The sequence below is a fragment of the Homo sapiens genome, chromosome 16 (assembly GCF_000001405.40).
Source record: "Homo sapiens chromosome 16, GRCh38.p14 Primary Assembly".
Classification (NCBI taxonomy): Eukaryota; Metazoa; Chordata; class Mammalia; order Primates; family Hominidae; genus Homo; species Homo sapiens.
The window spans coordinates 33,073,052-33,145,140 of NC_000016.10; the positions used below are offsets into that span (position 1 = coordinate 33,073,052).

The following is a 72,089-nucleotide window of genomic DNA, read 5'->3' on the forward strand; positions in this document are numbered from 1 at the left end:
GTGGAGCATGCCTCAGAATTACATCACTGAATCCAGGGAGATTCTTCTTAGTTACCCTCACCTTTTCTTTCCACTTCATGCCCAGTAACAAGTTCCCGTGCTGCTAGAGAAAGTCCTCAGCTAGAAACTGGTGCAAATTCTGGAGATGAGACCTTGTAGAGTGTTAAGAATGGTTTTCTTCCCAGCAGCTACAGGTAAGGAATAGGGGCTGGGCTATTAATACATCTGCTACAAACGAATAAAGCCCTTATGCTCCTTTTGGTGATCGACAATGTATTTAAAAATATTAGATGATCAAGAAGGGCTGCAGAAAGGAGGAAACAGAAACAAACAGCACACCTCTTGGTTTATTTGTATTCATTTCATCAGTTTCAAGGAAAATATGTTGGGAGTTCCTGGCATAGAGATGTCACAAAGACATGTTTTCAATAGTAGTGCTATCCCTAGGGCAGAGACGACCCAGAGAAAGCCCAAGTGGCTGCTGGAACAAAGTCAGACATCGTGCCACCTGTCCACACTCCTTGGCTCTGCCATCATGCTGAAGATCGCTTTAAAGGACTGGCTTCCCTCCCCCCAAAATGAAAAGAGCACAAACTGAGAAACTGAATGTGGGAGACAGCAGTGGATTATGCTGTTCTCAGGGCTCACCTCATGTTTGGAAGCATTCTTTCAAATTAACCCATCTCAGGCCATCTGCAGAGAAGAAAGGTGGTACCTAACTTTTTTTCTTGTCAGCATTTGGTAGGGGTGTTTTATTGACCAAATATGTTCCCACAACCTAGTTTTTTGTGAGTAACTAAATATAGTAGAGTTTTAAATTTTATCATCAAAATCTATAGACAATTTTTGATGAAAATAGACTCCATCTCTATGTCCTGCTTTTCTTCTTCTTATTAATTACATTGCTGTATAAAAGAACAAGACTTCAGAATCAAGAATATCTTGTCTCTTGGCATTGAATTTATACAAGGTGCTCTTTCTTTAATGCTGTCTCAAAGGACATATTTTTACTCATTAAAAAGGAAGATCGGAATCTAGTTGTATGCGCTGCTCCAACATATTAATAATTAAAATTAGGAGGTAAATGTGGTCAAAACTATAGAAAGACTGAGATGTCATTTATATTGATTACTGTATAGCATTCTACAAACAGAAATTGTTAAATAAGTTTATATAAATATTTTGTAGCATTTCAAATATTTGAGTGCTTGACGTTTCTCCTCTTCTATGGTTCAGATTATCAATTTGAAGACTTACTCCGCTAGTTAATATGTTTTTAGTCTCGTTCGAGTATTATATAAAAGCAATTTTCAGTTAAATGTGTTCTGCTTACATAAAACATTACAAATTATTGAGGATTTAATTACTTATTCATGTTCCTGTAATGTCTTTAGAAGATTTTCTTATTATTACCTATCAATATATGTATGCTTTGTCAAAGAAAAATCAAACATATATATCATTGAAATTGAAACTTTTTAAAAGTACTTAATTCTATTGAAAAACCACATCCATAGGAACAATTACAATATAATATTGTGAACATGTAAACATATACCCTATGTCTATTTTATGTATAAGCATGTATGATTAAAAATATAGTGAAGAATTTTTAAACCTAGTATTATAAAGTAAAAATTAGTTAACTTCTGATGATTATTTGTTAATTAAGATAAAATTATTTTGATTTGGGTGATTTTAAATAAAGAAAAATATTAAATTACATGACAAAAATTCTTTATAAAATGTTTATGATTTTTACATTGGTTTTATCACTTTTTCCACTATTTTATTTTAAGATGACCTGCCTTGTTTAAAACACTGTATTCATCTTAATTAAATTAGATTCCATTTGTAAAATAATTAACAAATGATTTGCTCTATTTTACAGTGCGGTTATAAACTGAGTCAGTATCTCAAGATTTGATCCCCATTATCATCATCTGTGGCTCTATTTGTTTTATAAATGTATTGTCTTTTTCCATGCCTGTCACATCTCTATTGCTTTTTCATTTTTCTCTTTGTCCCTTATAGGGAGCATTGCCTATCTCTAGATTAAGCAAAAGTTGCATCATAAAAAAGCACAATAACCTGCTCAATCTTTCTCACACAGAGAAATGTTTGTTAAGTAATTAAAGTGTAGATGATGATACAAAGACCTTGATTAAATTAGATAACAAAGTACCCTTGTGATTCAGAATATGAATGGTATTTAATTTCTTTGAAATCATTAATTGCTGAGTGACATTAATTAATGCCAATTTTCCAGAAGATGTTCTAGTTAATGAAATGTATACAACGAAAAGCACAATAACCTGCTCAATCTTTCTCACACAGAGAAATGTTTGTTAAGTAATTAAACTGTAGATGATGATACAAAGAGCTTGATTAAATAAGATGCCAAAGTACCCTTGTGATTCAGAATATGAATGGTATTTAATTTCTTTGAAATCATTAATTGCTGAGTGACATTAATTAATGCCAATATTCCAGAAGATGTTCTAGTGAGTGAAATGTATACAACGTGCAAAAGATTCAGAACTCTGAAGGGCAACATTATTCTATAATTAAGAATTAAGAATTAATTCACATCAGTTATTGGGGAGAAATAATTTTTAAGAATTAATGACTGAGAAAATGTTTTTATTTTTTACTTAGAAAATTATTTTGTGCATGAGCATTACCGCAAGTTTTGCAAGAAACATAAATTTAAAGAAACAATTATGTGCACAAGATGAATTTAATAACATCTTGATATATTCCATGATTGCGGTTTTATTTGGTAAATCTTTAAATGCACACCATTTAACGATAATAAATGAATCTTGGAAATCTTGTAGGTAAGGGTAAATATTAGGATGCATCCAGTTACATTTACACACACATACATGCATACAGACTGATTCACGTGTGTATATATATATATGAATTTACCAATTGATGTTAACTAATATTTATAAGAGCCAGTTGGATTGATATATATTGTTGAACCTGAAAAATATTTATTATATACATGTTTAAAATACACACAGAAATAAATAGCAATTGCACTAGGTATTTGAAACTGTACTAAAATATAAGCTGTGAACATTTTGTGATCATTACAAATTCTTACACTGAATAAATATTTTTATTTTTACAATATTAATATGTTTGATACCTGTGTACATTTTTTACAATGTGTTATTTTATTTTTGTCACAGAGTCATGTCATGCATAATAACATTTTAGTCAAAGATGGATTACATATTCAAAAGTGGTCCCATGAGATTATAATATATATTTTTACATACTTTTCTACGTTTAAGTATGTTTAGATACATAACCTCTTACCACTGTGCTCTTATTGCCTGCAGTATTCAGTAGAGTAATGTAGTACACAGATTTGTAGCCTAGGAGAAAGAGGCTATACCATATAACCTAAACGTGGTAGGCTGTACAATCTAGGTGTTTGTAATATTCTCTGTGATGTTTGCAAAATGATGAAATTGCCTATGAATACATCTGTTAAAACGTATCCCTATCATTCAGTGATGTGTGACTGTACTAAAATGCTCAATGTAAGTTTCAATGCCCTCCATAAAATTGTTGTACTGTGAAATACAAATCTCTCACCCATGGCCTGAATATGTTTGCAAACTAAGCAGATCATGGGAAGGAGAATGTGCTGGCATCGCTGGGATGATTTTCTCACACTACATGAATAATATCTACAGACTTCGTGAATATGAGCCACTTGCATAGAGTTAAAGTAGACATCTCTTTGCTGGGAAATTTATCAAATGGGAGTATGAAGTGTTTTTACAAGATACTTGTTTGTTTGTAGCTGGTAGGCCTACAGTGGCTCATGGCAATGGTTGAGGTTGCTAAGATTTGGTGGAAGAAGGCAAAATGAGATGGCCACTTATATGGTATATGGATCACTTGTTTCTGTTGAGTTACAAACTCAGCTGGCTATTTCTCCAATGTTAGTTATTTGGAGAAAAAAAAACGTGATGGTAATTTTGGGGTAACAAATACAATATTTGATGAAAGCAAATTTATTGAGGGTTAGACAAACTACAAGATACTTTAGGCTGCAAAGTCAACACGAGACTTCTGGCCCAAATTGTGAAGAGTTTGCGTCCAGCTGCACAGTTCAAAGGAAGAGGCCATGTAAGAAGATTCTCACTTCTGACACCAACTGCCAGTTCAGGGGTTTCCCCTGAACACCCTCAGTTTCAAGAGTTTACTAGAAAGACTCACAGAACTCATTGAATGCCACTGTACTCATGGTTTATAATAGAGAAAGGGTAGAAATTAGGACCAATAGAAGAGACATATCATATAAGGTGGAATCTAGGAGATTTTGAATGTTAAGTTTCCATTGTCTTCAGGACATATTACCTGTCACTGTTGTACAGCAACAAACATGGAGTACTACCAACCTGGGGAGCTCACCTGATGCTAACAAGACACTATTTACAAAATGAAAAGACAAATGAAAGGATGAGATAAGATGACGTTCCACATTAAGGCACTGGAACGATTAGCAAACTAAACCTAAAGCAAGCAGAAGGAAGAAAATTAAAATTAGAGAAATTAATAATTTATAATAATAATATTTGTTAGTGTTGAATAATTGATATTACTTCTTGACTAGCTTTTTTAAAAAAGAGAAATATTCACTTCCCAATTTATTCTGTGGGGCCAGTGTTACCTTGATACAAAAATTAGTCCAAATAGCATAGAAAAATAAAACTACTATAAGTATAAATGCAAACTTCCTTTAAAAATACTAACAAATCAGATCTAGCAACATATAAAAGAATTATACACTATGACAAAGTGAAATTTATACAAGTAATCCCAGGTTGGTTTAACAGCCCAAAATCCATTAAGGTAATACACCTTATCCATAGAATAAGAAACGAGAATTGCATGATCATGTCGATAGATTCGGAAAAGACATTTAACAGAATCCAAATGCTTTAATGACTAAAAATAAAAATAAAAACTCAATGAACCAGGAATAGAGAACTTTCTACACCTGATACATGGCACCTGTGAAAAGCCAACAGCAAGCATGCAACTTAATGGTAAAGGATGCTTTCCCGCTATGGTCAGAGATATATACTTTGATAGGATATATACTTTGACCTCTTCTAGTCAACACTGTACTAAAGATTTTATGCAGGGCAAATCGGCAACTAAAAAAATAAGAGTCACCCATACTGAACAGGAAGAAATAAAACTTTATTTGAAAATAACATTCTTGTATATAGAAAATTTTAAGGAATCCACCGAACGATAGAACTCGTAAATTATTTCAGCAATATTACAGCAAACAAAGTAAATGTACAAAAATCAATTGCACACATCTGCAATGAAAACCCCAAAATGAATTTAAGAAAACACTTCAATTTAAAATAGCATCAAAAAAAGAAATAATAATTAATTTGGAAAATGTGATACAAGATTTTACTCTGAAAATTAAAAATTATTGTTTAAAGAATATTTAAATAATTAGCAAACACCTTACACCCATGAATTGGACTATTTAATATTGTAGTACTTTACAATTTGAACTACAGATTTGATGAAATCCCTGCAAGTATCCCAACAGACTTCTGTCTAGAAACTGACAAGCTGATTCTAAAATACACATGGAATTGTAAGGGACTCAAAATAGCCAAAATAATCTTGAGAAAAGAAAACATGTTAGGATAATTCACACCCCCATGCTCCAAACCTTACTGCAAAGTATCAGTAATCAAGACAACACAATACTGATGAAGGAAAAATATATAGATTGATGGAAGAGAATTGAGAGTCCATATATAAAACTATGTGTCTACAGTCAATGGATTCTTACAGTGGTACCATGTGCAATTCAATGAGGAAGAGACAGTCTTTGAACAAACTGGGTCAACAACGTACACATGGATCACCACTTGCAAAATAATAAATTCGAACCCTTACCCCAAAGCATACAAAAATATTAACTCAAATGAATTAAAGACACACATGCAAGAGGTAGAATAAAGCATATGGGAAAGTCTTCATGATTTTGGATCTAGCAAAGAAATAGCTGTAACCCCAAAAACATGAGCAACAAAATAAAAATTAGATATTTAAAATTTCTTAAAAATTAAAGACATTGGTGTTTCAAAGGACAAACAAGCAAGTCAAAAGGCAGCTCAAAAATTGTGAGAAGATATTTGAAAAACACGTATCTATATGTCTGTATATATATATGTATCTTGAATATAGAAAAATTGTTTTAACTCCGTCACAAATATCCCAACTCAAAACTGATAAATGATAGGAATAGATGTGTTTCCCAAGAAGATACACGAACGGTCAATAATCCCATAAAAATATACTCAATAGCATCACTCATCAGGCAACTACAAATCAAAACCACAGTTAGATACTCTATGGGTAGAACTGGCCACCTTGGAAAATAATTTGATGGCTTCTAAATATATGAAACATAGAATTGTCATATGACCCAGAAATTTATTCCTAGGTATACACCCAGATTATTGGAAAGAGGTGTTCAAACACAAATTGTACACAAGTATTTTTAGCAGCAGTATTTAAAATAGCCGAAGGCTGAACACAACTCAAATGTCAATAAAAATATTATTGGATAAACAAAATGTTATATCCAAGAAATTGAATGTTATACAGTTATAAAAAGAAAGAAAGTACCAATACGTACATGAACCTTGATAGCATTATGCCAGCTGAAAGAAGCCAGGCAGAAAAGGCCACCTATTGTATGATTCTATTTAGATGAAAACAGACTAGGAAAATCTATAGAGACAGAAAACAGATTTGTGGTTGCTTAGGATTGAGTAGGGGATGGGTGCATAGGAGGTTAACAGCTAGGGAAGGTGGGGTTTCTTTTTGAAGTGATGAAAATGCTCTAAAATTCATTGTGATGATGGCTCCACTTATCTGTGCATATACTAAAAGCCACTGACTTGTAGACATTAATGTGTGCACTCTACACTATGTAAATTATATCTCAATAAATCCTTTCAAAAATACACAGAAGAGTAAGGGGTTTTGGAATGCTGCAGCTGGGAGGCAGTTTGAAATACTGAATAGGCCTCATCGAGAATGTGAAGTTTCAGTAAAGACTTGAGGAAGTTGAATGAGCTGATCAATGGATATATGGAGGGCTATCTTTCCAAGCCAAGAAATTAACTAGAGTCTTGACCATAAGGCAGCAGCATGTTGGCATGTCCAGAGGACAGTGAGGTGGCCAGGACCACTGGTAAGATCAAGGGTGAAGATATAAAAGAATTTTGGCAGTTAACATGTGGCAGATGATGATGGGCTTGCAGATCATTGTAAGAAATGTTGTTTTTAGTGTACATGAAATGGGGAGACAAATCATTATCCCATTATCAATATTTTAATAAATTGGATCCATGAACCAAATCCAATGAGATCAAATCAATTAATAATAATATGCAAATTTGTATTAAAATTAAAAGAATTACTTGCACATTTGAGAACAGGAGAGACATGATTTTTATCAGCAATAATAAACATTATTAATTTTAATTGTGATCAGCTAATTGAGATTAATTGCAATACATCATGCTTTATAATGTGACTTCCAAAAGGAAAATATGATTGTAATCTTATACTACATCTATCAATGTCTTTTATACATAAGAGTATAGAGTAAGCCCGTAGTTTTCAAAGCCAACCTATGAAGCAGTGACATCTTATGCAAGTTTGCTGCTTTCTGCCACAGTGATCCTTGGTCAGCGGGCACAAATTGTTTTACAAACGCCCCCTAGGTCTAAAAGTAGTTTGGATCACAATGAACACAGAAACACCTTCATCCCTTCAGAAATACCTATCAATTACTTCCAATACAGAATGAAAAATTGACAAAGGAAATATGTGGATTGTAAAAATGCCAGTTAGCTTGCAACTACATGAAAGAAAAATGCCATTTTTATTACATTAGGTCATTGTTTCACATGAGTTTTGGTATAGCAAAATGTTGAACCAAGGGAAAAGAGACATGAATTAATGAAGTCTTAAGATATCAAGAATTTGAAAGAAAAGGCAGGTCATCTTTGAAGGTTAGTGACATAGCATTCATCTTCTGTTGTCACCTTTCCTGTCATTCCCTGTATGCCTGATGGACAGGTTTCACTCAAGTTCAGAGAACAGCATGCAAAATTAGCTACCAATTAATCTTTAGGAAGTCAGCTGCATTTCTAGCCAGACTGAGCTTACGTTTTAGCAGGAAGCATTTTTGGGAAATGTTTATGTTAGAGTTGGCCCTTCTTGACAAGGTGAGACATAAATGTCTACGTTATAGACATGAATTAAGATGGGAAGATATTTGGGGGAATCATTTACTCAAACGCTAAATAATAAAGGTACACAAAGGGCAAATTATACTAGATTTCTTTCCCACTTGTTTTCTATGTCTCATGCAATTCACCTTGATTCCCTTCAGTTTCTGTTTAATGTAGAAAGTGGCATTTTCATTATTTTAAGCTTCTAGCACAATGAAAGAATTTCTCTTTTTCATGAACAGGATCATACATGAAAAGGAGGAAGAGTGTCCTATATCATAGTTATTGTTCAACAAAACACTGCTCCACGGCTTAAATTCAGTTTAAGAAAGAGAATTTGTTGAACATCTAACACATACATAAAAGGCAGTAAAGACACATGAGAAGAGGGCAGGATATTGAAGTATACAGACTTCAATGCTGAGTTTTATATCTTAGGGAGTTACTCCACCTTACAGAGGCTCAATTTCCCCTGATTTAGGAAGGCGATGCTAATGGGTATTGCATAGGTGTAAGTATAAAAATGTTGTATTGAAGAGAATCCCACAAGCTTGGTATAAGGCAGAAAATAAATTGATGTGACATGAATAAGTAGTTTATTACATTTGTATGCTACCTGCGGACTAGAGGAAGCAAGAAACACAGCCACTATGCTTGATTAGCATTATAGGGATGGTACAATGATTGTTGCCAGAAGCTGGGGGGAGGAAGAAATGGGGAAGTATTGTTTAATGGGTATAGAGTTTCAGTTTTACAAGATGAAACGAATTATGGAGATGGATGGTAGGGACGGCTGCACAATGTTATGACTATATTTAGTACCACTGAACTGTACACTTAAAATGGTTAACCGAGTACATTTTATGTTATGTGTATTTTACCACAATAAAAAAATAAAATACCTTAGGAACATTTTCATGAAAAAGCCCACATAAAATTCATTTTAATGCACGTGTTTATGCATAGCTTTCTATTTTTCTCTTTTCCCTTTACATTCCTAATTCTAATCAGAGAAGGGAATCCCCTCTGTACCTCCAGGATATTCAGTAAAGACCACTGGAGGTTCATGCCCTAGTGACAGTGCTCATTTAGCTCCAAATTACAGATGGCTCTAGACTAACTCAACAAAGCTTAAAGAGAAGATTTAAAACAACAACAGACAAATACTCATCCTGAAGTTACTGAACTGCCTGCCACAACATTGTTCAAAGGTAGCCAATCAAATCTAGATATTCAATAGCATAACATCAAAATACCCAAAAAAAACTCTGACATGCAAAGAAGCCGTAAGATATATATAATTAAGATATATATTAACAGGATAAAAATAAGTCATTTATAAATGACAAAAAAGAAGGAAATTTCAAGGTTCTTAAAGTAAATATATTTTATAAATACATATAGATAAATACATATATATGTCAAGGTACTTAAATGAAAATTAAACATAGGAGAAAAATAGAAGTTATAAAATGAAAAATGTGACATATATAGATGAAAAATAAATATTTGAAATAAAAATTCCATGACATAGAATAAGTAATGGATTTTACCCTAACATCAGAAAATTTATAGAACAAATTAGAAGCATTACAAACTAAAGGACAAATGGTAAACTAAAATAAGAAAACCAGAAACTCACTGATACGTCAGACAATATGCATCAGTGTAACATACATGTAATCAATATCTCAAAAAGGATGGGTGGGGTAATTATAGGTGAATAAAGAATGGTACACTCATTCCTGAGGGCACCGAGGAGGGAGGATAGCTTTAGATTTCTAAGGGAGGGTATTATCCATTCATGAAGGTCCAACCCCATGACCAAACACCTCCCAGTGAGCCCCACCTGCAACACTGGGGATCAAATTTTAACATGAGTTTGGAAGGGGCAAGCATTCAAACCATAGCAAGAGTTAAATTTCCTTTTTAAGAAAATCACTGATATGATTCCACTTCACCATAGATAAAAACTAGTATTTCAGCCTACCATTGAGTGTGCTTATAGCTCACCAAAAGGGCACTCTGTCTCGGGAATACAGATTTGCCTACAGGTATCCTATTGCAGTCAAAGAAAGAGCAATGAGGGATAGAAAAGGTTAGTGATGGAGACACCAGCGCTGCATTTTGCAACAAACAATGTAAAAACTTTACGGATTGGTTCTGCTAACTTACTACAGTTTACATGCCTCTCAGGTGGGAGAATTGTTGCGTTTTTTCTTAAGATAGAAAAGCAATTCAGATAATCTGAAATCTCCACAAGAAGGATAAGAAGCACAGCAGAAACTATTCTAGGCAGGAAGTCAATCCTTTCAACTGTCTGTGCTCCATAGAAACAATTGTCTGCACTGGGAGTCATATGAGGTACAGACAACAGCCAGACTTCTGATCCTCTCATTAGTGATTTCAGAAGAAATTACCAGTCGACTGAGTAACTCACTGAGTATAGTAAACATTTGGCACTGAAAGAGGTTAGACGGATAACTATTTGTATCACCATATTCATGAAGCTGGAATATTTTCCATTACTGGTATCACATCCGAATGGAAGATGTTAAAAGGTCTCTCATCATGTAAGATAGATATGAAAGAACATTTTCTGAGAAATGAAATTATTAACACACCTGTGAGGTGCATGGAAGAGAAAAAAAGAATAATCACCTTGAGTTCTTCTCCTTGATAAGAGAACTCACTAAAAACATAAAGAGAAAAATACAAGTTTAAAATAATTAACCAGAAGAAGACGACTCTAGAGATTTTAAATTGCTGATAAGATTTTAATTTGCTCCAAGTTGAAAATAATTATATTGCTTGTGTTTTAAGGCACATAATGAGCAATTATATCACACATGATGGTTTCAGCAGTAAAATATGATCCGTTAACAGCTGGAACTCATAAAAGCATAGCACAATGTGAAGATGGAATTTGCTAAAAGAAACCATCTGCTGAAAACTGCTATCCTGCAAATTTAAAAATAAAGTTTAAATGTTATTTGTCTTATTTAATAGGTCTGTGAAAAAAAATGCGCTATTTGAAAAGTAGCTGCTACCTTAATTAATTCTTTATATTAGACGGCTGGTTACAGTAATGCACAGTAAGGTGCTACATAGATATATTGCTAAATTTTCTGCATATACTATGAATTTGGCTTAAATTATTTGAAATTTTATAGTTAAAATAACAAATGTATATTTAAATGTTGTGACACAAATTGCAAATATACCTTTAAAAAGCGTCTTACACTCTAAATATTATTTGTCACCTGTATATTTGTCTTTTCTCTATAGGAAAGTTTAAATTCTTCCCTTGAAGCTTTAATTATTTGAGTCTATAAAACAAACTGATAATGTACAAATTAACAGGAAAAAAAGGTTTACAGATATGTGCACAAGTATGCACTTGGAGTTTACATAATATATATAAATATATCTATACAAATATTTGTATATTATAAAGAGATATACAAATATATATTCTTTATATAAAAACTCCAGGAAAGGCAAGGTAGTCAACACGCCTATGCTGTCTTGAGGTTACAGAAAACACAGAGCTGTAGGTTGGTAAATCAGGCTTTGCGGAAGACAGGTGACGACAAGGAAGAAAGAGGAGCCTGGCAGCAGAGGTGGTCTTGTTACATGGATGAAACCTCACAGGGAGCAGCCCTCCTCTTGGGAAGTATAGATAGGAAATGGTTTTTAGAAATGTAAACGTGCCAGGCTCAGTTAATCATTCCAAAACCCAGACAAGGGAGTATCTCAGGGAAAGCCTGTATATATCAATGCAGATTTTCTCTACAAATGCAAATCTCCCCAACAAACACAGCTTTTCAGCTATTCTTGTAGAAGAAGCTATCTCCAGTCTTCCAAGTAGCCATCTTGAAATATGTCAAAAAGCTGGCCAGGCGCACGCCTGTAATCCCAGCACTTTGGGAGGCTGAAGTGGGTAGATCGCCAGAAGTCAGGAGTTGCAGACCAGCCTGACCTACATGGTGAAACCCCGTCTCTACTAAATACAAAAAATTAGCCGAGTGTGGTGGTGCATGCCTGTAATCTCAGCTACTTGGGAGGCTGAGCTAGGAGAATTACTTGACCCTGGGAGGCTGAGGTTGCAGTGAGCCAAGATTGTGCCATTGCACTCTAGCCTGGGCAATAAAAACAAAACTCCGTCTCAAAAAAATAATGTATTTTAGGGTAATATTTTGAGTATCTTTACCTCCATATGTACAATAAAAATTATTGCGATTTTTAATCTTTTCTGTGGAGAAAACACAGTTGTGATTTCTAGTGTAGCTGAACATCGTTTATTTGACAATATTGCACTTCTGTGTGGGTGTGTGCATGTGTAGCTACTTTTTAATTTGGTTCTCACAAAATGATTAGATACTAACAATTAATTCAGTAAAATGTATGTTTTGCAACATTTCTCCATGTTATTATGCTTTAAATTAGTTTAATCATGCCCCTATAATGTGTACATTTTAACCTTTGACTACAGGTCTCAATCCTACTTTGGTTCCTGTATTTGAATTTATGCTAATAAAGTCCTACAGCTAAAAAAGATTACATAAACTTTTTAATATAATTTTTACTAGTATTCTGGTGTCATTTTAAATTATGTAATGAAATCACATTTTAATTTGGATTATTATGTGAGTTAAAGATCTAAATTTTTAATTTTCTTATAAATATTACATAATTATTTCTGAACCATATATTGACTAATCTGCCCTTTATAAGATGTGTATTATAAGAGCTTGGGATTGTTTCATTTGCAAAGATGAATGCTTGAGAAGTAGATATTTAATCATAACATTTCAAAATCTACTGGATAACCTAGAATTGAAAAATAGCCTATAGGTTGAAAACCTCCTGTAGTGAAGAAAAAAAATAACTAATATACAGTGACAATATAAATATTATAAGTATTTATTTTATTATCACCATGAAATTTGATAATACAAACATGTAATATCTACATATCATCCATATATCAGGTCATAAAAAATCAATACATTCTTCAAAAATTTAGCATAACAGAAAATGCACTCTCTCTCCTTGATGGAATTAAGTTATAAATAAAAGTAAAAATAAGTAGATAAGTAGATGGAAGTAGATGTTTAAAAACAAAGAAAAATATTTGTTTTGGATAACATAAAATCTCAATTGACAATTCCAATATTTCCAGAACTTTGCCTGTCAACTGGTAGAGAGTTTTCCCCAGGAGACATTTGTCAATGTCTAGGGTTATTGTGGGGATGTCAAGACTGGTGGAGGTGTGAAATTTAGAGGTCAAACGAAACACCTAACATTGCTAGGGCAGCCTCCCACAACAAAGAATCCTCTGGTCCTAAAGGTAAGTAGCACCAAGATTGAGAAACCATAATCTAGACAGGAAACACTACGTAGCTATTCCAAGTGCGCAGGAAAACACATCAGTGCCCTCGAGGGGAAAAGTGTAAACATTTTAATTGCTGTACATGGTGACACAAATCCATGTTGTTAATCTAAGTGGAAGGGGCTGAAGCACAAAACATAATTCAAAGAGTTTACTTGAGCCACAATGAGGACAGCTGCCTGGAAGAAACAGACCCAAGTATCCTTGGATATGAACTCCCTTTGGAGCTTTGCAACAAGCAGTTTCTTAAAGGCAAAAAAGGGTCCAGAAGTGGGATGATGCAAAGAGGTTTGTCACAAATTCTCATTGGCTTATGGAAATAACATTTATTAGTGACTGGCTATACACTGTTACACTATTTTGGGGTGTGGATTATAGTGTCTGGTGTGGCGTTATTGGTTAATTTATAGCTACTGTGGCAACAGCAAGCAGCCTAGATGAACACACAGCTCAAAGAGGAGCAGGACAGAACTGCTGTCTCATTTGAATAACTCTCTGGGCCTGATTATATAAAAGGACTTGCATTTCTCACATGAAAGTTATTTTCTTTTCTCAATGTCCATAAATGAGAATAAATAGACGTAAGATACATCTTTTCGAGGATGAGGTAAATGGAATGAAAAACAAAACCCAAGCTGACCAGAAATCATTGAGGGAAGAAAAGGATATAAATACATGGATTTTTTCAATGTGATTTTAAGCTATTAGGAATCAGTTAAATGTTGGGGGAATTTGTCTGAGAATGGGCTAAAGAGAATGTCGCTTTTGCCTTCTGAAGTTTCCCTGAAAATCACGAATAGGAGGCAGATAAATAGTAGAAAAGGCATACAGGTTTCTGCAATGTGTGTACACTGGAACCCTTAGAACGAAGACCCAGTCACACGATGCGAGCAGAAGCTTATCTACCACATGAAGTTTACAGAAAAATGGGGTCTTGGATCACAGGGAAAAGAAAGAAAAAGGTTATGTGAGAAAACGACCCTGGCTAGCAACAGTGGACTTATTACATTGGTGGAACCTCACTGGGAGTAGTCCTCAGAGAGAATAGACAGAAAATGTTTCTTTCAGACCTTTAGAGACCTCAGCCTCTCAGTTAAACTTTCCTAGATCCAGACAAGGGGGCAGACCTCAGAGAAAACCTGGCTGCATCATGGCAGATTCTCTACCGATGCAAATCTCCCCAAGACAGCTTTGCAGCTAACATTGCATTTGCAGCCCTTCTCAATAGCCATTTTGAAATATATCAAGGAAATATATTTAGGGGTAAAATATATTAGTTTCCTTCATACAGCTGTAAAACATACAGGAATAATTTTTGTCAATGTCTACTACAAATCCAATATAGCAGTAACTATGAAACCCACCAGATATTGATGAAAAAATATGTAGAGTACCTCAATTACAAATGTTGATACTAAAATGCCAAATAAAATACAAATAATATCCAACAATATTTGAAACAGTAAGACAAGAAATTGGCAAAAAAAAAAACCAAATATCCACATTTGGGATGAAAGTGTGTTTCCAAATTTGGTAAGCCAGTAATATTAATAATCATATTGATTAGCCCAAATTAAAAATAAATAGGCGATTCTCAGTACTTGCTAAAATATATTTGTTAAAAGGCAATATTCATGTCTTTAAAGATTTTAAATGCTACAAAGAGTCTGATATTCTATATGCAAACGTGTATGTCCATTAGAAGAAGAGAGGCCTGATTTTCATATGTTACTACATAGAGATAGAGAAGTGGATAGATTAATTTGCATATGCATAGAGAAAGCATAAAATAGAATTTACTATCATATTAAAGGAATTTTAATTCAACAATAAAATAATTCAAAGGTAAAATTTTAAATATTTTTAACAGGTACATTATTAGTATTAGATAATATTTATAATAATTGTGAAAATCTTCAGCGCTAAAATAAGATACAATGTCTAAACATCAGTATTAAAACTAGTATAAATATTTGCTTGTTTATACAAGGAAAATTCAAGCTCAACCTCAAATTATAAGGGAAATAAAAGAAAAATATTAAGGGAGCTCTTTAATGACATAAACATATATATATAAACACACACATATTACATGTATATATGTTATATGGGATAGATATAGATTTAACAGGTTATATCTATATTTGTATCTGTAACTACAGCTGTATGTATCCACATTTCTATATATTTACTCAGTGATATAAATGTAGACTGGAATAAATATAAAGACACATATGATTCTTGAATAAAAAGGATTTAGTATCATAAAGACAAATTCTTTCCAAATTCACTTATGAATTCACAACAATATACAGTTTCATTAGTATAATTTAATATTTCTAAATAAATTCCAAGATTCATTTAAAGGAATATACATGTATACAAGCAGTCGAGAAAGAAGCAAGAGGGCACTAAACTAACTTGCTATTAAAATACATTTTTAAACTTAGTCACTAAAACTGAGCAGTACTGATTTGGAGTACTGGAATTTAGGTGTATGGGATCTCAAAAGCACAGAGCTCAAAGGAAGCCCCTGTATGCACGAGAGCTTAGGATGTGCTTTAGAAGGCATTACCAAACCTCGGGCAAAGTTACTTTAGTGTCTTAGTCTTACTAGGTTTGAAAAGCCAGAGAAAAGACTCAAGACCACCATATAAGAGCAAAACAAAAGGACAGGGAGAGAATGTGAAGATACTGAAACATTTTACATAAAGTTGTATAAAACATCTTTTAAAGAAAATATAAACTTTAGGATATACATCAAAATCAGCAGAGCCACTATATAAATAAATAGGCATTGTAAAATAACAAGAGAAAATTTAAATGGATTTCTAAAAAATATTGACACCTATGATTTTTAAAATATGTTTAAGAAATCCCGTATTTCACAGGGCAGCCTTTCACAACACAGATATGTTAGGACATAAAGGTCCTTCTGTTTTTAATTTACTAGTGTTTATAGGGTTACAAATGTCTTCTACACTTGTCTTTTGTCTGATGGTGCAAAAAATTTTCATAAGCATGTATTTCTGAATGCCTGATGGATTGACATATATAATAAGCTGCTAGTATTAAAATATGAGACGGAAAACGCATCCAATCTTCTCACTGTTTACGTAAATTCTAGGTTTCTCCTCTTTACCTCAAGCACATATGGATCGAATTCTTACCTTTTAATATTGCCATGGCATTCACATTGAACATAAGTTGAACTCTCTCATATGGTAGCTGGGTTCGGATTCTCTTGACAATTTCCAGTTCTAACCTTCACAGTTCCTCAGTGTGGTTGGCCCAGATATTGACCCTACACAGTTGTCTCCTCGTGGTGACTACCAGCTATGGAATCGTTGGATACAACCTACCTGACTCACCCCACAGACTTCACAGCACACATGGACAGCACCCACATGCCACAGTAACCAGCTCGGTTGCAGCGGGAGTCAAGAAATGTGCCTGCTGGCACTCACCCCACTGACTAGTACCCCGTGGAAAACTTATTTGGGTAATGTTCTGGACCAAATAATGGCTGGAGTCCCACAGACCCCTTTTCTGTCTCCTGCTCCCCACTCATCTTCCCCATTTTGTTCAGCCCTATGAGGTGTGCTACTGTATCAGTCCATTTTCACACTGCCGGTAAAGACATGCCCAAGACTGGGTAATTTCCAGAAGAAAGAGGTTTAATAGATGCACGATTCCACATGGCTGGGTAGGCCTCACAATCATGCCGCAAGCTGAAAGGCACATCTCACATGGCAGCAGACAAGACAAGAGAGATTGTGCAGGGAAACACCCCTTTATAAAACCATCAGATCTTGTGAGACTTATTCACTATCAGAAGAACAGCATGGGAAAGACCTGCCCCCGTGATTCAATTACCTCCCACCTGTTCCCTCCCACAACATGTGGGAAATCAAGATGAGATTTGGCTGGGGACACAGCTAAACCCTCTTCTCAGCTACCCTCTTCTCTCTGGATCTGTGAGTAATAAACCTACTTCTGTGATTTCCCATGTTTGGTTCTGTGGCCTCCATGTGTCTGAGCTGACCTACACTGGAACCTAACTCTCCTCCTGGCCAGGGTCTCTGAGAGTGCCTCTTGTCAGAAATACACAGGACACAAGTCAGGCAACAGTCACTAGGCATCTCCTAGTCTCAACAGATGTTCTGTGAGAGGGAGGCCTGGCCGTGGGATGCACACCTGGCCACTGCTGGGGTAAGGAAGTGTCCTGTGAAAGGCACATGTTAAGCATCCACAACCCCCTGACCAGAACCCCAGAAAGGCAGGGCTCCAATTGACAGTCACTCTCCAGAGACAAACCTCAAGCCCTAACTGGAGGAAAAGAAAACAATGTAAAAAGTTCAATTTATCTTACTATTTTAATGATCCAGTAAAGACATTCTATGCCTGTACACCACATATTTTCTTCAATTGTGGATTTATTTTAGATAGAATTTTAGGTCTGGCTTTCACTTTAGCCTGGTCCCTACCTCAAGCATAAGGTAAAGATTTTCCATGCGTTCTTTTCTCGTACTACTACCTGCCAGTGTGGGGTCATGTCCTAGTCTATCTTGAGGGAATCCCCCTGTTCATTATTGTCAGAGTGAGACTGTTAAGTCTTGATTTCCCTGGACAACTTCACTGCATGACTTTTAATATGATTTTTTAATATACCCTTTACTGGACAATAAATTCTATAGTTATCTGAGTAAGAGATATGGTCAGGAAGAGGCATTGCCTCATTCAGCTTTTCTCTTTGGTGAACTCGCATATGTTCTCCTCACCCGCCAGTCACCTCTAAACCGTATTGTTCCAAGACAACAAACAGAACTCGAGTGTGTATCTTTCACCACTGGATTTGTGTTTGCTCCATAAAGCTTCATGCTTAACAGAGTTTCCGTTAGCATTTTCTCTATTTATTTTCCCATAAAATATCACAGGCCTTTTTCATATGGAATTATGGGTGATTTCCTTCAATCTGCATCATATCAAGTTGAGGTTCATGTTGATGAAAAGTAAAACATACATTGAAAATATCAGTAAGGATGTTTTCCCCTCCTTTTTAGCACCTGTGCTTGTGATACAAGCACATTTTAATACAACTGTACTCTCATGCTTTTATCATTCCTATGATGAAAATAACATTTTTAGATAAAATATCTGAGTTTTATGAGGCCTTTAGTATGTGATGTGATAGAATATCAGAAGACCATACTTTTTTCTAGTTGTCCGTGCAATTCTATCATTGTTTCATCTTTACTCCTACCAGAGTAATTTTCCAAAATACAGATCTTGTCATTCTTCCTGTTGTTATCAGTAAAAAAGTGAAATGAAAAGCTAGATTATATAATTTATCTACAACAAGAAAGTAGAATTGAATCTATATTCATTAATGAGTCTAACCAGTCAATTACACAGACAGGCATTTTACATTTTGAAGATCATATGGACCCACTGTCAGAAATATTATTTTTTATGTCTATATGGACATCACCTGTGCATATTTACATAGAAATCAATGAGAGTTGATTTTTATTTTTATTATATATATTTTTTGAGATGGGGTCTTCCTTTGTTGCCTAGGCTGGAGTGCAGTGGTGCAATCGCTACGCAAATCAATAAATGTAATCCAGCATATAAACAGAGCCAAAGACAAAAACCACATGATTATCTCAATAGATGCAGAAAAGGCCTTTGACAAAATTCAACAACCCTTCATGCTAAAAACTCTCAATAAATTAGGTATTGATGGGACGTATTTCAAAATAATAAGAGCTATCTATGACAAACCCACAGCCAATATCACACTGAATGGGCAAAAACTGGAAGCATTCCCTTTGAAAACTGGCACAAGACAGGGATGCCCTCTCTCACCACTCCTATTCAACAAAGTGTTGGAAGTTCTGGCCAGGGCAATTAGGCAGGAGAAGGAAATAAAGGGTAATCAATTAGGAAAAGAGGAAGTCAAATTGTCCCTCTTTGCAGATGACATGATTGTATATCTAGAAAACCCCATTGTCTCAGCCCAAAATCTCCTTAAGCTGGTAAGCAACTTCAGCAAAGTCTCAGGATACAAAATCAATGTACAAAAATCACAAGCATTCTTATACACCAACAACAGACAAACAGAGAGCCAAATCATGAGTGAACTCCCACTCACAATCGCTTCTAAGAGAATAAAATACCTAGGAATCCAACTTACAAGGGATGTGAAGGACCTCTTCAAGGAGAACTACAAACCACTGCTCAAGGAAATAAAAGAGGATGCAAACAAATGGAAGAACATTCCCTGCTCATGGGTAGGAAGAATCAGTATCGTGAAAATGGCCATACTGCCCAAGGTAATTTACAGATTCAATGCCATCCCCATCAAGCTACCAATGCCTTTCTTCACAGAATTGGAAAAAACTACTTTAAAGTTCATATGGAACCAAAAAAGAGCCCGCATCACCAAGTCAATCCTAAGCCAAAAGAACAAAGCTGGAGGCATCACACTACCTGACTTCAAACTATACTACAAGGCTACAGTAACCAAAACAGCATGGTACTGGTACCAAAACAGAGATATAGATCAATGGAACAGAACAGAGCCCTCAGAAATAACGCTGCATATCTACAACTATCTGATCTTTGACAAACCTGAGAAAAACAAGCAATGGGGAAAGGATTCCCTATTTAATAGATGGTGGTGGGAAAATTGGCTAGCCATATGTAGAAAGCTGAAACTGGATCCCTTCCTTACACCTTATACAGAAATCAATTCAAGATGGATTAAAGACTTAAATGTTAGACCTAAAACCATAAAAACCCTAGAAGAAAACCTAGGCATTACCATTCAGGACATAGGCATGGGCAAGGACTTCATGTCTAAAACACCAAAAGCAATGGCAACAAAAGACAAAATTGACAAATGGGATCTAATTAAACTAAAGAGCTTCTGCACAGCAAAAGAAACTACCATCAGAGTGAACAGGCAACCTACAAAATGGGAGAAAATTTTCACAACCTACTCATCTGACAAAGGGCTAATATCCAGAATCTACAATGAACTCAAACAAATGTACAAGAAAAAAACAAACAACCCCATCAAAAAGTGGGCAAAGGACATGAACAGACACTTCTCAAAAGAAGACATTTATGCAGCCAAAACACACATGAAAAAATGCTCACCATCACTGGCCATCACAGAAATGCAAATCAAAACCACAATGAGATACCATCTCACACCAGTTAGAATGGCAATCATTAAAAAGTCAGGAAACAACAGGTGCTGGAGAGGATGTGGAGAAATAGCAACACTTTTACACTGTTGGTGGGACTGTAAACTAGTTCAACCATTGTGGAAGTCAGTGTGGCGATTCCTCAGGGATCTAGAACTAGAAATACCATTTGACCCAGCCATCCCATTACTGGGTATATACCCAAAGGACTATAAATCATGCTGCTATAAAGACACATGCACACGTATGTTTATTGCGGCATTATTCACAATAGCAAAGACTTGGAACCAACCCAAATGTCCAACAATGATAGACTGGATTAAGAAAATGTGGCACATATACACCATGGAATACTATGCAGCCATAAAAAACGATGAGTTCATGTCCTTTGTAGGGACATGGATGAAATTGGAAATCATCATTCTCAGTAAACTATCGCAAGAACAAAAAACCAAACGCCGCATATTCTCACTCATAGGTGGGAATTGAACAATGAGATCACATGGACACAGGAAGGGGTACATCACACTCTGGGGACTGTTGTGGGGTGGGGGGAGTGGGGAGGGATAGCACTGGGAGATATACCTAATGCTAGATGACAAGTTAGTGGGTGCAGCGCACCAGCATGGCACATGTATACATATGTAACTAACCTGCACAATGTGCACATTTACCCTAAAACTTAAAGTATAATAATAAAAGAAAAAAAAAAACTTAAAAAAAAAGTTTTTTTAATACTTGAGTTGTTCAATAAAAAGTAAACTTCATAAATTCACATTTTAAAATAATTAGAACTACCTCATAGACGCACGGTACCTTCTAGGTTGCTAAAGCCCTCTTCATGTCTCTGAGGCTGAAAAACACAGGAACCACTGCTTTAGGTGCCCTGTGAGACAGGCCCTGCTCACCACAGAAGCGCAAGCTCACACAGCTTCCTAGAAGGCAAACTTGAAGTACCAGAATCAAGTTCTTTCAAGTGCTAATGTTGGTGCTGGGTCCTAGTGTAAAGCCAATTTCCCTTATCATACAGTAACTGAGCACAAGTTCACCTACTGGTTTCAGCTGATTCAATGGGCAAATGTGACACGTCCGCATGTCAGAGAACTGCACGGTGATTTTGCCCTTCGGGGTGATGCCAGTCACGGTGTCTTCTCCAAACTCATCGTGCACAATTTGGCCGCCCAGGCACAGGCGACCATCGATGCCTCCAATCACAGCCAGGACCGCCATGAGGCCCCCCACTTCAGGGTTCTCGGAGTCGGGGAAGTAGTCCTCTAACTGGGCCTAGTGCAGACCAAACAGTGAGCTCGACCAGGGACACTCACGGAGCTGCCCAATCCCTACAAGTTTACTGTTCAACTAAATTAATTCTGAGAACACAAACTCACCCCTTCAGAAGGCCTTCCCACAAAGCTGTGGGTGATGGAGCGGAGCTGGGAGTTGATGTACTTGTTGATGAGCCCATTCCACTGAGTCAGGGAGTGCAGCGTGCACAGCAGTGCCACCACCACCTCCACCAGTGTGCTGCTATGGGTGGCAGTCAGCAAGGCCTGCGGGCGCACCCTGCGCCACCTCGGCATGGACTCTGAGGAGGAAACAAGGGGAGAAGCTGCTGCACTGCTCTTCACCAGGACACAGGGAAGGGAGACGGCCACCGACCTCTGAGTGATGGCACTGTGCCACAATTCACCAGGGCACAGGGAAGGGAGACAGCCACCCACCTCTGAGTGATGGCACTGTGCCGCTCTTCACCAGGGCATGGGGAAGGGAGACGGCCACCCACCTCTGAGTAATGGCACGTCAGAGGAGCAGGTACTGAGCAAGCTCCCCAAGAAGTCAAACAGCTTCTCCACCGGGCATTTCATGTCCCTCGCCCTTTTGGTCTTGTCCCATGACGGAAGGACTGCTTGCAACAAATGCACAGCTAAGATCTGATAAAAGAAAATTTAAAATGACAAGCATTAAAAATCTGATTAAGAAACTACAGACTGTTACTTTCTCTTTTCTTTCTTTCTTTTTTTTTTTTTTTTTTTTTTTGAGACAGAGTCTCACACTGTCACCCGGGCTGGAGTGCAGTGGCACGGTCTCGGCTCACTACAACCTCCACCTCCCAGGTTCAAGCGATTCTCCTTGCCTTAGCTTCCTGAGTAGCTGGGATTACAGGCACCCACCACCAAGCCCGGCTCATTTTTCTTGGATTTTTAGTAGAGACAGGATTTCACTATGTTGGCCAGGCTGGTTTCAAACTCCTGACCTCATGATCCACCTGCCTCGGCCTCCCAAAGTGCTGGGATTACAGGCATGAGCCACTGCGCCCAGCCTCTCTTTATTTTCTGTTCTCATAATGCAAATAATCATGTGAAAATTTTGAGATTCGTTATTTTACAGCCAGGTAATTACACTCAAGTTGATTAGTGATTAGGATTGTCAGGGACTTTAGAAAAAAGCAACATTACAGATGCATGTGTTTAATTAAAAAAGAATTATTTTTAGTTTAATTCTTAAGACAATTATGCTACAAATTCTGTGAAGCAGATGAGCAAGTAGTTGCAGGATTTACCACTTAAAAGCAGGTAAACTAAAGGTTAGCAACTTACCAATTATCAAGGACCACTGCCCCTTGCCTCCAGAAAATCTACCCTGTTACTTCTAGACCCTTTCTGCACTCCTTACTGAATAAAGGCCCGACTCTAAGGGCAGGGAACTTCAGTACATGGATGCCTCTCTCAGGGAACTGGTTTTGCCTGGCAGCACGTTACCTGCCTCTGCAGCGAGGCGGCAGTGAAGGGTGTGTGCCCTTTCATGACCTTCATGAGCAGCGTGATCCACTGCGGGGAGCTGAGGGCGCTGCACACCTGCGGCGTGAGAGCGATGCTCCGCACAAACCCCAGCATGCACCAGCTCCGGTGTTGCTCCCTGTACACCAGCCTGTTTGGAGAAGCTGCGGAAGGGAAAATAGACATGCTTGGTAACAAGTCCCTAAAGACAAATCCCTAAAGATAAATCCTTATTTTTTTATCAACTTATTTTATTTTCTACAATAAGCTCCTTTAAAATATATTGCAGTTTGTAAATTAATTCAAACTAATTCAAAGTGAGAAGTGCAAGAAGGCTTTTAAGGTAGTTCAAGAAACATTTCCGCATTTTTTTTTTTTTTTTTTTAAGAGATGGGCCCTGCCCTCACTACGTTGCCCAGGCTGGTCTAAAACTCCTTCAAGTGATTCTCCTGCCTTGCCCTGCTGAATAGCTGAGACTACAGGTATTTTTAAAACCTTCTAAGTATGTGTAGTAAAAGTAGTTAGGGAATTTTAGCTATGTATTGTTTCTAGGCAATAAGAAAATGATCTATAATTCAAATAGCAGTAATTTGCAACTGCATTTTTAATTTTGTGTTTTAAATATCTCCACAATCTTGCTTATATTTAATCTGCACCACTTAAATACTTTTTTTGCATTTTTAGTAGAGACAGTTTCCAATCCAAGTTTAATACATCTGCATTAACAAAATGAGTTTTTCACTAGGTTTACACCATTGGATTCTGGCACCAGTGGGCCCACCTCTGCTCCGCCTGGCTCCAGGACTCCATTACTCCCTGAATGGAGGCTGAGGCTTGGAGGCTGGGCCCCCCTAAGGGACCCCGCCCACAGCCCCACAGGACCTGCTCTCGCCTCCCACCTCCCCCCCGCCCACCTCCCCCGCCCTCAGCTATCCAAGCTTTTGAGGACACCTGCCTTCCTTCAGCATACTCACATGCGCTCACACACACACACACTCTCACACCCTCACATGCATCCTCACACCCACACCCATACTAAGTTATTCAGACACACTCATGGGCACTCACACACCCACCCTCACACAGGTGCACTCACACCACTGTCGCAATCACTAACACACACACAATCCCAGTCACACGTATGCACACACAACCTAAGATGCAATCTGACACACACTCCTATGCACTCTCACATACACTTACCCCTCCCACTGCATACAAAAACTCACATATGCACTCACACTCAACACTAGTCACAACCGATTCCTCACCCACTCACACCTTTACCCACTTTCTCACTTTACACTCACACCTACACCCACTTTCTCACTTTACACTCACACCTACACTGTTACCTCCCACTGACACAAGCAAAATGCTCACATTCGCTCACACGCCTTCACAATAACGTCACTCGTGCTCACACTGATTCAAGGCACTCATACACATTTACACAAATGCTCACAATCGCACACTTACACTTGTGCTGCCACCCATACTTCCTCACACTCATCAAGCCTCACTGACTTACACTTCATCTCATTGGCACACCCAGTAATCCCCTCACACTCACACTCATGCCTCCCTCGTGCTCACCCTCACACACACACTGGCTCAATGCACTGACGCTTTCACTCCCACTTCACCTGACTGTAGTCACCTGCCCACTCACATGCTGTCACGGACATACACACCACTCACATAAATGCATGCATACATACACCCACACAACCACATGCTACAAACACACTGTCACACTTGCAACACAAACGCTCAGCCACTTGCCCATCAACCGCTAACACACTCTCACCAATATGTGCAGATGCTCCAGCACACCACTAATACATGCATGTTCTCACACACACTGGAGCACACCCACATACCCACCCACACTCACATGTGCTCACTCTCAGTCGCATGCACACTCACCCCACTCCCTCAGCTCACATTTCTCATACTTACTCTCCACACACACAAACACTTTATGGATTAAACTGTGCCTGTCCCCCAACTTCACATACATTCGGAACTCAGAATATGATCTTATTTAATGAGGTCTCTGTAGACGTCCTTAAGGTAAGAATTTAGGTGACATCATGTTGGATTAGAGTCAAAGAAGCTCAATGAAAGAGTCCTTTCAGAGACAGAAAAAGACATGCAGAACACAGGGGCAGGGGCCATGTGAAGATGCAGGCCTCTGAGACTGGCACAATGCGTCCCCACACCAGGGAAGCCTGGAGCTCCCAGAAGCTGGATAAGGTAAGGAAGGACCTTCCCCTAGAGCCTGTGGAGGGAGCATGGCCCTGCCCGCACCTGGATTTGGGACTTCTGGTCTCCAGAACTCTGAGAGAACAAATTTGTTGTTTGAAGCCAGTGTTATGGGTTGAATTCAGAATTGCAAAATTTGTATGTTGAAGCCCTAACCCCTACCATACCTCGGCAGGTGACCTTGTTTGGAAATAGGGCCGCTGCAGATGTAATCAGTTTGATGAGGTTGAATGATGTCCTTATGAAAAGGGGAGATTTGGAGGTGACTCACACACAGGGAGAATGCCATGTGAAGATGATGGCAGAGATCAGGGTGACCCCTCTACAAGCCGAGGAACGCTAAAGAGGCCAGCAAACTCCAGAAGCTGGGGCAGAGCCCTGAAGCAGCTTCTCCCTCACAGCCCCAGAAGGAACCACCCTTGATCTCAGTCTTCCAACCACCAGAATCATGAGAATTTCTACTGCGTAAGCCCCCAAGTTTGTAGTACTTTGTTACAGCAGCCACAGGAAATGAATCCACACACATCCACACCCACCCACATGCACACCCGGACACGACAAGCGTGCGGCCCCCAGCGCTGACTCCCTGGGCCCTCAATCTCTCATTCCATGCGTGTCTTGTCCGTCGTTCCGCTTTCCACTAATATTTGCAGCAGTCCGCATAAAGTCTTGGTGGCTTCGCTCTGCATGATCTCAGCATGAACTCTGGCAGGCAGACAAAGAGTCTGCAGTAAGTTAATAGTGCTGGTAAACATCATTGTAGTGGGGTGAATGTTCCTTTCAGTTTGTTCAGCTTCTAAAAAAAATAATCAAAATAACAAATTATATTGGCAGCCCCAGCCTCTTGGATGGTCTTACCAAGCCCAGCCATGTGAAGCTTCGCATGTCTTTTAGGAACAGCTAAGAAATGTCATGAAACCTCCTCCCACAACCTGGATCTCCACAGATAGGATCTAGCTTTCTTGGTCCACCCCTAAATTCTCACCTCTGCTTCCCTAGAAGCAATAAAGTGCTGACTAACTCCACATTACTTGAAGAGTTCAGAGTCAGGGACCGCAGAGGAAAGGTAAAGACAGGTGGCAGGTTGGGTGTGCTCAGGCGGGGGCTCTCACTGGAGGAGGAGGCAATGGACCGAGACCGCAGGGCAATTCCACCAGGCCTCGGCTCACTCGCTCAGATGCAGGCTCAGCACCAACCACATGAGACTCACTGGTGGTGCAGCTGCCCCGACCTGGCCACCACATTCTCAAAGAGGGGCAGGTGCACACGTGAGAGGAAAATGCAGAAAGTCAGTTCCAGACAGATCGCCGGATCCCACAGCCACTCCATGCACCTGCATCGGAGGTGCCTGGGAGCTTATTTAAATGGCAGGTTCCGAGGACAGAGTGCCAGCTGCAGGTGCGTCCTGACATCCCATTCTAAGGCCCAGATGGCAGTGGTGGCAGCCAGCACCTGGACAGTTTGTGGGCTGTCTTGGACTAAAGGCCTTCCTGAGTCACCCACCAGAGTCGTCCTCTGTGTCCAAATCCTCTGCTGAGGGCTGTGCAGCGGCCGGCAGCTCTGCCAGCTTGAGGTCGTATTTTCCTTCTTTCCCCATCCTGTAGGAGTTGGTGCTGCCCGTGCCCCACTGGACTCTTATCCACCCGTCCTCTCCCAGCTCACCAATCACTTGGCCTAGGCCTGGAGGAGGCCCATCCTGACAAAGCCCAAGTAGAGATCAGTTAGGAGGGTGCGTGCCTTGCCCTGGTCCTTCCATGGCTCCCAGCAGACCTCAGTTAGGCGGGTGCGTGCCCTGCCCTGGTCCTTCCATGGCTCCCAGCAGACCTCAGTTAGGAGGGTGCGTGCCCTGCCCTGGTCCTTCCATGGCTCCCACCAGACCTCAGTTAGGAGGGTGTGTGCTCTGTCCTGGTCCTTCCATGGCTCACACCAGACCTGCCACACAGATGTCGCCATATGCCACCCTGTCTGTCAGGGGCTGTCCCCAGACACAGATTTCACCTCTCCTACAAAATGTGTGCTTGCATCATTTTAAATTAAATGGCATAAAATAACGTGCTCATGCTGCTTTACCAAGGAAGTAGGGGAAATCTCATCTCAATGAGGATCCTCTGAGTTAATGCACAGACAGGGCTTTGCAGCAAGTCCTGACCCCTCAATCCCTCACCGGCCTTGCAAGAGCAGAAACCTGAAACAAGTACCAGCACCTGCACATTCCCTTTTCTTCAGTTTCCTCCGGGCCCCAGGGGGAAGCTCTGTCTCTCACTTCTGTAGGAGAAAGCTGTTTCTAGGATGGATGCTGCTGTCTCCAGACACTGCTATTTCTAAGATGACTGTGACAAAGCCGGGGCTTACTAGCGTGGCTGAGAAAAGCTAGACAGACCATGGGAAGGTGAACGCTGCCCTAACTTAGCTAGGGCTGTGGTAAGTGACTTCCACCTGGGGGCACCTGGCAGCGATTTAGAAGACACCTGCGATGAGGGAAAATGGAGACATGGCCACAGGCCCATGAAGTATATCCCTAACTACTGGGTTCAGGGCACTTCGCAGCACGTGGCCATCAGCTCACAGGGGCAGAATCTGGGCTTCCTGCCTCAGAGCCTTCACTACACCAACTTTCAGAATGAGATTTACTCTCTTGCTCACTCTCACTCTTGTTCCAGTGACCCATCAAACTGAGCCTCATGCCAGTGAGTTTCCTGAAAAGAGCTGCCTCTCTTTCCAGACTTGATTCTGCTCAGATGCCCTACTTATGATTCCCTATTTGTGTTCACTCCCTTCAGCAGCTCGGGAACCAACACCTGTGTCATCTATCAACCGACACATCCTGGATTATTCCAATTTCCACCCACCAATATCGTACAGACCTGTGCAGAAGATAACTAATGTGTGGCTAATGTGTTCACATCAAATCTCTGAGTACCTGATCGCCCCATTTCCAGTCCACACCTCTCATGACCCTCGTTCCAATCTTCATCGTGGCAGCCAGTTCTGGCCCTGAAACAGGGAGATGCACAGGAGCCGTTTCCTTCCTTGTTGCTTCCAAAACTGTGGCAGAAGCACCTTGAGCAGAAGCATTCATATCTTCCTCAACATTGTCACAACTGGGGCCTGACAGAGCATCAAAAACAATAGCTGAGCCAACAAGTAGCTACAATGTCCCTTTAATACACACAAAACATTTAAAAAATACTAATGAAGATCATAATGTTTTGAAGAATCCATACTATATGTTTATCAATATAATACTATGAATATTTTACTGATATACGATAAAAAGAAGATAAACGGAAGGACAAAATACATAAATATCCTAGGAAGATATAAAAGATATTAAAATGCTCAGTAAAGCTACTTTCTCTACTTCTAGGAATTACTCCCCTGTAAAAAGCAAAATAACTGAGTTAGAAAGATAATCATCACATTTTTTATTAATAGAAAAACAAAGATAACTACCTAAATATCTAACAGTGGGAAACTGACAAACTTTAATCATGGTTCTGTGCAGAAGACAGCTAACAGCTGGCCCGAGATACAACCTCAGACAGGATTGCTGCAGGCTAGCCCTCGGCTGGAGTCTGGATTTCAGGAGGGCTCCCCAATTCCCTAGGTGGTAGTTGTGGTTCGCTGTGCCTGAATTGACTGTACAAACAACATGGTCTGTGCTGAAACCTGCTTTCCTTGTTCTGGAACTTGGTATGCACCAGGCACGGGGTGCCCATGTGGTCAGCCCTGATGGAAACCCTGGGCCTGGAGTCTCTACCCAGCTTCCCGGCAGACAGCACTTGACATGGCTCGGTGCCGGGGCAGTTATGCTCGTCCTGTGTGGATCCTGTGGAAGCTTGTACCTGCTTTCCTCTGGACTTTACACACGTCCTTTTTCATGATTTTGCTCTGTGTCCCTTCACTGTAATAAACTATAGCCCTGAGTACAACTACATGCTGAGTCTTGTGAGTCCTCCTGGCCAACCATCAAACCTGGAGACCCCTGACAATTGGTGCCCTGGGTGGCTACAGAGTCATCCATAGCATGAAACAGAAGCTGAGCTGCTGTCACCTGAGAGAAGTAAAACTTACCAATGGATTTGAAAATAGGAGAGCTAACCCTAGGAGAGTAGGCTAGATTTTTAACCCCCCTTTTCTCACTTGCTAAACTGAGAGCGGGTAGGAGTGCGGTTCTGGTAACTCCCTTGATTTTAGTTTTCTCCTCCAGGTGGGAGGGAAAAAGATCCAAACGGTCCCAAAGGTGGGCTTGGGTGAGCCAAAAAATGTAAAAAGTTTGTGTTTCTCTCTCTTCCAAGAGAACAAAAAAGGATATTCAATCCCCAGGGCTGGAGCAAAACTTTAGATAAACTAGCGGGGGAAACAGCCTTTCCTTTAGCCTAGCCGCTACTTTAGGGCTCCCAGGAAGGGGCCCCAAGGAAGGGACAGGAGTTGCATTCCAGGTGGATCTCCCAGGATCCCCTGGGCAGCTATACTGTTAACTCTGTAAAGACTGAATTTATTGCTAAGGGCTTGAATAAATTTGCAACCAAAACTGGGGGAAATTTTTTATTTTACATAGCTTTATGTTTTGTGGCTGTTACATGTGGATGTACACATTAAGCTGGTATAAAATATTATATGCTTATAATTTCTTAAATGATAAGAAGGATACCCTGATCAGGGCAAGCTGCAAATATAGACGGATATTCATGAGACACAACTTCCTTGCTTTTTGCAGCCAGTGGGCCAGATGAAATTTAAACACATGAATACTATCAACAGAACAAGTCCCCATACTTAATGATTTGTGCTGTGATTTTTACTTATTGGAACCTCTGGGGAAAAAGCAGACAACATAAAAAGGCCATTTCTCGATGGAGATATGCTTCTGTAATTTTTAAATGTAACTTTTGGTTGCTAATGAGGCCTCAAGAAATCAGATATAACTCTTACTAGATGATTCTTTTCAGCTGTAATACACATATTAAAATATATATTTAACATAATACAACATATAAATATAATATATAAATTAAAAAATAATTATATACATATATATATATAGAGAGAGAGAGAGAGAGACAAACTGACAGACAGACAGACAGAAAGATTCCCCCCACCCCCAAGACAGGATTTCACTCTGTCGCCCAGGCTGGAGTGCAGTGGCTTGATCTCCGCTCACTGCAACCTCTGCCTCCCTGGCTCAAGCAATCCTCCCACCTCAGCCTCCCAGGTAGCTGGGACCACAGGCACACACCACTATGCCAAGCTAATTTTCATATTTTTTATAGAGACAGGGTTTTGCTATGTTGCCCAAGTTGGTCTCAAACTCCTGAGCTCAAGCAATCCACCCGCCTCAGCCTCCCAAAGTGCTAGGATTACAGCCTGGCCTGATACGTATTTTTGAATGGATTAATTTGAACTCTAAGACTGATGTGATTAAAAGAGCTTGGGAAAACCTTGCTTTTTCACTGTGACTTTGACAACGGGCCCTGCAGCATCTCAGTTTTAGCCAAAGAACACCACCATAAACCAATCAGATCTAATAGACATATACAGAACATTTCACCAAAAAGAGCAGAATAAACATTATTCTCAAGTATACCACAGAACACTCTCTTAGACTGACCAGACCATATGTTAGGCCACAAAGTCTCAAATTTAAACAGACTAAAATCATACAAATTACCTTCTCCAACCAAAATGAAATGATGAGAAATTAATAACAAAAGGAAAAGTGGAAAATTCACAAGTATATGAAAATTAAACAACACACGGTAAACAATCAGTGGGTCAAAGAAGAAATCACAAGGGAGATTAGAAAATACTATGAGATGAATGAAAACACAACATACCAAAACTTCTGTGCTGCGCCAAAAGCAGGGCTAAGACGGGCAATTATACTATAGAAGTCTGCATTCACAGAAGATGATCTCAAATCAATAACTCTACATCTGGAAGAACTAAAAAAATAAGAACACAATAAAAACCAAAGTTAGGCCAGGTGTGGTGCCTCACACCTGTAATCCCAGCACTTTGGGAGGTTGAGGCAGTTGGATAACTTGAGCCAAGGAGGTTGAGGCTGCAGTGAGCCATGACTGCGCCACTGTACTTCGGCCTGAGGGACAAAGTAAGACCCTGTCTCAAAACAAAGACAAAAAAAAAAAACAAAAACAAAAAAATACAAAGCAGAAGGAAGGAAACGACAGAGATTAGAGCAGCCATAAATTAAATAGGGAATGGAAAAATAATCTACAAAACCAAAAGTTTGGTTTCTGGCAAGAACAAAAAATCTGATAAACTTTCCGCAAATTAAGAAAAAAAGAGGCCAGGCAAGGTGGCTCACGCCTGCAATCCCAGCACTTTGGGAAGCTGAGGTGGGCGGATCACGAGGTCAAGAGATCGAGACCATCCTGGTCAACATGGTGAAACCCTATCTCCACTAAAAATACAAAAAAATTAGCCGGGCATGGTGGCGGGCGCCTGTAGTTCCAGCTACTTGGGAGGCTGAGGCAGGAGAATCACTTGAACCTGCGAGGCGGAGGTTGCAGTAAGCCGAGACTGTGCCACTGCACTCCGGCCTGGCAACAGAGTGAGACTCCGTCTCAAAAAAAAAAAAAAAGAAAAAAAGAGAAAAGATGCAAATAACTAACATCAGAAATGTAAGTGGAGACAGTACTAGCAACATAAAAATAAAAAAGATTATAAAAGAACACTGTGAACAACTGTATGCCAACAAATAAAATAGCCTAGATAAAATGGACACATTCCTAGAAATATAAATTACCCAACCTGACTCAAGAAGAAATAGAAAATCTGAATAGACCCATAACAAGTAAAGAGATTGAATCGGTAATTAAAAATCTTTCAGGCCGGGAGCGGTGGCTCACGCCTGTAATCCCAGCACTTTGGGAGGCCAAGGCGGGTGGATCACGAGGTCAGGAGATCGAGACCATCCTGGCCAACATGGTGAAACCCTGTCTCTACTAAAAATACAAAAAATTAGCCAGGCGTGGTGGCAGGCGCCTGTAGTCCCAGCTACTCGGGAGGCTGAGGCAGGAGAAAGGCGTGAACCTACGAGGCGGAGCTTGTAGTGAGCCGAGATCGTGCCACTGCAGTCCAGCCTGGGCAACAGAGTGATACTCCGCCTCAAAAAAAAAAAAAAAAAAATCTTTCAACAAAGAAAAGCTTAGCTGGTTAACTCTACCAAACATTTAAAGCAGAATTGACACCAATCCTCAAACTCTTCTAAAAATAGAATATATGGGAACACTACCTAGTTCATTCTATGAGGCCATTATTACCCTGATAACTGTAAAACAATAAAATATTGCTGAAAGAAATTAAAGAGGACGGAAATAAATGGAAAGACATTCCACATTCAGAGAATGGATGTTAACATTGTTAAGATGGCACTATTCCCCAGAACAATCTACAGATTCAATCCCTAGCAAAAATCCCAATGGTCTTTTTTGCAGATATGGAAAAGCCAGCCTTGAAGTTCATATGAAAATTCAACGGAACCAAAGCAGCCAAAATAATCTTGAGAAAGAAGACACACTTCTCAATTTTAAAACAGTACAAAACTACAATGTTCAAAACAGTGTGGTACCTGCATAATTATCAACATATAGAATGTAATAATGTAATTGAGAGTCCAGAAATAAACCTAAATATCTACAGCCAACTGATCTTTGCCAAGGGTACCGAGAACTTCAGGGAAAGAATAGTCCTCAACAAGTGGTATTGAAACAATCAGATAATCAAAAGGAAAAGGCTGGACTCTTACCACACACTGTGTAAAAGAAATTACCTAAAAATGGACCAAAGATCTAACTATAAGAGCTAAAACTATAAAACTTACGGAAGAAAACATGAGATGAGGATAATCTTCATCAGTCTTGTATTTGGAAATGGCTTTTTGGGTATGATATCAAAAGCATAGACGACAAAAGAGAAACAGATAAACTAAACTTCATCAAAATAAAAAACTTCTCTATGAAAGGAAATACAATCCAGAGAACAGGAGAAAATACCCACAAATGATATATCTGATAAAGGTCTACAGATCTGTGAAGGTCTAGTATACATGAAATTTTTAAAGAGTCTGAGGACTGGTGTTAATTCTTCTTTAAATGTTTGGTACACTTACATAGTGCATTTACCGGTACAACAACAAGATGACGACAAATAACCCTATTTAAAAAGGAGAAAGGGGCTGGGCGCAGTGGCTCATGCCTGTTATCCCAGCACTTTGAGAGGCCAAGGCAGGCAGATCACCTGAGGTCACGAGTTCCAGACCAGCCTGGCCAACATGGCGAAGCCCCATCTCTACTAAAAATACAAAAATTAGCCAGGTGTGGTGGTGTGTGACTGTAATCCCAGCTACTCGGGAGGCTGAGGCACGAGAAGCGCTTGAACCCGGGAGGTGGAGGTTGCAGTGAGCCGAGATTGTGCCACTGCGCTCCAGCCTGAGTGACAGAGTGAGATTCCGTCTCAAAAAAATAAAATAAAAAATAAAGAGAAAGGGACTTGAATAGACACTTCTCCGAAGAAGATATACAAATGGCCAACAAGCACAAACATGTAAAGAAGCTCAATGTCATTCATCATTAGTGAAATGCAAATCAAAATCACAATGAGATAGCACTTCACACCCACTAGGATGGCCTTAATCCAAAAAAAAAAAGAAAACCACAAAAAATAGTGTTGGCAGGGAAGTAGAGAAACTTGGACCCTGGAATCCTGCCCCCTGGTGGTGGGAATGTAAAAATGATATGGCACTGTGGAAAAGTTTGGTAGTCTCTTAGTAAGTTACACATAGTTGTACCATATGACCCTGTAATTCCAGTCCTAGGTGTATAATCAAAAGAACTAGAAACAAGTGTTCAAACAAGTATTTGTATATAAATGTTGCTAGCAACACTATTCACAAAAGTCAAAAGGCAAAACCAACCCAAATGTCCATCAACAGATAAATGAATAAACAAAATGTTATATATTCATACAATGGAAATCTTTTTCAGCCATAAAAATAAAGTACTGATATATACCAAATGAAATAACCCAGACACAAAGGCCACAAATGGTATGATTCCATTTATATGAAATATCCAGGATATGCAAATCCATAGACAGAGAAAGCAGATTTGTGACTACCAGGGGCTGGAGAGCAGGTGAGTCAGGACTGATGGCTAAATGGGGTGCATTTATAGTGATGAAAAAGTTCTACAACCAGACAGTGGTGATGACTCTAGAAAATTGTGAATGTATTTAATACTGCTGAATTGCGACGTTAAAATGCTACACTTTCTGCTATTTGTGTCTTACCATAATTTACAAAAAGCTTAAAAAAAAAAAAGAAATCAAAGCAAAATCTTGACGTTTTCCCAAAGGCTCTCAAGCCAGTGCAGACCTACCAATCAGGCGCAGTGCCGTCTGAGTGAGGGCCAGCGTGCCGGAATTGAGCAGGAGGTCGAGGTTGTTTGCGCTGTGCTGCAGGGTGAGCATGCTGAGCATCATCAGGAGGAAGCGGGCTTGCGGGATGCTCCCCAGGCTCGGTCCCAATGGGTTCTCACTGGTGATGGTCTGCAGGGGAACCGGCTGGATACCTAATAAGCATTGACACCCACTTACATTTCTTGTGATGGATACAAGAATAAACATAACGCAGAAAGCACGGGCTATTACTTTAAACATCTGACTAATAAGCATTGACACCCACTGACATTTCTTGTGCGTGGATACAAGAATAAAAGTAACACAGAAAGCACGGGCAATTACTCTAAACATCTGACTATTTTTCAGTGGTTTCCACAGAGTGGGCAGCTCTGTCATGCTGCACGATGGGCCTAACCCCTGTATTCTATGCACAGGTCGTTCCATCTGTCTACAGGACTTAGCATGTTGCTCTCTGAATACACTGGTGCCCTATTCCATTCCTTCCATTTCAAATATAAAAGTTATGTCTCACTTTTCCTCCACAAAACCAATCCAATCAACTCTCTGTAGATGCTCAGACTATCCAGGAAATAAATATTAATATAAGACACAGACACTTAGGATATGTGGTGATACACATATAAATGTCAAAATGTAAAAATGTTATACTAGAGTACTTCAACATTGTATCTCCTGCTAAATTTTAAAGTTTTGTTTAAAATCTGAGAAAGCTGACAGCAGCATAGATTATACAAGTACAAAGTACAAACTTATTACAGTCTTCTCAAAAGCAAAAATTGGCATTTGCAAGTTTCCACAACACATAATTAAAGGCAAACTATAAAATAACATTGATGCAATTGTTGACTCACCAAGCTCTTTAAATTTGGCACTGGCATCCATCAGAACATTTAGAATGTTCTGAACAGTCCAAGCATACAGCTTGCCAAAGGTGACTTCCAGCAGCATCCGATTAAAAGGTGGGATCAAATCAACATCCTTTAAACAATCAGTAAGAGGTTCCCTTTCAAATAAAGATAAAGAATTTGACTCGGGACACTGCCAGACTTCTAACTGTTACAGAACAACATTCTGTTGCCACAGCTTCCTTAGTTAAGAAAAAAATATGCTAACGTTTTACCCTATATCGATTCCTTCAGGAATAAGTCTTTGCCATCCACAAAACATCGCTTACTGCACAGATGGAAGTAAGAAATTCTTGCTCGCCAGATACAATTTCAAAATTGTATCTATCCCTTCCAGGCGAACCTCTGCTCTCTCCAACTGCAAAATATCAATGCATATACAGTTAAGTGTTATGTATATTACCCACTGCAGAGAAGCATTTCTCATCAAATGTTATCTGTTTTAGTAGGCACTATCTCATTTTTTCCACATCCACTGGCTCTTCTTTAAGGGCAAATTCAGCAATTGTACTGAGGAGTGGAGACTGCGGATAAAGATCCTGAACATTCTGCTTCAACCACTTGTATCTGTGAACCCCTGTAACAGTACTCAACAGTGGCTGCCATTTGTCCTAACAAAGGAAAACAATTTTCATCATTAGTCTACCCTATTTAATATTAAACTGTGCTCTAAAAGTTATTCAAGTAAAATATAAATAATGCTCATAGGTTTAAATTGGTTAAAATATGTTAAATTTAGTAATTAATACATGGTTTTAAAACTATGCTATAAATATAAGTGAACTTATCTCTATACTAATATATGTTGGAACAGGCTAGCTTGGCATACGAAGTTAAGTTGTGGTTCATATTAATAGCCACAGGGCCCAGCACTGTTTCTGGAACAAAGAATATATTTAAGGAATGAATGGTGAATAATTAATGATACAATCTAGTACCAAAAATAAAAGGAAACCCTTCTCCAGCTACAGCTCTGACCAGGACATCATAAGTCAAGTTCATGAACCATCACTGGGGCCGTATTTCTAACAACCGCCCGTCCCTCCCTCCGGATGCTCAGGTACAGAGGTACAAGACTGTGGATTCCTTTGCTACATGCTATGATTCTATTCAGCTAACCTCAGAATCACAGAAAACACTGCACCTTGGGTGATTTAATTGCAATGGGTCTCTTGTCCACATTTATTGGACTATGAGGCAAAATGCAGGCTTCTTCTAAATCACTCTCTTCGTTTCCAATTTTTTCTTCATCAGCCGTAGATTCTGGCTTCTTAGGAACTGTGTTTTAAAACATCATTCACTATAAAAAATCATACACTTAAATATTAATTTTAAATTAGGAAATACTTAGATTTACATGAAAGACAAATATTTCATTCAAATAAACATCTGAACAACATTATAAATTGCAAGGCTCAAACAACAAGAGTGAAATGATCACCATGGCAGAACAAAATGACAAAGTGAGAGTGTGACAAGGGGAGAAGCCCCGAAGCAGGGGAAGCCCAGCAGCCAGCAAGCTCTTCCTCAAGTGCCAGAGAGTGAACATTTGAGTCTTTCAGGCCACGCAGTCTGTTGGAAATACTCAACTCTGCTGCTGTAGCACAAAAAGTAACCACAGATAAAGCAACAGGTGTGGCTGTGCTCCCGTAAAACTTTATGGTGCTACAATTTTCTGTACTCTTACACAGCTACTTCCAGGAAAATGTCAGTAACTCTTTCAGCTTCCCTTTATAATTCTCCATGTATCAGAATACTCAATATTTCCAAACAAAAAACATTTCTTTAGAAGAATGGCAATAAGTTTAAATGTTCCCATTATATCTCATTACCAGGATAACTAATAAAATAAAAATACGTCCTTGTTCCCATCAATTTAGCAAAGATTATTTACATTTTCAACATCAATTTACTAGTAATCAAATCATACCACACTCAATTCCTAAACTGCCTCATTGTCTGATCGGTTGAAAAAATAGGAGAGATTTCCGTATTTAATCATAACTATACATAAAAATGATGGCAGCAGGTAGAAATGTCACATGGAATCAACAGTAGAGAAACTTCACTCTGAAATCACAGGTCCAGCGAGGCAGGGTGAAGCACATGCTTTAATAGTATCTTCTGTCCTTTTACATTCTTACTTCTCTTTTTCCTCCGTTCCCGAATTATCTTCTGAGCTATCCTCCTCCAACGGGGCAAAGAACTTAACAATTTAAACTCAGAGATTATAGAGAGGTCATTACCAACAGCAGGTCTCAATTCATTAGAGAGGAATCTCAAACGTTCGATGACAGGAGTGCAGACCTCCTTGTAAGAACGGCCCTGTTCTTGATGAGTCTGCAAAGTTAACCAGGAAAAGACAACTTTAACAACAAATATTTCTGCAACTGTCTGCAAAGCACAGAATAAAAAGAATTAAAATATATCACCTTAATGAGCGAACATTTTGCTTGGTAGACAACTCTACAAACATCCACCACTGACTTAGGCAACGTTCTGTGCTTTATTTGCTCAATATCAAGTGCACCTGCATGAACTAAAGATAATGCCACATGACCTGCAAAAAGACATTTAAAAGAAGGACAGGGAAGGAATGAATATGTACCACAGGTTAGTCGAGGAATCTGCAGTCTAGCTAAAGTACACAGATATTGAGCTCCTTACCTAAATCTTCATGTTTTAAGAAGCAACATAACAGCAAGCGACCGACCTCTTCCACGGGGTGCTCGGGGGGAAACATGATCGGTGTGGTCAAATGGCACTGCCTACAGTACCTTTCTATTTGACACAAAAAGCCCTGCAACAGAAACAGCTGGAGGTAACTTCAGGGCCGGCCAGTGAGTCTTCACAAATCTTAAACATGCCACAGCTTCTGATGCACTTGCAATCAGTAATGCTTCCGAAGCCTTGCTAGCATGTTAACACAATCAGGTTCTCACCTCAAAACCCTCCAAATAATACATGAAACAAAGTCTGTGCTATGTTAACCAAAGAGCACCTAAGTATTCCTATGTCAAAGTCCTCAGATAAACAGAGCACTGAGGTGACAGTGGGGACAGGCCTAGCTCACCTTCACGTTGTGATCCTGAATGTTATTGTCTGCAATGACTTGCAGAAATGCCTGAGAATGGTCCCCCAGGGCCCATCTGTGGGAGCAGTGGTGATTTGCTGGCAGGTGTGCCCACTGGGAGCTGCAGTGGTCCTCATCTTTCTCCTCGTTGTAGCTGTAGTGGATCTGGCTGGTCTGCAGCCTCCAGAGAAGATGGATGACTGAAGCCATTCTAGAAAATGCACACGCAAACATGAAAGAGAAACTCAAGTGCACAACTCAAAATAAATACTAAAAAAAAAAAAAGATGCTCAACTGAACACTCAATTTAGAAGGTAAAATTCAGCATCATTCATATGAAAGAGCTCCACCTAACATGTTTACACAGGTTGACTTGTAATTCCTCTATCTACGTGAATACACTTTCTGGTGATTCCACACACCTCAGGCACGGCATCAGAACTCAGGATTGTAGTTCCAGTCCAAAATTCTCTGGATACCTGTGCTCTGCCTGCAGCTGCCTGGTTCCACAGATACCGTGTGAAGACTGAGTTGCACACTCTAACAAGGAAGGCAGCAAAGGGCACCGCTGACACAACTAATCACAGGATTTCAAGTCCAAAACTGTGCAACGGATGACTATGGGGGTACCAGGGAGACCGGAGGACAGACCACCGCTATTCTGAGGGTCAGTAAGGGACTTGTGGAAGCAACAACTGAGCTAAGATGAGGAATAAGACCCAGACGCTGAGTATCCAGGCAGGGAACAGCATATCTGAAGGGTTTCTACAAAGAATTACATCCTCAGGGTAGGCTATGTATTCCTAGAGCACTTATAAAGGAATGAAAAGGAGAAAATATTTAACAAACACACAATCTTTAATGAAGGATAGATCCTTGGAGACGGGAGGGCCGATGGACTGGAAAGGAGACCTGTGCATGGTGCAAGGCATGGGATCAGCCAGTGCAAATGTTAATTACAACTGCTTATGGTCACTTGAGGGAGCGGCACATACACACAAAATTAGGATGTGCACCACTACAGATCTCTATTAACGATCTGTGTTATCAAATACTGCTCCAAATCCAAGCAATCAAAGCGGGGATGCACTTACTGTTCTTTTACTGGACATTTAGATTTTTAGAGCACTCAGGAGCATTCCCCAACCCACCACATTCGTTCTTCTGAAACACTAATCCAATGCCAACTCTCTCTGGCCCCCTTTCTTTAAGCACAGGACAGCCCCTCCTTACTGCTCCAAGATAAGCCTCTGATCCTCCTGTGGCTCGGACCCACCTGCCAGGGCTCATGGCACCCTCTGCTCTGGAGCTCGCCAGCCCTGCCCTCCTTGTCAATTTAAACAAAGCCCATCTTCTGGCAAGCAATGAGCCTTGAGGAGGAGGGAGGGAAGCAGACACCTCAGAGGGCACCACAGGCAGTCCAGCACCCAGCACTGCACAAAGGTCCACCCAACGGGGGGCTGTGTGGACACCAAGATCCTCCTTTCCCGCAAGCCTCTCCCACAACCACTCTCGCAAGCAGCAGGAAAGCCCTGCTCCTCTCAGCATTGCCCTTGACACTCCTGTGTTTTCTGCCCAGAATGCTCCCTCATGCAATTTCAGGACTGCTGCCGGTGTGAAGCCTTTCTTCTCCCAGAACCACGTATGAACGTCTCCATTTCACCATTCACCACCTTGTAACGTGACCTGCTTAGAATGCTGGCTCATCAACAAGCAGCAACTGAAAGCAGAGGCGTGTCCTATCCATCACTGCATCCTGAACACCTCGCATGGTAACGGCACCAGGCAACTGCTCAACAGAAGCTGCTCACACGGACGGACAGATAGACAGATGGGAAATGCACGACTACATGAAGGAAAATGTAAACCCATCTTAGGAGACAGGAAAAAGCTTATTATTTTAGGTGGTTACAAAGGCTGCCATCCTGGAATATAACTGACTTGAGCCTGGTCTGGTAAAAACGCAGTCCTCAAATAGAACGCTGTTCCCTGAGAGAACAGCTGATCCACATTCTGTGCAATTTCTGGGCATGCAGGGAGACAAAAGCCATGCTGGGCCCATCAGGCAGAGGCTGCAATACGTGAGACCACCACAGGGTAGACGGGTAGACACTCCTGCACACTTTTTAGCTTCCTCTGCAGCAACAGACCATGAGGGCAAATGACAGCCACTCACAGCTGTTTCTACCTGATTGAGTCTCACTATCCTTATTATTATTTTTTGTAGCATCATCAACTGTGTTGAATCCTCCTCTTTTTTTTTGAGACGGAGTCTCGCTCTTGTCACCCAGACTGGAGCGCAGTGGTGCGATCTTGGCTCACTGCAACCTCTGTCTCCTGGGTTCAAGCAATTCTCCTACCTCAGCCTCCCGAGTAACCGGGATTACAAGCACCCGTCACCACGCCCAGCTAATTTTTGCATTTTTAGTAGACATGGGGTTTCACCACATTGGCCAGGCTGGTCTCGAACTCCTGACCTCAGGTGATCCACCCGCCTCAGCCTCCCAAAGTGCTGGGATTACAGGCATGAGCCACCGCCTGGCCATCTCCTACTTTTTTAAAGAGAGAGTCTTGCTCTGTCACCCCGGCTGGAGTGCCGTGGTATGATCATGACTCACTGCAACCTCAACCTCCCAGGCTTAAGCGATCCTCCTACCTCAGGCTCCTGAGTATCTGGGACTACAAGTACATGCCACCATGCCTGGCTAATTTTTGTGTTTTTTGTAGAGATGGGGTTTTGCCGTGTTGCCCAGGCTGGTCTCAAACTCTTGACCTCAAGCAATCCACATGCCTCAACCTCCCAAAGTGCTGGGATTACAGGCATGAACCACTGTGCCTGGCCCTCTCCCACTCTTAATGGCACTTACAGTTCAAAAAAAATAATCTGCTAATCAGCAAAAAGCAAAGATTTTCTTACTGGCACATTCAATCTCGACAGGAGACAGCGGTGTGCTCATTGCTAAATAGGAAGTGTGTAATCCGAGAAGCAGGCCCAGATTCCTCTCTGTGTCTATCAGAGGTGAAGAGAGACTTCCCGGATCTGGTATGGTGACAACTTCTTGGTCAGGCTGGAAAAATAAACTTCATCATCAATCTGAGGAAACAGAATTAATTAAAAACATAAAACCAAAAGGACAGCTCTGTCCTGCAGCTGTACCGCCATGTGAGCCCAGGGGTGCCCTGGGTGTTCTGCCCCTCCATCCTGTAATGAGTTGATGCTGCTGTGCCCAAGTAACAGCAGATACCACATAAACCCACATGCCCTATAAAGCTGGCAGCAACCGTACACGCAGAAAAACTAAAGCACAGATACATGATTTGGCTAGAATATTCCTTAGGAATCAGTTTCCAAAGTGACTGTACACCATGCTTCAGAAAGTATAATGAATTGTTACATGCATAAAGAACCCACTGGGCAACAAAACTATGACAAGTATTCGATGACAAGTATTAGTGGACTGTGACCACACAGGTAGAGGAAATGAAATTTATTCTAACAAAAATCAAACTCTGAAAAAAGCAAGAGTTCAACTTTTCCAGTCACAGAAGATATTTACAGCAAAGTTAATTCTCCCCTTCATAAAATGCTTTAAGCCCTGCCCTAATGGCATTTAATACATTTTATTACTTGTGGATAGCTGGAAAGCTAATCCCAGTATATAAATTCTATGTGTTCGTGAATACATAGGAAGGACATATTTCTATTGTAAAGAATTACACTTCTACATAGTTCTTCCCAAAAAATACATACCTCAATATAATAAGCCATTCCAAATTTCTACATAAGACCAAAGTTTAACCTCTTTTCTTGTGGAACACTGTCTATATTTCTCACAAATTGATCATTTAAAAAACAATCTTTCAAGACCAGTACATCACAGATCCTAACACGAATAAATGTAAATTCATTTATGACAAAACTTCTAAAGGATCTTTATATTATCCCTAATGCCCCCCAAAAGACCCAGATATCAGTACTTCTAGATCCAAATATTCCTATCACAAACACACAGAGGGTGTCCCCTGCCATCCTCTGCATCACTCAAGGCATACAGCCTCACCTCCAAATATTGGCCAACACAAAATGCGTGCATGGATTCCCGGGTGACTTCAAACTCGAAAGCAGCTTCCAAAGCTACCACTGGGTTTTCCCCTGCAAACTGAGCTGAAAGAAAAAGGGAAAAAGCAACAGGAGTTCAATTCAGCTTGCCTGAAGAGCTATAGGAGAAACAGTGAGTAGGAAATAAGTTAGGCGCTTAACTCAAAAGTGAGGGTTACCAGAGTATAATGACCTCCCACTGTCTCCCAGGGTTGCCTGGGCCAACTCAGAACTTGAAATGAGTTCCAAGTATTAAAACAAAAAATGCATAATGAAAGGAAATTCTTCAAATGTGCTGAATTTGTTGATAAGACAGACACCAAAGCCACAGATACATTAAAATATGCGGGGGCTGGCACAAAACTAAAGAAATCATTTATAAGCCAAATACTCTGCTTAAAATGATACAGGCTGTAACTTTTAACCAGGAAATAAGAAGGGTAATCTTACCAAGAATACTATTTCCTGTTAACGACTGTGTCTGGAAGTCCTTTATATCATACACTTTCTCATCAATCACAATCCAGAAGCCTCCATCTTTATTATGGTTCTCCAAATCAGCTTTGCATATAAGTGTCACTTCCTCATTATTTCTACAGTTCTGACCTGTAAAAAAATGACTCTCTGTATACAGAAACCAGAATCAGTCCATTGATCAATCAACAGGTAAAATGAAAAGAACAAACTGTGTGAAAGAACTACAAGCAGAAATAAACAAATCCACAATCACAATGGGAGAAATACATACCTAGCTCTGAAACTAATACCACACATACAAATTCTATTAAATATAGAATGCTTTAAAAAAAATCTAGGCAGCATGAATATCAAATCAGGCCATGCCAGGCCATAGAACAAATCTCAACAGATTTCAAAGAAATAAAGTTACACAGCATGTGTGCTGACTACAATGCAGTTAAATTAGAAATAGGTTTTCAAAAGTTCATTCAAAATAAAATAAAAATGACTCTGTATATACAGAAAATGAAAATATTCATCCACATATTTGAAAATTACAAAATACACTTATAAGTAACCCAAAATTCTAAGAAAAAATGACTATGAAAATTAGAAAATGAGTTCAATTAATAATCAAAATATTGCAGATCAAAATTGGTGACATACAACTAAATGCATGCTTGAGGGCATTTACGCCTTTAAATGTGTATATTAGGGGGAAAAAGCTAAAAAAGAAAAGAAACACCAAATCAATAGAAGTCTATTAGTTCATAAAAATACTCAAAAAAAAAGAAAACCTGAGTGGTGGTCACCTATGCAAGTGCTAGGATACCAACTCAATATTATGAAAAATAGTTAAAGGGAGGTGGCAGTTCAAGAAGTCAAGCTTAGATTATGTCCTTCCTGTACAAATTGTACCTCCTGCTAACCAGACAGCAGAGGGCAAGGTTGGTAGGGGATTTTATAGAGGACACGCAACACATGAATTCCCTGGTCTAGCTTCACAGAACTAAAGCGGGGAGCCACTGAGCATTACAGGCCTCCTGAGCCAACAGAAAGCATGCAGCATGACTCCAGACATAACACCACCCCAACGAGACTGAATTCAAATCCAACCAAACCTCTAGATCTAACCAGCAGATTAATGTAACTAACAGAAGAATATGTTGGTCTAGAATAAGAGAATGCAATCAACCAAGTTCAGAAAATGTGAAGTTCTCCAAAATAACCAACTTGCTTCTTTGAAAAAGAAAATGGTATGATCAGAGACAGGGAGAGGAGGGCCTGGAGCCATGTTGTTTGGGGAAAGAGACTAGAAGCATATGTCAACCAATGCCAATACACAGAACATATTCAGGTCCTAATTCAAAATTACCACCTAAAAAAGGCATTTTTGAGATAGTCCAGGAAAATGTAACATGGACTACATGTTAGATTAAGGAATCACTGTTAATCTTATAGACAGGATAATGATATTGTAGGGTTTTTCTTAAATCCTTATCATTAAGAGGTAAAATGCCTTAAAATGTTTTAAAGACAGAGTTATGCTTTAAAATAATCCAATTGGCCGGGCACAGTGGCTCATGCCTGTAATCCCAGCACTTTTGGAGGCCGAGGCAGGCAGATCACGAAGTCAGGAGATCGAGACCATCCTGGCTAACATGGTGAAACCCCATCTCCTACCACGCCGTATTACCGCATTTAACAGGTATGATGAAGCAACTGAACAGGCTATTTTTCCATTTCCATTGCATTTCAACAGAACCCATTAAAAAGTAGTATAAATGGCCCTTAAATACTAATATATTTTAAAATGCTCAAACTATATCAGGGTCACCATTTTGTGCTTTAGCAGGCAAAATCCCAAAAGCCCACACACAAGGCTGGGAGACCAGCATCCCTATTGGTGGTGAGAGAAATCAAGATGTACAGGAGCGATCTGGTGACAACCAGCCCACACTAGGTGCATCCCCACCTGTGCATGTGCACAGGCACACACGCGTGCACACATGGAGGACACATGTTCCAGGTCAGGCCTTGCAGCACTATTTGTGTTTTTTGTTATTGTTGTTGTTGTTTTTTGAGACAGTTTCACTCTTGTTGCCCAGGCTAAGGTGCAGTGGCGCAATCTCGGCTCACTGCAACATCTGCCTCCCAGGTTCAAGCGATTCTCCTGCCTCAGCCTCCCGAGTAGCTGGGATTACAGGCATGTGCCACCATGCCCCACTAACTTTTGTATTTTTTAGTAGAGACGGGGTTTCTCCAAGTTGGCCAGGCTGATCATCTCAAACTCCAAACCTCAGGTGATCCACCTACCCTGGCCTCCCAAAGTGCTGGGATTACAGGCATGAGCCACCACAACCGACCCTCAGCACTATTTGTGTAGCAACACTGTGGCAATAAGCCCAAGTGTCCACCAATAAGAGACTCACTGAAGAATGATACATAAAAGACATATCTACACACTGAAGACTAAGCTGCTTTATAAAAACAAAGAGCGACACTCTGATAAAGTACTCCAGTATATATGGCTAGTAAAAAAAAAAACAAGCAACACAAGTAATGCAACATGCTACCACTAGCATACTCATTCCAGAGAACAAGGAGGTTACAGAGGAGACTGAAAAGCCAGAGAGAGCAGGTAGGAAAATGGGTGGAAGGGGTGGGCAGGGGAAGTGACAGTGTGTCTCTGCCTAGGTTTGATTTTTGAACCATGTGACTGTATTCCTCTTTTTTTTTTAACGACTGTAAAACAAAATAAACACTCTTCATACTAGAAATAAAATGTTAGAAAAATCTGGATTCAAAACTAGGATTACTGTTATACACTGGCAAAGTTCACTAACATTCCCAAAGGCAGTTTTCTCATTGACATAATGAGATACAACAGCGTGTATGAGGTCCTCAGTGGGCCTGCACCCTACAGGTGCTCCACACATGCAAATCACTACTATTACCATTACTATTACATAACAGATATAATATATAATTATACTGTCACTACTATAACCAGCATTACATACTAAGACAGCCCACGTTCAGAGTATAAAGAAGGCTGTGGAACCCTCTGTAGAAGGTGGGAGGGCCTGGGGCTGTGGGTAAAGGGGAGCTCTCTGGGGCTGTGCCACCTGAACCTGGAACCTGGGCCCCCAGGTTGGGTCCCCAGGCCTGTGCGCCTCAGCTTGCTCATCATTCACTCTCAACACGGATAACACCTTCAACTGCAAACACGTTTAAAAACCACAGGCCAGCTCCCCCTACCAATACCAGAAAAAGCAAGTCTCCACACGGGCCCAGGATGAGAACCTACAAGTGGTACTAGCTACAAAACCCATGGAGAACACGGTTCTTGCACACACACCTTATGAGACGTCGGACAGCTACACGGCAGAGGCATCTACAGGGTGTAGCCAGATCTTCTAAATGGGCCATGACAACAACCGCCGTTTGTTGCAGATCAATGGCAAGCTCGTTGTCTTGTGGAGGGTGAGGTACCTCAGGAAACTCACTGGGGCTCAGAGGGCCAGACAAAAGCTAGAAAGGAAAGGTAAACAAACATTCAGAAATGGTGGGAAAAATTAAAGTAATACAGTTAGCCTTTACCCACTCTTTATATTTTGGTATTGACTCATTTGACCCATCAAATGACAATGTCGATGATACAGTTATACTATACATCTATATATTTATGTAGCATACAAACTGACTGTATAAATGTCTAAATGTGCTGTACACATGTACACAACATTGACTGTGCATGTATACATTTATGACACCACAGGTAAGTTGAATCCACACAGATTACTAACATGACCAAACCACCCTACAGGCCTAGGACCCCTGGAGAAAGGCAGAACCACCTCTGTGGGAACCCAGAACAGCATCTCAAGCTGGCCTTGAAATCTAAAACCAAAACCTTTATTTTAATCTAAACATTGCCCACTCTGGAGAACACCTACTTTCATTTGCAAATTAAATCATAGTTCTAATTCTTCTAAAGGCAGAAGAGCCCTATTATCATTAGTTTAAAGACTAACAAATAATAGAAAAATTAAACCAAAGCATGATATTGAAATGCCTAAGACTTTCCCAAAAAGATGCAAAATTCAACTTGTACTTGACCTGTAAAGACCAGCACTCCTGGAGGTTTACACCCAGGGCCCCACATGCCTGCTCCTCCCCCAGCTCGGCGTCCACACCTGTTAAGGGGGGAGCTGGTACTAAACAGAGTGACAGCTCAGATGACATGCCCTGCACAGAGCCCAGTACATAGGAAGGGCCAACAAAGAAAGCCACTATTTTCGTTGTTCTTTTCTAGTATTGATTTAAAAGTGCGTGTTTCAAGCTTGGTTCTGTGCTGACAAGGAAGTCGGTGCTCACTGATCCAAGTCTTCTCCACAAACAAGTGGCCTCCCACACCTGTCTCATCTGACTCGCTGCTGTTACCACCAAATACACACACGCCAGAGAAAAACACTGCCGTGGACACACACACTGGTCTTGCGTAAAAAATAACTAGACTTGAGTACCACCTAAACACAACGTTCCATCATGACACTCACGTGCATGTTGCCCTCGGAGGGGGGCGTATCCTTACCACAAATGATGCTCTGGAACGTTTGCAGCAAGGGCAAAAGCAAGGTGCTGGTGCCCTGGGCAGAACGCTCATTGTCAGTTTCCTGTGCCCTGCTGTCCCACAGCTGAAGCAACAACAGGATGGCAGACAACATTTGGCTAAAGGAGAAAACACATTTATTCCTAGTAAAAACAGATTAACTTTTTTTTTCATGGTTGATCAAAAATAAAAGCAAACAGCTAGATAGAAGTGAAGCAATACTTGGGATATGAAAGGAAATGAAAGTAAAGCCGTGGTAATTAAATCACTGAATTGACACTAAGATTTTAGCACAAGTCATCGCCTTCTGCTGATAGGAAAGACCAGTTAAGAAGCTCAAAGAGCACATTCACATGGAAGTTCTAGGATCTTAAATTCATGGAATAAAAATAATTAAATGAGGAAAACTGAAAGAAAAAAAAAAAAAAGAACAGTTCCCAGGCTAGAAAACTGAGCATAAAAAAGGAAGTGAAGAAAAGGTAAAGAGAGAGCGAGCTCTGGGACATGGTGCTCTCTGCTGCAGTCAAACACGATTCAGTGAAATGCACACAATGCAACAGGTATTTGGATACAGAGGCGCTTCCCCAAAGCGTTCCCATTCTGCACAAGCCCTCACCTCAGCGTGCCTCTCTGCACAGCCAGCTCCAGCAGGATGGCCAGAGCCAAGTGCTGGTCCTGCAGGGGCATGCTTCTGGCCTTTTGGTGCCTGGCGTTCTGTGAACATCCCTGAAATGAAAACAGTGGATGCAGGAACACAGCGACCTCCAGAAAGACAGTATGCTTACAATCACACTAACATGTTTACTACATGCTCCCTCCCAAGGAAGGATATATTCTTAATATTTAGAACCAAGTTTCTGAGACTTGCTACTCAAATTTTTCAGAGATTTTTAAAGTATACAATTAACTTACAGAAATGTATTTTATTTAAAGTATTCATTCAGATACCGTATTACAGTAGATGACATACTCCAAGTGTGTGAAGCATAAAATATCTCATTATCCAAAACATGAGTAGAAGAATATCTAGCTACCTTTTCCAGTTTCAATGACGTGTAAGCCTATACCAGTATCAACCTTCTCCTACAGAATTAGAGAACCAATTTCTAAAACCACCTGAGGATCTGGAGGCAAAATGTCTATACTAATTTCTATCTCTGATCAAAGATTACCTGGTTGCTTACTCCCATACCCAGCTCTCCAGAATTGACTTGGCCCTATATACAGGTGCAGGAGTTTCATCTTTTTTCTCTTTGTCATCCAGATCTTCTTTCTTTGTTCCACTTGGTTTGACACTATCATCTGCAGAATTAAAATTTTTTTAATCTGTAACCGCTTTTCAGAATGCCATACCATTAGTCAGTCTCTGCAAATGTCCCTCCCTGAAAAGTTACAACACACATCATTAACTGAATGTTTGACAACTCAAAAATAAAATATATCAATCATACCTGTAACAGATCCAGTATAATTTTCATAAACAAACCAATATATCGGCCGGGAGTGGTGGCTTATGCCTGTAATCCCAGCACTCTAAGAGGCCAAGGCCGGTGGATCACGAGGTCAGAAGATGGAGACCATCTTGGCTGACACAGTGAAACCCCGTCTCTACTGAAAATACAAAAAATTGGCCAGGTATGATGGTGGACACCTATAGTTCCAGGTACTCGGGACGCTGAGGCAGGACAATGGCATGAACCCGGGAGGCGGAGCTTGCGGTAAGCCGAGATGGCACCACTGCACTCTAGCCTGGGCAACAGAGCAAGACTCCATCTGAAAAAAAAAAAGAAAAGAAAAGAAAAGAAAAGAAACCAATATATCAAATTATTTAAAGCATGTCTTCCAAAATGATATTTCATTAACTTCCTAGTAGATTTCACAACTGAGAAACTTAGTATTTGATATTTACCTACTTCAATTTCACACGAATTGCTTCCATCCATTGAGTCCCAATGCTTGCGTACCCATGGGAAAAGGGAGGGTGTAGAAAAGGAGTATGATTCAAAAATCTTTTAACCCTTTCCAAGGCCCTACTCCACTGCCAACTGGCAAGCACTGCTATGCAGGGGCGCTGTCACTGATAGCATAATTCAAGAGCACTGGGACACAAAGGAAAAGCTGGGAAAAATGACTTTAGGCCACTGACAATGTAACGTTTCAGTCAAAAACAACTGTCATAAAACTCCTGACATAGTAAGCGAAGAGAAGAGAGAACTAACCTTAACCTTGAAGTGTAAACACGGTCCATCACAGAAGGCTGTGACTAAACGTCTAAACAACATAATTAGAAAAATGTACCTCAATCGGTGAAAGACATGATATCCCATCCAGATTATAAATAATGAGTATCTAAAAATCCCTAAGGAAACAGTTCCTCTGTTTACAACACTTCTGACGCCAAATGTATGGACTTTTGCACCAAGCAATTCTCCAGTTCTTTGCGACACCCAGCTATGTGTCCCACAATGCAATTCAATTCTGAAACTAACTACCTAGAATTAGCACAGACCCCACAGGTTAATAACAGGAGAGAAAAGGTACAATGCTGGAAAAAAAATCTAAAGAACTAATAGCTGAAAACTTCCTAGGTTCAGCAAATGACAGAAACCTAGGCAGATTGAAGAATCTGTGCAAAGCCCAAACAAGATAAATCCAAAGGAAGCCATGATGAGGCACATCATAATCAACTGCTAAACACTAAGGACAAAACCTTTTGAAAAGTGCCACAGAAAGTAGATACAGAGGAATGTCTTGTGTGGCCTGAAATTAAGACTAAATATTATGTGCTGCCTTGACGTCAGTAAAATCAAGAAGGCCTCAAATAGCCTAACCACAAGGTCTCCTCCAAGCTCTGCTCCCACGGATAAGATCCCAGAGCCAAACAACCCTCCTTATCGCGGAGACCCGACCCCAGCCTGCTCATCCCTGCTGGTCCAGAGTTATTCCAACAAGCCAATCACATCTTCCCACGGAAGCAAGGTCATTTCACCCTCTTCTTACTACAAAATGTGCCTCCCACAGCCCCTCGTGGTTCACTCTGTTCCCAAGTGCAGCCCCCGTGTGACATGCGGTGTCCCCCACCCCCAGGGCTGTGAGCATGCGTGACTAATAAACTGCTATTTCATCTGTCCAGTGTTGGTGTCTTATGTTCAGCCATCCCATATCCCTAAGGCAGGAATCTTTTAGGATTATAAACAGAACTTTAATCAACCTCTCCTTGGTTATTTTACTGGTTCCATGATACAGCTTTTTCTGTGCAAAAGATCTGAACAGAAACTTCACAAAGGATACAAGAGTGGCAAAGAAGAACATGATATTCAGCATTGTTAGCCATTATGGAAATGCAAATTTAAACCACAATGAGATCCCACTAGACGTGTTAGAATGGCTCAACTAAAAAACACTGATAACACCAAGTGCTAACAAAGACACAGAGCAACAGAAACGTGACAGATTACCAGCAGGAATGCAAACTAAAACAGCCACTTCGGAAAACAGTTCAGCACATGACCCAATTTTCACACTACTAGGTCTTTATCCTAGGGAAATGGAAACTATATTCACACAAAATCTGTACAGAAATGCTCACAGCAGGATTACAATTGTGAAAGAAAAACGGAAACAACCACAAGGTCCTACAATAGCAGAATGGATAAACACAATGTGGTACATCCAAATGATGAAACACCATTCATCAATAAAAAGAACTATTAATACACAGAACAACAATATATCTCAAACATATAACTAGGAGTAAATGAAGATGGTTTCAAAACGTTACTTAAAATATGGTTCCACTCACATGACATTCTCAAAAAGAATACCCTATACTGATGGAGAACAGATCAGTGGTTGCCAGGGTATGAGGCCAGGGGATATGTGATAAAAAGCAGCACCTTAAGGGAGCTTTTGGGGTGATGAAACTTCTCCATCCTGATGATGGCGGGGGTTAAATGAATCTATAGGGTCAAAATTTACTGAACTAGATACCACAATAAAATAAATTTCATGTAAGTTTTTTAATAAAAAAAAAGTTGGCTGGGTGCGGTGGCTCACACCTATAATCCCAGCATTTTGGGAGGCCGAGGCGAGCAGATCACAAGGTCAGGATTTCGAGACCAGCCTGGCCAACATGGTGAAACACCGTCTCTACTAAAAATGCAAAAATTAGCCAGGTGTGGTGGCATGCACCTGTAATCCCAGCTACTTGGGAGCCTGAGGCAGGAGAATTGCTTAAACCTGGAAGGCGGAGGTTGCAGTGAGCCAAGATCGCCACTGCACTCCAGCCTGGACCGCCAAGTAAAACGTCATCTCAAAAACAAAAAACAAACAAACAAACAAAAAAACAAAGAAAATATCTAGGTCCAGGTAGGACAGTTGGAATACAGTCCAGTGGAATCATGTCAGAGCAGGGAGCTGGGTCTGGAAGGCTGGAGCAGGGCGTGGCCCCACTCTAGGAAGGAACTAGGAAACGCATCCTGGGTGAAGCAAGAGCAGAGTCCCGTTCTGCAACAGATGAGCCTTTATCCTGATCTGAGAAACTATATGCAAATTTAATACATCTCACTTAGCCTCTTATTTTCCTTAACAACATGGAAAATGAGAGAACAAACAATTCAGAAGGTTAAGACATGAAATACATTTCATTCAGAAATCATACACAGAAAGGTAGGAAATAAATGGGGGAAAATAGCAGCTAATGAAAAGTGAAAATGGGCCAGGGCAGTGGCTCACACCTACAATCCCAGCACGCTGGGAGGCTGAGGCGGGCGGATCACTTGAGGTCAGGAGTTTCAGACAAGCTTGGCCAACATGGTGAAACTCCAACTCTACTAAAAATACAAAAATTGGCCCAGCATGGTGGCAGCCACCTGTAATCCCAGCAGCTTGAGAGGCTGAGGCAGGAGAATTGCTTGAACCCAGGAGGCAAAGGTTGCAGTGAGCCAAGATAATGCCACAGTACTCCAGCCTGGGCAACAGAGCAAGACCCTGTCTCAGAAAATAAAATAAAATATTCATAGTCTTAATAATGGAAAATAAAAACATTTACTGAATGCCAAAAAATCTCCCTAAAAACCCCAATCAGTTGGGATCTACATAAAGAACAATTATGCTCTGCTTTCTAACCACAATTTTTAAAAGAACAAAGGACAAAAATATCCATCAAACGTGGGCCGGGTGCGGAGGCTCACGCCTATAATCCTAACACTTTGGGAGGCCGTGGCAGGTGGATCATGAGGTCAGGAGTTCAAGACCAGCCTGGCCAATATGGCGAAACTCCGTCTCTACTAAAAATACAAAAATTAGCTGGGCGTGGTGGAGGGTGCATGTAATCCTAGCTACTCAGGAGGCTAAGGCAGAGAACTGCTTGAACCCGGGAGGCGGAGGTTGCAGTGAGCCAAGATCATGCCACTGCACTCCAGCCTGAGCAACACAGCAAGGCTCCCTCTTGAGAGGAAAAAGAAGCAAACAACAAATTCATCAAATGTAATAAATAAAACATATACTTTGGATTTTTCCATGTGCTTAGCTTTTCTTAGAGCATCTTTTAGAATTATTGTTTCACAAAAAAACACTTTGGGAAATGTTTTAATTTATTAACAAATACTAGGGCTAGGAAGAGAGCTTAAAACTTTTTAAAATATACAGAATGAATTACAGATACGTGAAAGAAAAAAAAAAAAAAAGATTGCTGACTCCTGTCATGGAAGGCCCTATCATATGGACATTCTTAGCCTCAGCATCCGGAGGTCCAGAAAGGGACAATTTCGAGTCAGAGAGAATTCTATATATACCATTTATTTGGAACCTTCAGCCCTTAAGATTCCAACATCATGACCTCAGTTTCAACACAATTGTCCTTAGACCTTGTATTGCATACAAATACAAAACAAACACCTCGACTGAACTAACTCTTGTCTCTCCAAAAACACAAACACAAGACCTCATAAAATGAGTGCGTTTCTATTGGCCATAATTACTGCAACTTACTTCTCCAACTTTCCCCTGCACAGTTAACTAAACAGCTCAAAAACTATCAGTAACAAATAACAGTCACCATCATATGGTTAGGAGTGTGGCAGATTTCTTAACCAGTAATAAAAAAATAGGAAAAAATTTTTGCCTATTCATAGATCTCAAGTTTCGTGCACTTGCAAGAAACTAATTAAAAGGCAGCCGTGCACGATCTACAAAAACAGCCATAAAGACTGTTACATTTTAAGTTACAGGAAACAAACCTGCTCCTCTACTATAGCAAGAAACAACTGACTTCCCCTTACATACCCTAAAAAAAAAAAGACTTACACGAGAAATTTAAACATGGAAGCAGAAATACACCAAGAAAGAGACATGTCAAACCCCACCTGTATATCTGTTTTCAACCATTTGGAGTCAAGGCGAGCCTGGGCAGCCAAACACAAATATTCAGAGGGCATCTTTTCTCCAGCTTCCTCCCAGTTCTCAGGCCTGCAAGTAAACATACATGTTGAAGACCTAACGCTTTTTAATATTTTACAAAGACACTCCCGAAAAGTTTAATGCAGAAAAAAAAGAACAGAAAGATGGGAGAGAAGAGCTCGGGGAAGGGAATGAAGAGGAAAGAGAGATAGAGGGAAGAGATGGAGGGAGAGGGAGGTGGGGAAGGGAAAGCCTCCTTCCTAGATAGGCAAGGTATGCCGGGTTTCTGCACCACGCTGGCGAGACCTTGAGAATGGACTGTCACAGGAGGCCAAATCACAATGTCATACCCCTGCCCTCAAATCCAAAAGGTACACACACACATGACAGGAAGCCCATCATTTTTTGTTTTGTTTTGTTTGAGATGGAGTCTCCCTCTGTCGCCCAGGCTGGAGTGCAGTGGCGGGATCTCAGTTCACTGCAAGCTCCGCCTCCCGGGTTCATGCCATTCTCCTGCCTCAGCCTCCCGAGTAGCCTGGAGTACCAGCGCCCGCCACCAGCCCGACTAATTTTTTTTTTTGTATTTTCAGTAGAGACGGGGTTTCACCATGTTAGCCAGGATGATCTCGATCTCCTGACTTCATGATCCTCCCGCCTCGGCCTCCCAAAGTGCTGGAATTACAGGCTTGAGCCACCGCGCCCTGCCAGGAAGCCCATCGTTTGAACGACAAATGACAGCAGCGTGAATCTGCCGCTTTACCCAACAGCAGGGCGCCTGCATGAAACAAATTACTCAAAAGGCTCACCTGCAGAAAAACCCACAGCCACCACCACTTAGAGATAGAGAGAGGCAGGGGGCTGCGCCGCGGGCGGTCCGCGCAGCAACCCCCCCCCCCCGCCCCCCCACCCCTTGTGCCTCCCGCCAACCCCGCACCGCCTCCGACGCCGGACGCCCCGGTGCCCCAGGCCAGGACCTGAGGCGCAGGGCCCGGCCTCCTCGCCCCGCAGGCGTGCGCACACAGCCTCCCAGCAGCCGCTGGCTCAGCCGGCGCCCGCGATCCCGACGCCTCTCGCTACCCGAGGGGCGTGCCCGCGCGGGACTGCCGCCCCCTCCACCGACCCGCGCTTACCGCCAATCGCAAGGCGGCTCTGCGGGCGCAGCCAATGGGGAAGAGGAGCCCTTCCCTGCTCCTCCTGACTCTCCCGCTTCCCGCAATCCCGTTTATCTTCCTACTTGGAGCTCACCCACTGCAGCCAGGGCCAACCGCCGGCGCCGGAAGGCGGGATTTCCGCGGCACGCACGCACGCCCGCACTCCCACGGGAGTCAGTTTCTCACCAGCTGAATTATTTGAATTTAGCACCACTAAAAGTGGAGCAATCAGGTACGGAGTGCCTCCAGAGCTGATGTAGCAGAAATCACTGACACCATCTTTTTTTTTTTTTTTTTTTTTTGAGACAGTCTCATTGCGTCGCGGAGGCTGGACTGCAGTGGCATGATATCAGCTCACTGCAACCTCCACCTCCCGGGTTTAGGTGCCTCAGCTTTCCGAGTAGCTGGGATTACAGGCATCTGCCACCCACCCGGCTAATTTTTGTATTTTCAGTAGGAACGGAGTTTCATCACAAACTGCTGACCTCTGGTGATCCGCCCGCCTCAGCCTACCAAAGTTCTGGGATTACAGGTGTGAGCCGCCGTGCCCGGCCTATTTCAGATATTTTAAATATTAAAAAGTAGAACCTGGCCAGGTGTGGCTCACACCTGTAGTCCCAGCACTTTGGGAGGCTGAAGTGGGAGGATCGTTTGAGCCTAGGAGTTCAAGACCAGCCTGGACAACATAACAATACCCTGTCTGTTCAAAAAATAAAATTAGCCAGGTGAGGTGGCACGTGCCTGTGGTCCCAGCTACTCGGGAAGCTGAGGCAGGAGAATTGCTTGAACCCACGAGGTGGAGGTTGCAGTGAACCAAGATCGTGCTACTGCACTCCAGCCTGGGAGACAGAGCCAGACTCCGTCTCAAAATAATAATAATAATAATAAGCTTGGGCGGTGGAGGGCTCCCCCAGGCATTGGCCACCTGTGGAGTGACCTGGCTTTTGGCTCCCTGGCAGCCAACTTCTGGGTCGGGCATCTTCGTTGGTGACTGCCCCTTCAGCTCTCCTGGTGTGGCTGTGAGTGGTATGGCACTGCTGTGACCCATCATCTTGTCTTAAAGAGGCATCCTGACATCTCCACACTTGCACACTGAAGAACGCAACATCATGATTAACTTTTTAAAGGAATATTACAAAAATCACAGCATCCGAAAATTTTTTGGTCATTGCAATGATCTTGATCAGGCAATGAGAAAATAAATCCTTGAAGAATGAGTACATGGAAAAGAGGACCAAGAGCAGAGACTATGGCAATTTGATGCAAGAGACTTTTTTTTTTTTTTTTTTGAGACGGAGTCTTGCTCTGTCACCAGAGCAAGTGCAGTGGCTCAATCTTGGCTTATTGCAACCTCCGCCTCCTGGGTTCAAGCAATTCTTCTGCCTCAGCCTCCCACATAGCTGGGACTACAGGTGTGTGCCACCATACCCAGCTAATTTTTGTATTTTTAGTAGAGACAGGATTTCACCGTGTTGGCTATGGCCAGGATGGTCTCGATCTCCTGACCTTGTGATCTGCCCACCTCAGCCTCCCAAAGTGCTGAGATTACAGGTGTGAGCCACCGTGTCCAGCCGCAAAAGAGACTTTTTAATTCTCCAGAGGAATCTGAAAAATAAATTGTATTTTCACTGGATGCCTTGGCTGAGAGAAGACTGAAAGACTATGGGTTGGCCCGGGCACGGTAGCTCACGTCTGTAATCCCAGCACTCTGGGAGGCCGAGGCGGGTGGATCACCTGAGGTCAGGAGTTCGAGACCAGCCTGACCAATATGGTGAAACGCTGTCTTTACCAAAAATACAAAAATTAGCCAGGCATGGTGGCGTGGGCCTGTAATCCCAGCTACTCGGGAGGCTGAAGCAGGACAATCTCTTGAACCCGGGAGGCAGAGGTTGCAGTAAGCCAAGATGGCGCCACTGCACTCCAGCCTGGGCCACAGAGCGAGACTCTGTCTCAAAAAAAAAAAAAAAAAAAAAAGACTGGGTTGATACCTGAGAGAATCCTGTCTTATTTGCTCTCCAGAATCCTTGTAATGAAAAGTGACCCATGAGAAATTGAACCATGGAGAAATATGAACATTTCTGGATTCTGAATATTTGTTGGGCAGTCTTTAGTATCATTTTTCCTCCACCAACAAACCTGACTTCACCCTGTTTCTTCTCTTTGCCTACTACCAGTTATCTCAGTAACTTATCTCCCTGAATAAAGGAATATGATAAGTTAAAATAAAATAATTTATTTTAAAAACTTGTTTAAATAGGCCGGGCACGGTGGCTCACACCTATAATCCCAGCACTTTGGGAGGCCGAGGTGGGCGAATCACGAGGTCAGGCGATTGAGACCATCCTGGCTAATATGGTGAAACCCTCTCCACTAAACATACAAAATTAACCGGGCCTGGTGTCGGGTGCCTGTAATCCCAGCTACTTAGGAAGCTGAGGCAGGGGAATCACTTGAACCCGGTAGGGGGAGGTTGCAGTGAACCAAGATCGGGCCACTGCACCACTGCCCTCAAGCCTGGGCGACAGAGCGAGACTCCATCACACACACACACACACACACACATACACACACACACACACACACTGTTTATAAATAAATTAATAATTTATTTTTAAAAATTAATAGACTGAATCTGTAGGCTTTGTAATATCTAGTTTATCTACTCCAATACCTCTTGGAGGCATACTTCCTTTACTTGATTTCTGAATTGGGGATCCTATCACTGCAAACAAACAATAGAAAATAAAGAAATAAAGGCCAGGTGTGGTGGCTCACACCGGCAATCCTAGCAATTTGGGAGGCCAACGCTGGCAGATCACCAGAGGTCAGGGGATTGAGACCAGCTGGGCCAACATGGTGAAACCCCATCTCTACTAAAAATACAAAAATTAGCCAGGCATGGTGGCACATGCCTCTACTCCCAGCTACTCCGGAGGCTGAGGCAGAAGAATCGCTTGAACCCAGGAGGCAGACATTACAGTGAGCTGAGATTGTGCCACTGCATTCCAGCCTGGGTGACAGAGTGAGATGAGAGAAAGACAGACAGACAGAGACGGGGTTTCACCGTGTTAGCCAGGATGGTGTCGATCTCCTGACCTCATGATCCGCCTGCCTCGGCCTCCCAAAGTCCTGGGATTACAGGTGTGAGCCACCGCGCTCAGCCAGGTATGTGATCTTGAGCAAGTTTCTAAGCCTCTTTGTGCCCCAATGTCCATTTCTTACAATAGGGATAATAATAGTAACCTTTAAGTGAGTCATTACGCATAGAGTTTAATTAGAAGAGCTCTTGACATACAGCAAATACTAAAAACATTCAGTAGCATCCACAGTAGAAAACGCAGGGCCGGGCGCGGTGGCACACGCCTGTAATCCTAGCACTTTGGGAGGCCGAGACGGGCGGATCATGAGGTCAGGAGATCGAGACCATCCTGGCTAACGCGGCGAAACCCCGTCCCTACTAAAAATACAAAAAAAAAAAAAAAAAAAAAAAAAAAATTAGCCGGGCGTGGTGGACGGTGCCTGTAGTCCCAGCTACTCGGGAGGCTGAAGCAGGAGAATGGCTTGAACCCGGGAAGCGGAGCTTACAGTGAGCGGAGATAGCGCCACTGCACTCCAGCCTGGGTGACAGAGCGAGACTTCGTCTCAAAAAAAAAAAAGAAAAAAAGAAAACGCAGAGTACATAGCACATGGTAGATACTGACACTGCGCTGAGTCTCTTACAAACATCGTCTCATTTTACTCTCACAAAACCCCAGGAGTTTGGTATCTTTATTCTAATTTTAAAGACGAGAAACTGAGGCTTGAAAATATTAGGGATATGTCCAAGGTCACGGCGGAGCTTGCAATGAGCCAAGATCACGCCACTGCACTCCAGCCTGGGCAACAAACAGAACAAGACTCCGTCTCAAAATAAATAAAAATAAATAAATAAATAAATAAATAAAAAAGATGTATTTGGATGGTTAATGCATTTTTAATGTATAATCATCTACTGTAGTTAAAAGATGATCAAATGTGCTGATTCACTCAGTGTGTTTCAAATGCAGGACTTAAGGAACAATATGCCATAAGCCACCAACTTATTGTTTTCTTTTAAATTATATATCTAACACGCATACATACACACACACACACACACATATATACAAAATGTTAATAATGATGAAAATTTTGAGCATCATGAAGAATAGTATATATGTAATATATGTTTTTTCACAAGAGTTTTCCAACTTCTGTACTTTTTTTTTTAGTAGAATACATTAGATACTACAAAAGAAATGAAAACAAAATGATGTGGAATAGCATGTAAACAATAGAAGGAAGTTTTTGAAGACTGTTACAACACAGCTTCCCTAGCTAATAATACCTGAGAAAACCTGCACATGTGGCATATATGTGTCGCTACCTTTTAGCATATATAATGGGTTTATTAATATTTCTTCATAGCATTGATGGGATGAATATATAAAATAGTATCTATAAATACCTAGACCTTTGCTGGGTGTATAGTAAATATTGTGTTAAAATAGAACTCTTCCATCTTTCTGCAGAAATACTCTATGCAGTGATTACTTCTGGCTGTGATACATAAAAACAGGAAAATCTCAATAGAGAAAAAATATGTATTGATGATACATAATCTGGATTTTTCCAAAGTACAAAAACTATGAATTGGGTTGCAAGGATTTCATGTTAAGACAACAGTAAGAATAAAGACATGGAGTAGAAGATACACACGTTGAGTAGGTTTAACAGGCCTGAGCAAAAGATGCATATAATGAAACGTCACAAGAACAGACTAGAAATTCCTCTAAGCCTGTTGCGAGAGCCAAAGAAAATACATCTGTATTTGACTGTTGATAATGAGGAATTTCTGAAAGGTTGACCTATAGAAGTTCTGAAAAAATGCTTCTAAACAAACCAGATTCCTTTGTCAAACAGATAAGGGAAATTATGGATATGTAATGCCACTTTAGAAATTTCAAATGCACATTAACAAAGCAACAGCAAAAAGCAAACCCCATTTAACATTGTTTAACCTAGATTTTATGAACTTATTTACCAAGGAAACTCTCCCATCTGTATTTCCCTACTTGTAATACTTATTAAGAATCACTATTTTGGTGTCGTTGGAATTTACTTAGAGAAATGCGGTCTAACCTCTGCTTTAAGAAGACAACTCTGGCAGAACTATCAATTGGAAAAAGAGAGTTTAGATGCTAGGAGGCCATTATAATAGCTCACTTGAGAGCTAATCTGTGCATGACTCTGATGGGAGAAAATAAAACTGAGAAAAAGGCATGCATTGGAGGCAACAATCCTTGGAATGTGATTGACTGTAGAGAATAATGAATGTGGAAGACCCAGAACAGACTTTAAAATGTTAAGCCCAAATGACTGTCTGACAGGTGGTATCTGTAACAAAAATTGGAAACTCTGAAGGAAGAACAAGATTCTGAGGAAACGACTAATTTTTTAATGTGTTGAGCTTGAGGGCCTGCTTTGGAACTAACAGGCAGCTGAAGATTTCATTTCATGTCAAAGAAACTTAATTTAAAATCCATCAAGTACTAAACTCAGAGCTAAATGTGAAGGACTGAAATACCAACTTGCCCACCATGTTAGGTTTATGAGAGCTCAATGCAGAAATGCCTCTGAAGTGGGAAAATCTATAATTTCTCCGAAGAAGCACTGTCTGTGCTCTGGAGGTCAGAAACTTTCTAGACTCATGTCTTCATTAGGGCAGATCGAGAAGCCTTTTAGAAATTAAATTTTGGACATGCCCATGTGTCCTCTGAGCCTGTCCTTTCTGTCAGAAGTCACGCAGAGACCCAAATGTCAAAAAGGGACACACTCTTTTGTTGATGCACAAGATTGTGGCATTCCAATCTCTTTCTGAAAATACATTATTGGATTCTTTGCAGCCAAATTCTTAAGAAAAGTTTGGTATTGGAGACTAATATTCCATGAAGAATTACCTGAAGCATGAGGAAATCATCCCTTTAGATCAGTGGATTTTTTGCTTTAATTTTTAAATTGACACATCATTGTACATATTTATAGGGTATAGGGTGATATTTTGATTAGATCAGTGTTTTATATAGCATGTTATGTAAAGCTTCTGAGAAGAGTCAGGGAGCATCTTAGAAAGCAAAATGGAGTCTGTAAACAGACATGTAATGAATACTAAGACATGTAATGAATCTTCATGCCCTCCCAGATATTTCAGAGACATCCAGTTATGTTGGGATCACGTGGAAAGATCTAAGAGACTCTGAGGTGAAGTGCCATGAATCACTCTGGGGCTGAGGCAGTAAAAAGCCCCTGCCTCCTTCCCAGGTTCTCTCCTTTTCCACTTCCAGTACTTTGAAGGTTACGTGCAATGTGTGTCATAGGTTAATGATAGAGGAGTTTATTCTGACTGACATTGAACTTTATGGGAGCAACCCACAAACTTTGGTGTGGTTGAGCCACTGAGAATTCAAGCTTAGTATCTTCTTGTTGCTGTTGCTGTTTACCAACACTGTGGTATTTCTACAGGGCTCAAGCGGGCAGAGAAATTCCATGTGAACAAGAATGTCTCATGTTGGGCTTCTGTATAAATTGTGCTGTTGAAAAATGTTAAGCAGATAAAAATTTTAGAAATTCATTGCTCCACACTGTATCGATACTATTTTTGTCTCAGTCGAAGCCATCCTAAAGTTATATATACTTAGATCATATAATCTTCAATAGAATTGTTTTTACCAAGTTGCTTTTTGATGTTATAGATGAGCCTTAAGTAATTCACAACTGAATTCATACACAAATGTTATTGAGTCTATTTCCCACCATGTTAGAGAGGTTTATGAGAGCTCAATGCAGAAATGCCTCTGAAGTGGGAAAATCTATAGTTTCTCCAAAGAAACTATTATAGTTGTAACAGAAAGAATGATGGAAAATAATAAGATAGAAAATCGTATGAAGGAGTACAGAAGATGGGGCACTATTGAAGGGATTATTTAACAGCAATAAGGATGAAAATGTGTCATTGAAATTCTTTAGGTTCCACATAGAAATTGCACCAGTTTATCCCGGCAGACATATTGTTTAGAAGTTTTTAAGAAAAGAAATTTTTGAATCATGGTTTTACACTGTTTTAGGTCATGGGAACTAGTAAACATGTTTCACTCTGCAGACTATTAGTCAACATTTAGATCATGCTTTTCAATAAAGAATGTCAAATTGTGAGAGGAGAATCGATAGATCTAATTGTTACAGTCACTCAACTGACATGTTGACGGGCCTGGAAAATTTCTCACATGAATAATGGGTGAAGAGTCAAAGAATGATTCTTTTGGGGAAAAGAAGACCTGCCAGGGTTTTGGAAAGGGTATGTGTATGCATTTAGTATTGTTTAGTGTGGTAGCTCTATGGTCCTGACTGTCACATATTTATTGGGCTGCCATGTGTTAGGTGGAAACACAAAGCTGTCATTTTTTTGTAGGACAGAAAAGGCTGAATACTGACAATTTCATATGGTTCCACCTAATAGAATAGGAAACACAGGTATCTCTGAATTGTTTATCTAAGGTAGAATTTGGGGAAGAACTTAGAACTTATAAAAATTAAATTTTAGACTAAAATATATAGATATATCTAGAGTTGTTCAAAAATGAAAATAGAGCTGAAATATCAAGTGCTATAATGGAGTTCACATAAGAATTCCATGCTTTATATTTGAGGTTGGATATGTGCTTTTTCTTTATCCCTTTCATTTATATGGATCTAATCTTCTATAATGTTTAAAACATTTTGATTGAGATGTTCTTTGGCATTCTTTTTTCTCTTGATTTAAAGATCTGCTTTACAACCAAACAGTAAGATTAAACAAAACAAAACAATGCCCATGGCTTCATGATCACTCTACCCATTTAGAAAGGCCTTGTGCATGGCCTATTATGGTCATCTTGAAATTCTTTGTAATTTTTTATCAAAGGGTTCTACATTTTCACTTTTTACTGGGCCCTGAAAATTATGCACCCAGTCCTCAATCCGTGGTCTTCTTAAATTTGCATGCAGATTAGAATTATAAAGGTACATTAATTCTAGGCCGTCAAAGCCTAGCTTATAACTTTCAAATTACATTTGGGAATTGTTCTTATATAACAGCATTTATTGCTCCAAAGATCATTATGTAATAACTACTAAATAATCTATATGATTGTACATTTGGGAAACCATGAAAACTTTCTAAAAGAGCTCTGCTGTTTTATGTAACAATCATGAAATATTTCCAAATGCATAAATATAAACAATTACAATAGAAAATCTGAGAGACAAAAAAAGCTATGATAGTATACCAATGCAATTTCTTGAAAACAGATACACATGAAACAAAGAATAAAGGAACAGCAGGAAAATGTGCCACTATTGTGGTTACAGCTTTGAGGCAACACATTAAAATGCCAACCAGACACAGGTGGCAACAGATGTATCTACCACCAAAAAAAAAAAGTTAAATCAAGTGAAAAATTTCAAATGAAGTAACTGTTCAATGAAAAGGAAAAAGAATAAAAACCACATCTGCTTACATGGCAATGAAACATGAAAGATTCTGCTAAACATTTATGTTGAAAATTAAGATGGAGGTAATTATGCACACTCATCCAAAAATAGAAAACAAGGAATTAGTGGACCAATGCCAATGTTAATTTTGAAAACCTCAAGAAGAAGAAAATTAAGATATGGTTGATAGGTTCTCTACAATATAGCAAGAAAACTCTGCCCAAATTCTAAAGGATACAAAGTCTACTCAATTTAAAAACAAATGGCACGTTTCTGTTTCTTAAAAGACATACGCATAATCTGTGAGTGCATTTTCTACTTTAGAGACCATTTGAATTAAAATCCTTAAGTTCTTATGAATGTTTTCAAAATATGTACAGTAAATGAATAAAGCCCACAGTTATTTAAGGATAACATTTAAAATTATTTACTAAATCTTTAATATTAAAATAATAGTACATGCCATCCAGTCATAATCAAAAAAGCCAAGGTGATTATGGAGTATTGAGGCTGAAAAGAGCAAGATCTAAACCAACCTATTCTGGACTTCACTGTCAAGGAAAAAAATTGAGAGGAAAATTTTCAGAAAATACTTATACTTGTGAGATTGGTGATGAGAAACAATCTGTGAAATATTGCCATTTCTCTGGAGTAAAAATTTTAAATGATTGGTTATCACGATGTCCCTTTCTCTTCACACTCAACATCTTTCTGATTTGCTCCTCACATCTCAGGCATGCTGAGGCTATAATGTCTTTCCGTCTACCTTAGGTTTACTATTTTAAAATTGATTTTTGATGTTGTTGTGAACATGAATTTTGTATTAATACAGGAGGATGGGGTGTGTATTTCTGAAAGTCCAGAGTTGTAGGGGCAAAGAAGAGATTTCTGGAGTTCCCCTGCGTGCCTGCTTACAGAGGTTTCCTTCCTGATATTGTCAACTTCTACAATTCTTGCTCTGGCTCCATTTTAAAGCCCTGAGCAGTTAAGTGTCTTTTCCCGACCCTCATTTATACTACCATGAGGCTCCTTTGTAACATGAAATGTACAATGTGACCAATTGTTGGCTGCCCAAACAAACATACGTTAGGACTTTTCACTCTGGCCTCCTATACTGAAACATCATTCACATTTAGTAAAGGAAGGGGCACTCTGTTAAACTCACCACATTCTTTACTTTATGGAGTCAGATAGAGATATTCCACTAAGTCCTTTTGCTTGATCCCATAGAGACCATCCTAGGAAAACTGAATTAATATGAAAGCAGGTAGAGTGAATATTCATTAAAGTCATTTACAACAACATCCAATAGTGTCTCCAAGTGGAACAGATATTTAGAGACCATTTGGCAGGAGATAGGATGGGGAAAGAGAGTGGCTGATGCATGCTGAGAAGTAGGAGGAACAATCCAGCTTTTAAAATATTGTTCTTGTTAAGAGTCTGTTTATCAGGTTAAACACAGTCAAGTGGTCAGTTGGGTCTAATAATTCAGTAACTGAGAACAGATGGAGAATACATGGATATGTGTCTGTGTGTACACTCACATGCAAAACCAGTTGCCCTGACTTTATCTTACTTACATCAATCTATTTACTGATTTTGATAGGAAGAGTATGTATTTTAGATACCTCAAGAGTATCTCCTGAAATACTTCCATATTCTTGCCTTTTGAAGAATCTTTTTAAAGGAAGAAAAATAATTATTAGCAAAGAATTCACATTCCCAATGGCTCCATTTTCATCTCCTTAATCAGGTGTTAAAATTCATGGCTTGGGAAAAGTGGGATGTTTACAAGGCCTATCTATACCATTTATCTATACCATTAGTTTTAATAGCCTGTTCACTTGAACAATTTCTAAGTATGTGGTAAAAGAAACTAAACTAAAATAATAATGCATTATATTTGAAAACATCAGTATCCTGTACACAAAACTTCCATAAGTAGTTCTTCCTAGATTGAAACTAGAACTAATCCATTTCCAAAATCATCTATATTTTTCTGAAGACAAAAAAAATGTTGCTACAGATAATTGCCATAGGCTGCAAATATTCTGATTCATCCAGTATTTCTCTCTTGTTGCATGTTGTATAGATAAATATAATGCATCAATATTAGGATAGCATATATTTTGTTAAATGTTAATGCAGAATTCTAAATTTTCTAGCATTCACAGAAAAGCAAGCTACTGATAGTAAGTAGTATTTAAAGAGAAATCTTATCTACTACAATGAATTGAGAAATCCAGGATATTAAGACCACAAAAATGATTGTTTAGATGATTTAATTATAGCACAACAGGCTTTTCTGCTGATAATGTTATAATTATGTTTTAATAACCCAATCTCAACAAACATAGCTAGAGTACAAATGATGAGCACAAAAATCCATCTCATCTGTAGCTCAGACTAGTATTTCAAATGTAATTTCTCTATTAGTAATTTAGTCTGATTTTTATAATTCATTAGAATAAATCAATAACTGACTTAGAAATCACTTCTGTGATTTTTTTTCCACAGAAACATTAACAATACCACAAGCATTAAAATGTTGAGAAATATTTGTATATGATGATGTCAGTGGATGTTCCTTTCCTCAGCTAATAAATTCTAGTATAAAGTTTTCAGATCTGTACACAAAAATGGATCATAAAAATATAATCATGGTAGAAACTAGCAATTTTATGAATGTGGAGAAAGAGTTCAAATAGTACTTTTGTACTGTACTGTGTCCATGCAAAGCTTCATTCAATCAAACAAAAACAATACTGAATTTATTATGTTAAAATATTTAAGGACACTCTGGTAGATGAGATCATTTTCCTGCATTTGTTCACACTCTCTCCTATCTCCATCTCTAAGGGACAGATATAATTCCCCACTCCTTGACTTTGATCCTTGCTGTGTGATTTTGCTTAAGCCAAAGGGGTATCTTAGAGGATTTCAGGCAACAGAAGCCTGGCATGTTTTTGCACAGGCAGGTTGCACTCCTGACTTTTGCCATAACAATAACATGCTTCAAGTACCCGGGAGGGCTGAGGAGAATCACAAATACGTAGAACAGATCTGGACACCAGCTGCAGCTTCAAGCCAATGCTAGCCAAGCCCAGCCTAGATCAGCTGAACTGCGTCTGACCAGAGGTGCATGAACAAGGAAGGCAACGCGGTGGACCTGGGCCAGATGAGCAGCTTCTACATTGGCCTGTGTTCCCGCCTCCACTGCAACATTTTCTCCTACCACTACTCTGGCTACGGTGCCAGCTCGGGCAGGCCCTCCGAGACGAACCTCTACGCCGACATCAACGCCGCCTGGCAGGCCCTGCGCACCAGGTGAGGGCGACCCCGGGCGCAGCTCAGCCTGGGCACACCCGAGAGGGGACCAGGCCGGGGGCCAGGGGCCGGGGGGAGGGGCGGGCTTCCCTGGGAGGAAGGTGGGCGGCCCTGCAGGAGAGGAGCCACAGTGGACGCATGCTGCCAGAGAGCCGGACAGGTGAGCTCAGGCATGCGGGTGCTGCCTCCACATGGCTGAGGTGTGGCCAGGAGGTCCCCCCACACCCTGGCCTGTGGAGCCAGGCTCCCTGGGATCCCCTGGCCTGAGGACAGGAAGGGGCTGAGCTTGTCACAGGGGCGTGGACACCACCTGGCGGGAGGGGGTGGGTGGTGTCAGGGGGTCTGTGCATGTGTGGCTGGGAGCCCACGGGCTGAGGCCGCACTTGGGGCCAGGTGAGGCGAGGCTGCTGCATCGAGGTCCCAAGGCCTGGCCCATGAGGCCCCGTGGCTGTGGAGCTCAGCCATCCCGGGGCAGGGCCTGCAGGGTCAGGTGCAGACCCCCAGCACACACCTGAGGTCTCGGCCAGCTTCGATTCCAGATCCAGCCCTCCTAATCATCCAGGTCCCCAGCCCTGCGCTTGCCTGGGCCCTTCACTGGTGTTTGAGCACCACCCGGGCCAGTGCTGCTCTGGACTAGAAGACCCGCGTGGGCCTCTGGGGGCCTTTCCTGCTCACCACCCGCTGGGGCTGTCTCGTCCTGGCCCTGCCCTGCCCAGCCCAGTGGTCTGACCCGCTCCTGCAGGGGCCAGGCGCAGCTCTGAGAAGTCAGAGGCCCTGGGAGGTGGGGTCCTCGTTGCCTTGGAGATATCCCAGGCAGTCCCTGCTGTGGGCGTGGGAGCTGGGTCCCCTGGCACCACCCTGGCTCTGGGGGCCTCCCGGCAGTGTGGGGCGCCGAAACCAAGCACCACTTCATGCAGCTTCCTGGACCCCCTCCTGTCTCTACTGCCCGGGGCACTGGCAGAGTCACACCCCCCATGGCCAGCTCTGAGCTCTGTCTACTCTGCCGTCTGTCCTGCTGTCGCTTTGTCCTGCAGGATCCTCAGCCCAGAGCCGTGAGGGGGAGGCCAGATAGCGCTCAGGGCCTCTATGGAGGATGTGTCTTGTTTGATTGTCTGAGTGGTGACATCTAGGTGGCAGCTGGGGGCTCCTGCCTGGAGCAGGTGACAGGGCTGGGCTGGCTCAGCACACTACTGGCCTTGGCTGCCAGGGAGCAGGCCAGGGAGGCTGAGGCAGAGCTGCAGCCACAGGCACAAGCCAGGCAGCATCCTTTGGGGCATGGGTGAGCAGTGAGCTGTGGAGTGCTGCCAGGAGGCTGGGATTCCAGGCCAGGGAGGGAGACAGCCCTGCTGGTGGAGTCCGAATGCCAGCCAGACGGGACGCACACCTGCCCATGCTCCTGCCTTGCAGGAGGGCATCTGCCTGGCATCAGAGCCTGGAGCTTGTGGGAGGAGAGTTCTGGGGTCTCGGCATCGACAGGGTGGCAGGTGGGTCCCGCGTGGTTGGGACTGGGCATGAGGAGGCCTTGGGACTGGTGCTGGGTCAGCTGGGCCAGGGGCCGCACACCAGTGACCTGGGAGTGGGGGTGGCCCTGGGTGGGAGCTGGTGGTGCTGAGGTGGCGGAGGACTTGTCCACTCCCAAGGGAAGGCACTGGTGGGAGGAGATGCTGCCCCCGCAGCCACCACCCTCGATGTTGACCTGGGTTGGGCTGGCAGCTCATTGGGCATGGGACTCTGAGAGTCCAAAATTGGGTGGAGACATCTGGGGACACAGCTGCCTGAATTCCTCATGGCCAAGGGGGTAGGCAAGGGCTGCAGGGAGGAAGAGTGTACCCTGTCCCGGCCAGTGCACCAGGAAGAGCTTTCTAACCTGGGCAGGAAGGCGTGAAGCATTCAGGATGTGGGAGGCCACACAGTTCCCAGTGTGCGCCTAGGGGTGACCAAGAGGAGGAGAGGTGCCAGGGCTTCCCCTACCCTAGCCCGAGGGGGACTCCCTAGCCAGGATCCAGCAGATCCTGGCTAGGAAACGCCAGTGAACCATAGTGGCAGGGAACAGGACCAGGCCGCCGGCTTCGCCCACCGCTGCGGTGTTGGGGGGCTTGGGGGTGGCCCTTGAGACTGGTGTGGAGCCTGGGCCTGACCAACTGACTTGGCTGAGCGGGGAGACTGGAGAGTCGCATCCGGAGCTGGGCCCGGGGACGCCCGCTGGCAGGAGGGGTGCGCGCGCGTTGGAGGCCTAGGCTGACCCTGCTCAGGTGCCGCCAGGTACCGCATCAGCCCGGACGGCATCATCCTGTACCGGCAGAGCATCGGCACGGTGCCCACCGTGGACCTGGCCTCGCGCTACGAGTCCGCCACGGTGGTGCTGCACTCGCCGCTCACCTTGGACCTGAGCGTCGCCTTCCGGACACCAAGACCTACTGCTTCGATGCCTTCCCCAAGTGAGCAGGCTGGGGCGGGGACGGGGGCGGGGGCGGAGCGGGGCGGGGCCCGGGCCGGGCGAGGTCTCACCCGCCCCACGCCCCTCCCGCAGAATCCAGAAGGTGTCCAAGATCACGCCGCCCGTGCTCATCATCCAGGACACGAAAGACGAGGTGATGGACTTCTCGCACGGGCTGGCGCTCTCCCAGCGCTGCCCCAACGCCGTGGAGCCGCTGTGGGTGGAGGGCGCCGGGCACAAAGACATCCAGCTCTACAGCCAGTACCTGGAGCGCCTGCCCGCTTCATCTCCCAGGAGCTGCGCAGCCAGAGCGCCTAGCGGCCGCCAGGGCCCCAACCGGCCGGACCTCAGCAATAAGGCAGCCCCCGGACCTCACCCCGCGCCGGCCCCCCCAGGGACTGCATGTGGACCCCCGGGCGGCCCGGGGGACCCCGCCCCAACCCAGGGGCCGTGGACGATGTAAAGGCAACAGAGCTACGCACTCCTTTCCTTTTGGAAGCAAGAAGAAAAATCGTGAAAACGGAAATTAAAGATTTAAATTTTTTTTTAAAAAAACACAATGTTTATTAATATACTCCAAAGTTTTTCTTTTTTTTTTTTTGAGACGGAGTCTCACTCTGTCTCCCAGGCCGGAGTGCAGTGGCGCGATCTCAGCTTACTGCAACCTCCGCCTGCCAGGTTCAAGCGATTCTCCTGCCTCAGCCTCCCGAGTAGCTGGGACTACAGGCGCGTGCCAGCATGCCCAGCTAATTTTTTGTATTTTTAGTAGTTACGGGGTCTCACCGTGTTAGCCAGGATGGTCTCAATCTCCCAACCTCGTGATCCGCCCGCCTCGGCCTCCCAAAGTGCTGGGATTACAGGCGTGAGCCACCATGCCCGGGCGTTTTGCATAGATTTTTTAATGCAGAATCATGGTGGCAATGGCTAATGGCTACCAAGGTGCCATCGTTCAACAATCCTGTTATTCAGTCATCACATCTACTAAGTGTAAGCCATAATATCTTCTAAAATGAATTATAACTATTTTCTAATTGAAATAAATGGTATCACAATATTTCACTAAGTAATCTCTGCTAGTTTAGTCTCTATTTCATCTCCACGGAATGCCTTCTGAGTTCCTATAATTGTGACTAATTCTCTGAGACGACATCAGAAATATCAGTATAAACTATGAAACCTACAAAGGGGATTCCTCTTTTTCCTTTTTATTATAGAGATGCTTTTCTGTTTGTTTTCTGCACGCAAGTATGGTCTTAATCAATTTTGTATGCCCGTACCTAGGAGAGCCCCTGATTCATAATAAGACCTCAATAAGATTTGTTGAATAAAGTGAAAATATTATTTTTAGCTTTCCCTCACCATTTTCTTCAAAACAGACTAGTTCATAACTGAAATAGGCATTGTTTCTAGAAAACAGTCACTCCAACTGATCCCCTCATTTAATCATTTTTGTACTCCCTGAATCTATCATAATACCTGGCACATAGTGGGTAAGTAATCAATATTTGTTCACTGAACTAATGGAAGCATGAGTGAATGAAACAATACAGGCATTTTAAAAGTATAATTCAAGAGTGAAAGCATATTACTTGTCATTAGAGTGATTTTAAACAGCTAAGTATATGATAATTAGGAAGATTTACTTTCCTGCTTCATTTAAA

At 41.3% G+C, this 72,089-nt stretch overlaps 3 pseudogenes; 2 read left to right on the forward strand and 1 right to left on the reverse strand.

Annotated features, from left to right (window-relative positions):
* HERC2P8 (HERC2 pseudogene 8) lies at window positions 21,981-55,038 on the reverse strand (annotated as a pseudogene).
* Window positions 56,131-57,733, forward strand: LOC107987232 (COX assembly mitochondrial protein 2 homolog; annotated as a pseudogene).
* On the forward strand, window positions 67,817-70,972 carry ABHD17AP9 (ABHD17A pseudogene 9; annotated as a pseudogene).